The sequence below is a fragment of the Furipterus horrens genome, unplaced genomic scaffold (assembly GCF_987537825.1).
Source record: "Furipterus horrens unplaced genomic scaffold, mFurHor1.1.pri manual_scaffold_1, whole genome shotgun sequence".
In the NCBI taxonomy this organism is placed as follows: Eukaryota; Metazoa; Chordata; class Mammalia; order Chiroptera; family Furipteridae; genus Furipterus; species Furipterus horrens.
This window is the reverse complement of record NW_028327171.1, coordinates 775308-845892: the sequence shown is the minus strand read 5'-3', so window position 1 is coordinate 845892 and position 70585 is coordinate 775308. Positions and strand designations below refer to the sequence as shown.

The 70585-nt window shown below is 56.4% G+C and overlaps 1 protein-coding gene across 1 annotated transcript; it reads left to right on the top strand.

Moving 5' to 3' along the window:
* Positions 1–32474: 32474 nt before the first annotated feature.
* LOC150020480 (uncharacterized) lies at positions 32475–33177 on the top strand. The gene has a single exon (XM_090288635.1). It carries the CDS (start codon positions 32476–32478, stop codon positions 33094–33096), a length of 621 nt encoding a protein of 206 aa, XP_090144761.1. The 5' UTR covers position 32475; the 3' UTR covers positions 33097–33177.
* Positions 33178–70585: the final 37408 nt, after the last annotated feature.

The window sequence follows — 70585 nt, the reverse complement described above, 5'->3', positions numbered from 1 at the left end:
CCGTAACTCGCCTCGGAGAAACCCGTTTATTTTGGATGCCATACTTATTGGAAATACAGTTATGTGGACGAGTTCTAGGAGAGAAATAGGAGCGAAGCCTTAGAAAGAAAGCAGCAGATGAGCGTCTGAGCGTTGGCGCAAGGATGAAAATCAGTCCGGTTTGGAGAAGGTCGCAGGCAAGGTCGTCTTTCCGCAGAGCCCAGGCTTCTGGGAGCTGCGGTGACGAGGCCTGGGTGGCAGGCAGCCCGTGGTCCCAGGCAGCGGTCCCAGGCAGCGGTCCCGAGCAGCGGTCACGGGCCATGGGCCCAAGGCGGCCTCTGGTCTTGTAGACTGCAGACGTCGCCTCAAGAGAACGGACGATGGTCAGTAGGTTGGTCCAAAGCAGGGAGAGCCGTAGCCCGGCTGCATGCAAGGCTCCTGGAAGCTCCTGGAAGGGAAGTAAGTTGGGTGGCAGAAGCCGGGCCCGCAGCCCAGAGACTGCACCTGGGAGCGCCTCCCGTAGCCAAACGGCCTGAGGCTGGGGTTGCCACATCCTAAGGGTCTCCCGTAGCTTGACTGGCAGGGGCTGCAGAGGCTGGAGGTCCCGGGACGGAAGTAGGACGTCTGGCAGCTGCTGGGCCCCCAGCAGGTGTCCTGGCCACCCCCACAGAGAGGGGGGCCCTGCTGGCAGGGGCCCGGAGGGCAGATGGCATTGCTGGGGAGGGAGGAGCCTGGGCAGCTCAGGGCAGCCCCGAGGGAGCGGGAGGGGGGGTGTCCAGAGCTGAGGCCGTGGGACATGCTGGTGGCGGCTGGTGCAGCGGGGTCGCGGAGGGAAGGCTGTGGCTGTGGCTGTGGCCCTCTGTGCCGGGCGCTTTTATGCCCCGGCCGTGGGTGTGGCAGCACGGGCCCACGGCACCAGGACGCGTCAGCAGGCTCCGGGCATGGTGCAGCGCCTCCGCCTTCAAAGCCCTTCTGTGTGAACGCGGCCTTTTGATGAAAGAACATCATGAGTTTTTCAAAGCGATTATTCATGAAGCCCAAGTGCCCTTTCCCATTCATCTGGCGTGGGCAGGTGAATTAGCTGTGCCGTAATCGTGCCTGTAATCCTGGCGTTTCATTCATCCTGTCCGTGAACACATCACCGCGAATGTGGAGTGCGGTGATGATCTTGTTGTGATTACAGCTCTAAACACCCTCTTCAGTCCGGAGGCAGCACTTGGCGTGTTCCGTTCTGGGAACGCACTCAAGAACAGAACGCGGAGGCCTGCCCGCCTGCCTCGCCTCCCAAAGGTGAGGGCCTCGGGGAAAAGGGGCCCAGGAGCAGGCTTCATCGGGAGAAGTGCCAAACGAACTCTTCGCACACTTGGATTTCAGTTTTCTTACATAGAGCACGGGCGCCCCCAGCCCCTTTGGTGACACGGAGTTATTTATGTATCTGTTTATCTTTGGGGCGGTTAAAGTTGACCTTTAATATTATTCTGCATTGGCTTCGGGTGGACAGTATAGTGGCTGGGCAATCACACACTTTACAAGTGACCTCCTGCTATAACCGGCACCCAGCTGGCATGGTTGTCACAGCGCTGTTGACACCAGTCCCTGTGCTGGGCTTTGCATCCCCGGGACTGCTCAGCAGCCACCCCCGGGGTCCTTCTCTGTCCCTGCCCTCTCTCCCCTCTGGCAGCCGTCAGTCCGTCCTCTGTGTGTGTGAGTCTATTTCTATTCTTGTTCATTTATTTCGTTCCTAGGCTCTGCAAGGAAGTGAGATCACAGGGCATTTGTCTGTGTTCGGACTCACTTACTTCAAGGAGCACAGTACCCTCCGGGTCCGTCCGTGCTCTTGCAAATGATCAGATTTCGCTCTTTTTCGTGGCCAGCAATACTCCACGGATACGTGTGCCACGGCTCTCTTACTCAGGCGTTCATTGGTGAACACGTGCGTAGCTTCCATGTCTCGGCGACTGCAAATAAGGCTGCGATTTCCACATAAGGGTGCATATATCTTTTCAAAATAGTGTTTTAGAATTCTTCAGCTATATACACGGAAGTGGAATTGCTCAGTCATAAGATAGTTCTATCTTTAACTTTGACTTGAGAATAAAGTGTCTAATGTTTGCAGGAGGGCTTTGAAAATTACACTGCTCTGAAGTTGACCTGCTTCCCGGGAGAACCCACGAGTACGCTGAGTTATCAAAAGTCTCCACTCCCATACACTTCAGGTAAGTTTTTGGTCATGTTGATGCTACTGAGAATCAATAATAAGTGCTGCACATGAGAGATAGGCCTTTATTGCCTCTGTTTTGTCTCATAGGCTGGGATTTTTACTGCGGAAGGTGAAGAAAAATCAAGAAATTAGGGAGTATCTACCCCACGTCGGCTCCACAGAAAGGTGGAGCATTTGAAGGACGTGTGGCTACAAGGACCTTTATCAGCTGACATGGCGGGGTGGGGGGTGCATCAGAACGAGTGCTAATGTGGGGAACCACGCCCTTGGGGCCCCAGGTGGGGTCCATGAACCCAGATCCGTGTCCTCTGCCCAGAGGACGAGGATTCAGGCGTGTTTTCTAGACTCTCGTGACATCCATGGCTGACGTCAGTGGGGCAGGGCGGGGCAGGAAGCGTGTCCCACAGCCTGCGGGCAGGGCGGCCCCTCAGGGCGTCCGTCTCCACGACTGACCCTCGCTGAAGGCGCCTGAGCCGAGACTCCTTCCAGGAGAAGTGGGGGTTTCGACTCCTTCCAGGAGAAGTGGGGGTTTCTGGGTGGAAGTGGTAAGGGGAGACTTAGCTAAAAGCAGAAAAGGGGCGAGGTCTGAAGATAATGAGATGTCACCTTCCGGGCTCCGGGGAGATCTAATCAGGACGGGGCTGTCGTGGGATTCCAGTCGGGAGCGACTGGGGCTGATTGCAAATGCTCTTCCCAGCCGTCCGCCTCGTGGTTTGAACACTTTTGAACAGACGCATTGCTGTTCAATCATGTTTCATGTGTTAGTCAACTTGCTTTGTCCTCTGTTTATAAAATAACCAATTCTTATTTATTAGGTTTCTTACTTATGAGTAACAAAAAGCACTCTAGTAGGTTCCAGACCTTCTTGTTTTATTTGTCAATAAAATAGTGAACATCAAAACGTCCATATAAACATTGAAGTCGCCTAAACTGAATTTGCCTGCTTGCTGCAAAGCCATCCCCTCTGCTGGAAGCCGCTTCTGCGGAAGAACATCAGGAGCCCGGACGGTCTTTTCTCAGCTCCGTGGACGTTTTCGTACCCAACCCTTTTGTTGGGAAGGGCAAGGGCGACGGGTTTCTGTAACACAGACGCGTCAGAGAGCACGGAGCCACCGCGGGTGACACCCTCTCCGCCTGCCCCGTCCTGCTGCCCAGGCCTGCAAACAGGCCACATGGCAGAGCAAAGGGGGACCATTGCTCATGGATGTTGTGATGCTTGTCGGAAACACCTGAGGACAGTTTAATTCAAAGTGAGGTCTGCTGTTCCACGAAGCGGAGGGAGAATCTCCCTAAGGGACCCCTGTGGTCCAACGCTTCAAGGCCATTACCTATAAACTTTCTTCAGAGCAGGGCTGTTTTCCCACGTCCTGGGGGTCCTTTCAGCGGTAACGCTGCCTCTATCAGAGACGAAAGCACACGGCATTTTCGCCACCTGTTTGGCGCTTATGGTTAATGCTTCTTTCAGCGTCTCAGGTGAACAACCTCTAGCTTCTAAAATAGCGGAAAGCGATTTATAACATGGACCCACCCGCAGGCAGGACCCACGGAAAGGAGGCGCTCCGGCGCGCTGTTGTCGTCTGCAGGCGGCTTTGAGCAGGAGCACAGGCAGGATGGGGGGTCTTGGTTAATATTTCACTGAAGCGATTCACACTGAGACCCGTTTGAAAAACACCGTCCTGTGTCTCGGATGTCGCCTCTGCTCGCCGAGGACGCCATTCGTGACGTAGCCCCGTGGCTTCCTGGCCACAGTCACTGCGGCCGCTGCTGGAAAGCGATGAGTGTGACCGGACCCTTGGCATCGCTGCTGTCCTGACGGCACCGTCCTGAGGCAGATCGCGGAGGGGGCACTGGTTCTCCCTGATGCCGCCGCGCCCCTCACCCAGACGCTGCCTGCCTGGGAAGGGCGTCTCGAGTGCCCTTCCGGCGCCCCGGGCCATGAAGAGGGCCGGCAGCTTTGAAGACGCCACCCCCGCAGCTGGCCCCCGGGGCACGGACGGGACCGCGTCTCCAGCCGTGAACCCGCAGCGCCGCATGCACGGGACCGTGACGGTCTCCCCGGCTCACTCAGAAGCAGAAGGTGAGCTGTGTTTATGCGGCTGCCACACCCGATGGGCGAGGCATGTGAGCGCCCCCGTCCCGGCCGTGACTTTCACGCTCGGTCTTATTCCAAGTCCCGTCCCTCAGCAGGTCCCTCCACGGCTCCTCCTGCCCCTGCCCGCGGGGCCCCTCTGTCTGCAGGGGCTGCCAGGGGACCTGCCAGGGGCCCAGCAGCTGCCCGATGCCCCCCGGTAGTCCGAGGGCCCCCACGCTCTGCAGCCCCAGCCGGGGTGCTGGGTCCGGCGGTTCCCCAACAGTGGGGTGTGGCCCCAGCGCTGCCTCAGCTCTAGGCTGCGGACCCGGCCTTGCCCGTCCGCCTACGTCTCCCCCAGAGGCTGCCGGTCCGCTTCTCACCGACCAGCCTGCGGTCTGCTTGTCCTACAGCTTCAACTAAAACTACGTCAGACCTTCCCGTCCTCTCTGAAGCACCTTTCCATATTTTTATACCATTTTAAATGTTTAATTATAAATACATTCTAGTGAACAATCTCTGATTTTGTTTCTAGCTGTATCTAAAGATCTATCCTTTTATTTTCCAAGCATATCAGTTATAGTTATTTTAACTTCTAAATCTAATACTTCCATTTACTGAATCTCTTGCCAATATGTTTCTACTACGTGAAATCTGTTTTGGATTTAGTCATTTCTCAACTTGTTGAAGTCTGGTCAAGTTTTCTGGGGTACCAGACTATCTGTATCTCTACCACCTATATATTCTGCTATATCTATGGCTACAGATTCATCTATTCTTATGTAGCCATATTATAATTGTGTCTCTTCATAAATCTACATATGCGCTCACATTTACATCATATCTATGTATGTAAAGGTATAACTTAAGGCTCGTGTGTCTTTAATTCAATTTTTCTTTCGTGAATAACCCTCACCACCCACATCACGTATTATGTTTGTTCTCTGCGTTTCTTCCATAACTACCGCCTAGGCTGCTACCTCATACCTGTGGGCACACACCTGGGATCTGCGTCTCATGAGGGACTCACTCTAACCTGATTTTGGGATGTTAATTCATAAAAATCAACATAGCCAAACAAGAGTTTTCAACTCCTTATGGTTTGAGTAAGAAAAATGCCTGAGGTCCTTCAAACTAGTTCACATCCCCAACTTCTAGGATTTCACAACCTAATTCCACGTGAGTCTTGATTTTCTATAACATCTGTTTTATATATCGCAATCAAAACCCCACTAAATGAACACTAAACAGAGCTGCATATCAGAATCAAGTAATTTATGAGATTATAACATTTTGACATTTTATACAGTTTTGGAGAAAACCCAACAGCAGCCATCCCATCTGCAGTGCAGAGCTAATACGACAAGTATAGAATGCTGGGTGCATCTGGTGCCTGAGAGGAGGCAGGGACTTGATAATCACAGAATAGGGGGTGAGTCACCCTGTCGATGATGAGAAGACAGAGAAGGTTGCGCCCACAGGCACTGACAGTAGCGGGCACGATTAGGGTTAAATAAGATGATCAGTAGCAGTTGGATCTGCAGGAGCGTCGGGAACATGGGGACGGGCAGCTCCCGGAGGCCGCGGAGGGCAGGCGACAGGATCCCGATCCAGAGCTCAGAGCAGGGAAGCCACAGACTCCATAACGCTGGGGTCTGAGGCCACCTGACCCACAGCCCAGGGACCCAGGGTGCGGGGTCCCACAGGGGCTGCCCAGCGTGGGGACCCTCGGGCCGCAGCAGCGGGGTGGCCGGCACCTGCTGGGCTTCCAGCAGATGACCTGGTGGCCGCTGCAGAGAGCGGGGCCCGGCGGGCAGGGGGAGCAGCAGTCACTGCTGGGGACCGCGCTGCTGGGGCGGGAGGGGCCGCAGGACGAGCGGGGGCAGCGGGAGCGGAGGTTTCCGGAGCAGCCGCGGAGGGACATGGTCACAGCGCGAGGAGCCCGAGTGTGAGTGTCACTCCGGGACCGCGGCGTTTATGTGCCAGCAGCGGGTGCGGCAGCCTCGCGTGTCACCGTGTCTGCACTCGCACGCCCTCGTGGGCACGCGGGTGACTCAGCAGCCCCCCTGCAGCGCTTTCCCCACGCGCCCCGCCCCGCGCGTCTGGGTTCACGGTTGGGTGGCGGTGAATCGCAGCTGCGCAGGCCAGGACGCCGTGTGACTAAGCCCGAGGCCCGGCCAGGGGAGCCCCTCCCGGCCCCTGCCGCCCCGTGCCCCTGCCCCCGCGCGCCTGGGAGACTTCGTTCCCAGGGAGGAGCCCGACACGCGTCGCCTCCCTCTTGCGTGGGCGGCGAAGGGGCGGAATCTGGTGCTGATGAGACGCCTTCCAAAGACCCGTCCCCAGCAAGGCCGCAGGAAAGTAAGCCAAAAGGATCGCAAAGGGGACTAGCCATGAACATCCTGAGCCCATTTCCTTTTGTAATTTAGTATTTTCAAAAGTGAAATCACATTTGGAGCAAGACAAGACCACCGTGGACACACGGGAAGGAATGCAAAGGGGAAGATCACGTGAAGAAACAAGGGACCCCACTGGTGAGAGGACGGGGCGCAGGGTTTTCTTAGCCCCCCCTGGACAGCCGACAGCTTCCGCAGGATGCGTGTCTATTTGTAACATATCCTGGGCTCTGCTTCCCCAGAACAGCTCTGAACCCCCACCTCAAAACTGCGCCTGCCGTGGAGCAACCCCAGGGTTGCGGGAGATCCTGTCCTCCGCACCTGTGGCACGTGGTTCTGTCCTAACTTTCTGTCTGGAGGTGGATCCAGGTTTGGTCAGTCTTGAAGTTTATAATTTTGGAGTCCCCTTCAAGAAAAAAATACAACATTTGAATATAATAGTAGATGTAAATATGAATGAGAAGTTGGAATAAATGTAACAATAATAAATAAAAACATACAACTGACAATACCCATAAATATCAGAAAACCAGTAAGATGTCACCATAATCACTATATCATCTCTAACTTTCCCTATATTTTTGCTGCTCAGTCTGATCATTTCTACACAACAGTGATTTTGTCAACATGATTTACATGACTTTCTACAGAAAGACTAGAAACATTGTCCCCTTTTCCCTCCAGAACTACATATAAAACTACTTAAATTACTTTGGATGACATGGATAAGTTCCAGCATCATTGCTGGTATCAGAAATGCCACATCTGTGACATCCTCTGTCCTCAGGCCTTCAAGCCTGGCATTGGGGGTTCCCCAGCCAGGGTCCCCAATTCACCTCTCCACCCAGTCTGCTGCCTGCAGGTGGGGACTTGCGCGAGGATCCGCTGTGGGCCCTGGTTTTAGTGGCCTTGCAGCAGGTAGCAGAGCACTGTCTTGGTCTGAATCCTTCTTCTTGAGGTCATGGCGCTCTGAAGCTGGGACTTCCATGAGGTTGATTTCCGTGGCTGGAGGTAGGGCGGCAGGCAGCTCTCGGGCCCCAGCCCCAGTCCCAGGGCCACTACCCGGACAGAACAGCGGGCCCCTGGCTACAGCAGCCCCGCTGGGGCCGTGGGTACCTCCGAGGGCCCCAGAGCCTTGGAAAGGTGTGGCACAGACCCCCGGGCTTAAGCTTTGCAGTTCCCTCTGTCTCTTTCTTTGCCTCAGGTGCCTGTCCAAGATGTCCGAACATGCGCTGGGACAGCGGCTGAGAGCGCAGGACACCTCCCCGGGGCAGCCCTTTCCAGGGCTTTGACCGGACTCTCAGTGACGGCAGGGCTGCAGCTTCTGTTGCTTTTTTTCTCTTTCATTCTCTTTAACTCCAAACATAAATTAGGAAAATGTCTGACGGATTTATCATATTCTGTGACCATCTTGCTTTGTTTCCGGACAATGTAGGGACAAATGAATGTAAGCCGTTGGCCCACCGTGGAGACAGGAGTCAGAAGTGCGGCGCGGCAGCTCGTGGCGCCGGGCGAAGGCTGCGCGCAGTCAGCTCCTGCCGCGCCTGCTTACACTGGAGACGTCCCTCCGCGCGCAGTACCTCCGATCGCCGTTTCACGGACGGGAAGCCCTACGCAGGGCCTTTATAAACCAAAGGAGTGGCTCCACGCACATCCAACAGTCCCTTTGGAACACCTGGTTATGATCTTTTCATTTTCTGAATTTTTCCCATAAGCCCCCAGCACCGGGACAAAAGTCCTAGTCTGTGTAGTTTTGTGAACAACACGCCTTTATCAAGCCTCTGTTTTCCAAAGAAGTTCCTGAAAACAGTGTCTTGTTACGAGTAAGAGTGACCTTCTGCTGACCGACGGCAGGAACAGTGCGAATCAAAGCAAGAGTCAATGAAGGACCACGAACGCAACCACAGAAAAGCACGGACCGTCCACACAGAAAACGGGCCGAGGACCTGAACAGATGCCTCTTCCAGGAACACGTACAAATGGCCGACAGACCTGTGAGAAGATGTCCATCTTCACTCGCTGTTAGGGAAACGCACATTACAACGACAAGATGCCCCTCGCCTCTGTTAGAACGTCTGTTATCGGTGAGACGGGTAATCACAAGCGTCGGGAAGGCTGCGGGGAAGAAGGAACCGCACTCACTGCTGGAGGGAAGGTAAATGGAGTGGCCTCTGGGGAAGGCAGTCTGGCTGCGCCTCACAAAACTAGGACTAGGGCTACCACACAACCCAGCACCCGCACCTCTGGGTGTCCACCCCAAAACTTGGAATATTTATTTGCAAAGCTACATGCACCCCTCTGTTCATGCCAGCCTTGTTCACGGTGGCCGAGGCATGGAGACAAGCCAGCGTCCTTCGGCAGGGGACCGGGTGCAGAGGATGGGCTGCAGGGACACACCACAGAACACTTACTGCTCGGCTGTAAGAAACGGTGAACCGCCACCATGTGCGACAGCATGGATGGACTTGAGGGCATCACGTTAAGCAAAATCAGGCAGGCAGAGCTGAAAACCGTATGATTTTACTCATAGGTGGGAGCGCAAACTGAACGCAACAAAGAAATTCATAGGCAAGGACCATGGTGACCAGAGGGGGAGGGCGGGGAGGATGAAGAGGGTAAAAACGGTCAAGTACACGGTGATGGAAGGAGACCAGACTCTGGGGGTGAGCACACAACCAACCTTCAGGTGACGTATCACAGAAAGGCACTCTCGACCCTCGGTAATCTTACTATTCAATGTCGCCCCAATACATTTCAGTTTTAAAAACGAGTCAAGAAACTGGTCTGCAGCGACCAGCCTCCCGGCCACGCGTCTCCTCTGTGCACACCCCCAGCGTCCTCCCTCCAGGGCGGCCGTGAAGGACGGCAGCTGGACCCCCGGCTCCCTGGTCCTCCATCGGCCCAGCCCTCGGAGGGCCTGCTCCTCACACCAGTGTAGGTCCCTGTGCGCTTTTGATTCAATTCTGAATTAGTTGCCAGTGTTTAAAAACCAAAAGAATTCACACAAAACATGGCCTCTGGCTTCTTTTACAAGTTCGGAAAGTCTGGTGACAAGGTTCTCCCGGCCCACAGCGGCCCGGGGTCGCTCCGCTCCTGTGCTGGACTCCGTGTGATTCCCCACAAGTCCGGCCGCCGCCGGCTCCGAGGCCACCTTTTGGTTGCCATTAGCTATCAAGCCTGTGCTATTGTCTTGTGTTAGTTAATATCTCCCTCATAAAGGGGAGGAGGTGGGAGGGACCGAGAGCTTTTGGTTCTAAGGCAGTTTGGGAAGGATCGTCTTCCACTTTGAATAGAAAAATACAGTGTACCTGTGTTGGTGGATTAGAATAAGAAACATCAATCCTGAAACAAATCACAGGTCAGTTAGACTCCTTATTTGTGTGCGTGATCCTCTGATTTAAAATACTTCATACACCCGAGAATCTGAGTCGGTTTTTACGGGGGGGCAAAGGCTTCCATCACGGATACCCTGCTTCTGAGCAGACAGGAGCACGCGCCCACCAACGAGAAAGGAATCAACGAAAGAAAGCAGATGAGTGAACACCCCCGGCCACTGCCCACGTGTGACTGTGCTGTGTCAGCTGCCATTGTTGGAAGTCACTCTCTTTGGTGAAGGGGTAACATCTCGCGAGGAGCCCCATGCGGTCACACTGCGTTCCTGACGGCTGTGACCGCTTCTGCACAGCGTGTGTCTTTCCACGAGTAGGAAGGACAGCGTTAGAAACAGGGAAAAGGGAGTCTACGTTCTGTCCATAGTGTCCTCATGCTAAGGTAATGGGCAGCCCTTGCTAACCCTACGCCACCCCCCACGCCCTCGCTGTCACAGACACAAAGCTGTCAGCATGCACGGAGCGTGGGTTTCGTGGCCTGGCTTCCGTCCTGCGAGCTGCAGCATCTGACTTAGGTTCTGAACAAAGGCTGCGTGTCACTACCCAGTGACACTGCACTGACGGTCTCGTGATGACCAGGAAAGCCTCCCCGGAAACTCCGAGAAGCGTAGCACTTGTGACAGACTGTGACGGCTAAAACTGGGCGGAGGGGTAAAAGGCAGCTCTCAGCTGGAAATCAGGGGCAGGCGTGCTGACGGCGGGAGCGGCCCGTGGGGCGCGTGTTGGCTGGAGGAAGAGGGGGTCACACAGCAGACCCCGTAACCGAACGGAGCCGCGTAAGAAGGGGTCGGTATGAACTGCTCTTGCTTGTCTTGTCTTTGGTTGGGTAGCTGAGGGAGCGTTACTGCCTCGAGTCACAGACTTGGGAGCCTTCGTGTGCGGAAGCCAAGGCCGGATAAGACCCGGGAGCTGGCCTGTCCCAGCTCTTGTCCGGGTGTGGCCCAGGGGACAGCAGTGCGGGGAGAGGAGACAGCCCGAGCCAGAAGATGTCTGGGTGACGTCTGGGTGCGCGAGCCCTTTCCTCTCCTGCCGCCCCCTGTCCTGGAGTGCCACCATCGTCCCCTCCTTTCCTGCTTCCCAGTGTCCTCGCTGAGTGAAGGCACGGTGGCAGGTGGCAGGTAACCCCACGTGTACGCATCTCGCCCCAAAGGCAGCACGGGGCTGGGCGAGCCTCCGGCCCACGAGCCCCTCCGTGTCCAGAGCAGGGCGGGGAAGGGGACGCGGCAGGGCCGGCGCGGAGAGCGATAGCTGCCCGGGAGCGGCAGTTCCAAGGCGCTTCCGCAGGTTCAGAGCCAAGATGTAGGGGACACTTGAGCATTCTTTGTTTCGGGGGCCTGTGTACCCCTGTAGTCAGGCGGGAGCCCCAGCCAGGCGTAGAGCCCGCGTTTCCGGGTCGGAGTCTCCGGAGGGGACCTTGCTGAGTGTCGCTCATGGGACTGAGTGCGGCACGGGGTGGATGACTGGGGACGCACGCACAGCAGAGGCGACGGCATCCCTGTGACGGGGAGACACCTGGATGGAGCTTCGGCGCCTGGGAAACCTCTGACCTCGGGCTCGTCTTCTGGGTTTCTGGCCGAGTAACCGTGAACTCAGCGCGCTTAGTTTTCCGTCTCACGGTTCCAGTTCTGTGGGGCTCAGATTCGGCTCTGACGGCGTCCTCGGTGCCCCGAGATTAATTCCTTCGCAAGTCTTGTCCCGTTCGTGGCAAACGAGGGCTTCGATGCGCGCTTAGGTTGAAGACCTGCAGAACATAGGTGAGTCCGTCCATTCCTAGGGAAGAGTTATGCACAGAGCTCTTTCTTTCCTGTTTCATTTCTAGATAATAACTTTTTAATGTATTTTAATACCAGGATTTATTTGTAAAGACTTGGAACTCCAAACAAACAAACAAGGTAATTTCAGGGCACTGTGGAATGAAGTATGTTTGATCACTCAGGATGTGAAACTCCAGTGAGTGTACATGACGCCTGTTAAAACATGGACGTCAGCATCTCACCCACCCTGTGAGTGGCTCTGGGAGGGGACATGCCGTCGCGATTGAGGGACGACGTGACGTAAGGCTTAAAGCCTGGTTTCTGGGGTCAGGACTCCCGGGAGGCACACCTGGAGTGGCCTTTTCCGTACTGCGACTTCATGCTGTGAGTTGAGTGTGTCACGCCCCAGTCTCCTCACGGGGGGGGACAAGGGCACCTCTCACCGCGCGATTATGGAAATGAACCCGGTAACATGTGAGGACGACCCAGAGCGCTGCCTGGCGTCGGTAAGGCCCGTATGTCAGTCTTCGCTCCATTAAGCAAAGAAAAGAGCTCCCAAGTGACTGACTCTAAGGCATCATTTTGAGCGTCTCTGCTGTGTCTCAAGTACATTATTGTTGTCTGAGTCATTCTTCGATAAAAGAGCAAAATGATTATAATTAAATGAGAAACTTGGGATTTTAAAAAACGCACTTCTTTACAAATAAGAGCAGCTGCAACTCCATACAGAAAGCCTGTTTTAAACTTTATGGGATTAGATACGCCTTCAGCTTTCAAAACCCATGGAGAGACAGGACAGACGTCAGCGGGGTGGGCGCATGCAGAGCGGAGGGAAGAGCCCCCGTGCGCAAGCCCAGGAGGGCGGCCTGGTGCTGACCCTCCCTCCCGCTGCAGGAGGACCCACCCGCGACACCCGGGTCAGGGCTGGGATGCAGCACGCATCTGTCCTTTAAGCCCCCAGCCTGTGGGGCTTTGTCACAGCAGCTCCCAGCAGACGAAGGCACCCCCCTCTCAGGAAGGGACTCCCTTCACCCAGTCCCGCCAAGTGTCTGCGAGCCCCCAGGGTCCTCGGAGCAGTTGGTGGCCTTCCTCATCAGTTTGTCCACAGGGCAGCGGGCACTGGGGTTGCCAAACCCTGGGCTGCGGATCTGGGCCCTCCCCGCCCTGGGAGGAGGAGGAGGCTTCTTGGACCAGTCTAGGAGCCGTCAGCCTCGCTAGCAGAGGTTCGCAAATCACCGCTTTGCATTTCTAGGATCGCAAACAGCTAATTTTAAAACACACAATTGCTAAGGAAATTCCAGATCTGCTGACTCAAGAGCTGCCTGTCAATTTCTGAGGAATGAGACTTTCAAAAGCAGGATTGGCTTTTTCATCCGCAGTGACCTGCGCTGCAGCTAGACAGCTGACCTGCCAGGTGTGGCTTCTGAGTCCTGCCTCGGCCTCGTCCCCAGCACCCCCACCCCACCCCCGCTTCTTCTCCATTTCTTAGGGCACATTTACGCTCCCCGCCCCTTGGACCCTCTCTTTCCGGCATGTCACAAAGGAATACAAACATGCCAGCTGATTTTGCAATAATTTGCTTAACTTAACATAGTAATGAGGTTCCTGATTCTGCCTATTTATTTCGGGGCGTCTGTGTGCTTGCACTCAGTTTTCTTTTGCATGAAAATGCCTCATTTCTGCTTGCGGAACAGCATTTGACTGGGCGGGCTGGGGCTTCTGCAGGGCGATGCAAACAGCTGCCCCAGATCCTGGCGCCGCTGCTGTGGGGAGACTCAATTATCTCTCTTCTTCCCCTTTCTCTTCTCTTGGTCTCTTTCTAAACTTAGAGCCTCAAACAAGAAATTTTTTGCAAAGCCCCACAACGATTGGCTTCTCCCGTCCCAGGGAGATAAAGCAAAGCCTGTAACTTAAGAAATGTGCTGAGCAAAGGTGTTTCTTTCAAGCTAGCTGTTCCGTTCGAGATCTAAGTGTTATCTCAGAGAAGCAGAGTCCACGTGGAACATAAGATCGGAATACAGTTCTTGTCATCCAGAAATACATTTCAGGCTCCTACCAGAGTCAGGGTCTGAGAGAACTTGGGAACGGACTGGGTACTAACAATGCAGACCGCCCTGACCCCAGAGACCGTTCATTTGCTCAGTCACTTACGTATCTGTACATTGGCTCGTCTGTTCAAGGTTAATAAATATCTTTCCTAAACATAGTGGAGAGCCTAACAAAATGAAGATATCTATATTTACACACACACAGATATATATTTTATAGAAGCAAACACATATATACTCACATATGCATTATACGAGGTCTATCCACCAAAAGTCCAACCTTTGTTGATATAACGAGAAGGTTTGTCTTATCTGGGGAAGCGAGAGCGTGTGCTGTGTGGCAGCCGTGCCCGTGACGGCCCGGACTGGACGTTCTCTCCACGCGCACGTGCCCAGCGAGTGAATAACCAACCTGTATGACGCGCACACAGCGAAACACCATTCAGCAATAAGAACGAACGTACCAGTGAAACACACAAACACTTGGGTGCATCTCGACAGCACCATGCTCTGTGAGGGAAACCAGACACAAAAATCGCTGTAAAACAGAATTCCCTTTATAGTGCATTTCAGGAGCAAGAGGGCCCTAGGGACAGACATTCAGACACGAGGCAGGAGGAATCTGACACAAAGGGGCCCCAGGAAACTGAGTGGTGGTGGAAATGCTTTGTGTGTCAGTCGCGTTGGCGGTCACCTGACTGTCTACGTTTGTCACACTCACTGAAGCACGTACCTCAAAGGCGGGTTTCATTGGATGTACCCTGCACCTCCAGGGAACTGACCAAAATAATAATAATAATAGCCAAACCACTGACTGGGGAAGTATATTTGCAGCAAAAGGCAAAAGCATAAAATAAAGAATACCCAAAGAGCACCCTAAGAGTACCTTTAAAAGAAGAAATGACACAGAATAGAAGGTAAAAGGAATTATACTGAAGCAAACAGAAGGCTTCTAGGTGACATGGCTTGTAACTGGCACCGTCAGGACTTAGACCCAGCCCACGAGTCCAAGGCCCTGAGCCTAGAGACTGAGCAGCCTGGAACTCCACGGGCCCAGTATCCCCCACCAAACGCATGCTCAACAGACGCCCTTGACATGGTACAAAGTTTTAAGGACAAATATGTTCTTTGTCACATGATTTGTGATGCAGAGAAATCAAAAATAGTAAGGGAACTGATACGTGAAATGCAGCCTTTTAATGTGGTGGAATTCTATATAGCAGCAACAAGGAAGAAGCCAGGTCTTCATATCACCGCCAGGTGGTTATGTACAAACTCTGGCAACAGTGGGTTCAAATCCCACCTTTGCCAGTTGCTACGGCGTGACCTTGGCAGGTGCCTCACCCTGTGTCTTAGCTTTGTCATCTATAAAAAAATAATAACAGCGTGCACGGAGTAGCCTGCCTGTAAAGGCTGCGGGAGCCCGGATTTGGAATACAGAGCTTAGAACAGGGCCTCACACCTACGACCTGGTCAGGTGATGACAGAAACACAAATACACTGATGTCAGCATGAACATATTTTAAAATATTTTAAATATAAAATTACAGACATATGTACAATAAAACTGCATTTTTGTAATTGAAAATAATAACAACAGAACAATGAACTGTATAAACTTATAAATATGTTTAAGGAAAATTCCCTGGGACGCTTCTGAAAATGGAACGCATTGCTGGGATGACTTGGGAAAGATGGGAGGGGGCGACTCAGACCACAGAGGCCCGCGGGGGGCGCTTCTATCTGTGATGTTTGGGGGGGAGGGAGGGGAGGGGGAAGGGAGGGGGAGAGGGGAGGGGGAGAGGGGAGGGGGAGGGAGGGGGGAGAGAGAGAGTGAATATGATAAAATACGATAGAATGTAGCAGTTGTGAGTCAGGTGTTCCAGAAAACTACTCCCGAGTTTGCTCTCCTTGATTTATGTTTAATTTTGGCAGCGGGTTCGTTAAATAATAGTCTAAGGAGGTCAGGGGGTCTGTGTGTCAGCAGAGGGCTTCAGAAACCAGGGGCTCTGACCTCTCGCTCACCACGCGTCAAGGCCAGGGCTCTAGAGACAGGTGTGTCGTCCGCCTGCAGAGGCGGTGACGCAGCGCCAGGGCGACCTGCGGGAACGGCAGCCGGCGGGCCTGCCTGGCGCCTGCTGGGGACAGAGGCCAGACGCGCTCAGAAGTGGGTCTTGGAGCCCAGACGCAGCGATGACGTTTAGTGGGTGACTCGCCTTGTGGGCCAGCAGGTGTGGAAAGTACCGTGGGGAGGGGGCGGAGAGCGCCCCCCGCCCCGCCCCCGCCCCCGGGCCTAGAGAAGGCGGTTTCCAGGAGCTCAGAGAGGAGCGCACGGGAGGGCAGAGCGACGGACAAGAGCGCCCGGGCCTCCACCCCTCGTCCTGCCGCCTGAGGCCCGCCCGATGCAAAGGCGTTCAAGCCCCTGCGTAGGCGACGCGCGCGGAGGTCGTCCCCTCGGACGCGGGTCTGTTCGCGGGGTGACTTGGGGACGCGGTCACCACGTGGGTAGCTCGGGTCCCCCGCGGGTGGCCCCAGTCTGCCCTGTTCTGTGTAGCGTCGCCGTGCCTTCGTTACCGAAAGAAGCGAAGGCTTTCCCAGGACGGCGCTGTGCCGCGGACCCGGGCCTGCGGTGACTTTTTCCCTGAAACGCTCAGCCCGCGTCCAGAGCGCGCCCAGCATTTCGTCAATTCTGGATCCGCTTCGGGGCCAGGAAAGCTCCTCTCCGCGTCAGAGGGACCCACTCGTCACCACCCGAGAGCTATTCATTAGCGTTTGTACGCGTGCGCAAGCGGCTCTAATGACGTGTTCGCCTAACTGGGAACGGGTGGGGTGCCCCTCAGAGTGGACTCGTTCCCCAGTTAGTTTCACGTGAACTCCCAGATCTGGGCGCTGGCCTGGAAAACCAAGAACTTCTGCAGCTTAAAAATCTTTTCTTTTTTTAAGGAGAATCAGCTTTTACCAAGATGGGAGGACTCTCACCGGTTCCGATGGAGGCAGAGCCGGCGCGGTGAGGATTCCCACGTGCTGGGCGCCGAGTGCCTGCCTGGAGCCTCTAACGGGGCTCCATTCGTACAGCGCGTGTCCCCCAGGGAGTCAGCGCGCAGCCGGGTGCTGCCCAGGACCCAGGCGCGCTGGGCACAGACCCTTGGGGTTCGGCAGGGGACAGAGGACCCGGAAACGGCAGCCCTGAGAGGTCCAAGCAGGGTGTGTGCCGCCAGCAGGGGCAGCTCCAGGTGGTCAGTGAGGGACAGTCCTGAGTTCCACATCCCCCAGTTAAACCAAACACTGCATCCGATTTAAGCAGACCCAGAAGAAGACCAGTGAGCACAGACAAGCTATGCTCCTCCTCCTCCCGTTCTTTTTGTTGCATTAAACCCAAGTATTTGCTTCTCTTTCTTGGGCTAGAAAGTAAAATATCTTTCACAGGCATAAAGCTCCGTGGTGTGTGGAATTCCGCTAGTGACTACTCTTCAGTGCAAGTATCGCCACGGAAAGGAAATAACGCGGTACGAGGCTCTTCCGCCTGATATGAATAACCGAACAGTCAGTCCGAGGCAAAGCAGAGCGGAATTTGCCTTTATCTTTGCAGAGTATTGGAATCTCGACTCTGCATAAGGAGCCCGCAGCTCAAGTTTTAATTTTGCTTCGATCTCACTGAGCAATTAGGGGGGATTTATTGAACATCTCTGAGACAATTTCTCTAGCGTGGGTTGGCCAGAGGACATGAAAGCCCCACGTAGCTCTAATACTTCAAGTTCATTGCTTCAGAAACGTTAACCACTCCTGAAACACCATGCAGGTCTAAGTCAGTGACTGCCGCTCCGACAGTACGTGCCCTTCCATCAAAAACCCACACAAAACAAAGCTGGGAGCTGACGCAGAGCATGAGCAGAGGATAACGCCTCCGAAGAGAGAGGTTCGTGAGAAAACCCACGCGGAAACGCCACGCTAGCGCACACTTGTGTCTGAAGCCACCCTGCGGGGTCGCAGGGACCCTTTCAGGCTTCCCTCCCCTTCAGGTGCAGCGGGACCAACGCCAAGGGCGGTGTCTGTGACCGCGATGCTGCGCTCCAGCACGAGATGAGAGAGTCGCGCGTGTCGCCGAAGAGGCAGGCCGGGCGCGGTGCCGGGGACCCCCCATCTAATGGCCGCCCGGCGGTGACCGTCAGGAATCCCGTGGGTCAGTTCCAGCAGAGAAGGGGGCAAAGGCAAACGGGGGAGACCTTTGGAGACACAAACCTGATGGTCAGCCCACAGGAAATTCCCGGGGAAGACACGGAGCGGCTCCTGCCCGAGTGAATCAGAGTAATTCCGGTCCAATTAAGCACGCGAAGGTGTGATCGTCCCAGGAAACAGCGACCCGAGTCCTCCTGCCACCAAGCGCTGAGCGGAGCGGGCGCGGCTGCACGGCCACGCCCAGGTCTGAGGGTATATAAGCGGCCCGGGCAGGACGAGGACATCACACTCGGCCTCTTCCCGCTGTCACGCAGCCCAGCTCGGCCTCCGTCACCATGTCCCTCCGCGGCTGCTCCGGAAACCTCTGCTCCCGCCCCGTCGGCGGCGCCCCGCGCTGCCCGGCCGCCTCCTGCGGCTCCTGCCCCGGCAGCCAGGTCCCCAGCAAGGACGCCGGCTCCCCCTGCCCCTGCCTGCGGGGCCCCGCTCTCTGCAGCGGCTGCCAGGTCGTCTGCCGGGAGCCCACCAGCCGCCGGCAGCCCCGCTGCTGCGGCCCGACAGCCCCCACTCTGTGCAACCCCTGTGGGGCCCCGCGCCCTCGGCCCCTGGGCTGCGGGTCCGGCGGCCTCAGACCCCAGGGCTGCGGGGTCTGCCACGTCCCTGTCCCGAGCTCCGGATCCGGATCCTGCGGCCCGCCCTCCGCGGCCTCCAGGAGCTGCCCGTCCCCGTGCGCCCGACCCTCCTGTGGATCATCCGTCTGTTAGACCAACTTGTGCTTCCTGACCTTCTGAGCAAAATGTCCCCGTCTCCACTTCGAGCGGCTCCCTCGGGCTTTCCCCGCGCCGGCCCCGGTCCCTCTGGCCAGCGGCTCCCACCCTTTCTCTGGCACGAAGCCCGGCTGACGGGCGGCGTCTTTCTGACAGCGGACGCAGTGAGCGGCCAGAGTCCTGAGTCCAACGCCTGTCGTTCCGAGGCCCGTGTTTCAGACTTACACGCACTCTCCCACAAACGTGTGGCCGCTCATGCGTGTCTGACCTAATAAACTCACTCCCTCTTGCATCTCAAATCCTCTCGTTGTTTCTTCATTGGCTTGTAAGTTTGGTGTGTGGTCTTGCGTGGGGCTCCAGAGCTTCGGAGTCTATTTCCCCGGGAAATGGCAGGAGGCCTGGCACGCGGGGAGATCTCTCGTCACCCCGCCGCCCGACAGGTGACAGGTTCACGTGTCCTCCACTCGCAGCTGGTGGGACTTTATTCCCGAGAGTTGGGCCACGGTGGCCTGAACACACGCCTCGTGTGAGCGATGAGGTCGCTGTATACCTACAATGGTACTCGGTTTTGATTCCACGTTTTCAAATCACGATGGAGTTAGACTTTGTCCAAAATGTGTCAGCTAGGTGGTGCGGTATTTATAAGATGTTATATAAAATATTTCAATAAACCTAATATAAGGGCATGAAAAAGAGAAGACATGAAATGCCAGGGGTTGGAAGGCGTCATGGTTACCCCTAAATACATGGGCGACGGGGTTTTCAGTGTGAGTGTGTGTGTGTCTGTGTGTGTGTGTGTGTGTGTGTCTGTGTGTGTGTCTGTGTATGTGTCTCTGTGTCTGTGTGTGTGTCTGTGTGTCTCTGTGTGTGTGTGTGAGAGAGAGAGAGTCAGAGACAGTTAAAGTTGGAAACTGAGGGACTTATAGGGAGGAATATGCTGTCTGTTATGAAGAAATATGTATCTATAAATTATAAACTTACAGAATTATTATGACCTGGGTAATTTCTTTTGAACTTCCTGAGTTCCTGAGTAGTAAAAGCTGGATACCACCCTCCTTGTGGTGACTTCCGCATTGAATCGGAGGCATGATCAGATTATTTTTAATGCTGTAAAGCCTATCACCTGCCTGGGTAAATATCTGTGGGGCCCACGGCCCAGCTGTGATAGTAAAAGGAAAATAGATCCTTATTCCTAAGACGCTATCAGAGCCGAGAGAGGACACAGTCTGTGCTTATCTTTTTATGAGTTACTTGTCTCAGAGGCTCAGTGGAGGGTCGGTATTCAGTGGAAACTTCCTCACAGCCTGTCTGCAATGACCCTCCAGGAGCAGGACGGTCACCGTCATCTGCCTCACCCTGTGCTCCGAGGGATTATTGATCTGCCCTCCTTGACGCCTTTCTCAACTGCTTTCTTGCTGAATCTGAGAAAAGTGGCCTCTTTCCTCATGTGCTCCAGGCGGCCATGGGCTCTGCACGCAGGTGGGGTCCCCAGTGCCCTGTGCGCAGGAACCAGCCCAGACAGACGTGGGGACCAAGGGGGAGCACAGAGGGAGGGTCTTGTCCCCTGGCTCTTGTCATCCTCGAGCAGCGTCCCTCATCCTTGATGCACTTTGATTTTATAGGCCAATAAAATCTTCTTTTGCTCTCAACTAATTAAAGTAATTAAAATGAAATAAGGTTTCTGTCACTCCCATCCAAAGAGTAATAATTATTAAAAATGTGTCATTGATTGTGGAGTTACTCATTGACGGTGGTGTAAATTGGCAGTTAAGATTTTTATTAGCCAGACAAGAAGACCCTGTGAGCCTGAATGGCTGCCGTTGGCGAGGCTAACACTTCTCCCAGCGAGGGGGGCTGAGCAAACTGTGGAAGGAAGGACCCGCCTGGGAAAACAGACCCGAGGGGTCACCCAGAGCTGCCCGTCTCGGGGACCCATCCTGCCAGCCCCGGGCCTTCTCCTTTCAGGCAGGACGGGCCCAGCCCCTCCCGGGAGGGACGCGTGCAGGAAGGTGCCTGAGTGGCTTCCCTGCTGGGCACGTCCTGGGAACGGAGGCCTCCCGCCTGGGCCTCTGAGCACGAGCCTGACGCCGCGGCTCGCTGCCGCGCAGGGCGCTGCCCCCCGGTCGGTCGGGCACCGCAGCCCGGGCTCCGGCCACGCGGCTTCTCCCCGAGGCACGTTCTGCCATTGGGACATGACCACGGACGGTCGGGGCGGGGAACCACCTCGGAAGCTTATGTCAGGTATTGGAAGGTACATGTAAGAGGTTATCTCGCGACGAGGTTATTTCACGTGTTTTTGCTCTTACAGCGCGACAGATACGCGCTACGTGAGAAACTAGACTTTTACGGAATTTAAACACGTTCGTGCTTTGCCTTCATGTTTTGAGTCCTTGGCTCACAGCGGCTGCTCAGGGCGGCGTGCGGACGGCCCTGCTCACGGGCTTCCCGAGCCGCCGCAGGGTCAGAGTGGGGACGGCCCGTGCGCGGCGGCGGGGGAGCCCTGTGGCCCGACATGACTCCTCATCAGAGTGACTGTTCCCTGCGGAAACACAAGCCGCATTCAAACAGCTCACCGTCTGTCCACGCAAAGGGCGTAAGGCTCGATTCCGTGCCGCAGAGCGGCGGAGGGACCTCAGAGAGGAGCCACGGTGGGGAATTGAATTGCCTGTGAGACACGTCACTCCACCGTCCTTATCTGCTCATGACACAAACTGCTTGTTTCCCGGAGACGGACCGAGGCCCCGGCCCCGGCACGGGCGCCCAAGCTGCCCGGGGGGGAATCTTTCTAGGTTATACATCCCATGTCCACATATTGAGAAAGTTGGACAAGATAATCCAGTTGAACAAGGTTTTATTTATTAGGTCGGCCAAAAAGTCCGCTTAGTTTTTTCTGTAAAATAAAAGACACATTTTTTATTTTCACCAATAACTTTATTGACTTGGCTGTTTTGAGTATGTTGGCTGTCTTCTGCATGATATAACGTTAATTATTCTCAATTAATGCCTTGATTTGATCACTATCAACTTCACCTGGTCTACCCGACCACGGAGCATCGTCCAGCGAGACATCTCCAGCAGGAAATTTCAAAAACCACTTCTGACCCATTGATCAGTCACAGCACCTTCTCCACACACGGCACACATTTTTGTGTGTTTCAGTTATATTTTTACCTCTTTTGAAATAATAAAGCATCATATGCTGAAAATGTTGCATACCTTCTTCCATCTTCAATAGTAAAATGCTACACAAAAAGTCACCCATTTTGATAACTTCTTAAACGCACGCTGGCAGGACAGCTGTCCCAATGCAACCTAACGGCGTTGTTTCCCATGAAGGGAAAGACAGCCGCGCGCCACCAGAGCCGTGGCAGGGAAAGCAGCAAACGAGCCTCCAGGCCGACACGGCCGCGTCGGCCACGCACCAGACGCCATTGAAATCGGGGCCATTTCCAAAAGAAAGCGTAACAGACCCCAACGGTGCAGGCGACAGAGACGGGGATGCGCAGCCTCGGGCGGGGAGTCCCGGAGGAGCAGGTCCCCAAGGCGACGCCCTTCCCACGCGGGCTCCTTCGGGCTGCCGTCCTCGACTTGAAATGCATTTTCAACTTGACCTCGATACACAGCCGAGTCCCCTTCCCTGCCCTGGGGGAGCTGTGGCCGTCTCGCGTGGGGCCTCGGACGGGCCCGTTCCTTTAGTGAAAGGTTTTCCTTGGGGGGCCCCCCAGGCCCCCCCCCCATCGCACCCACACATGTTGCTGGGCTCGAATGGCCGTTTCTGTGGGAGGCAGCCGAGCGCTGTGGTCGAAGGCCCAGGCCGTTGAGCGGCACCGCCAGGGTCTGCGCCCCGGGGCCCGCCCGCTCCCCTCTCGGACCCTCCGTGGGGGTTCTCAGAGCCGCAGGTCCTCTCTGCGGGGGCTGAGTTTGCTCTCGTTGTGCCCGTGGTGACCGCTGTCCGGGGCTCCTCGGAGCTGCGGAGCCGCCTTCTCGTGGCCACGCCAACGGAGCAGGCGAGCTGCCTCATCCAGAGTTTCTCACATTTTAGGAGGATAGTAGAATAAATAAGCTGCACGTTATGTAACAGCCCAGGGGGCACCTAGAACAGCCCCCCCAAACCAAACACGCCGACTAATGTCTGAAACACACCCTAACGCTGTGCGCACTAAGAAGGAGGAACAATATTCACAGTTTCCATTCCTTTGAGCCACGTGGCTCCATCAGAAGGGACCCAATGAGCTCTCCCTTCACCACCAAATTAGCTCTTGAAAAAGTTTCTAGAGGACAGTTTAAAAATAAATACGTTATAAAGTGAGAGAATTAAGTACAGGAATAATAGCTATCGAAACGGGGGAACTTAATTTACCCTGGGATTTGGTGGTTAGAAAGTAAGGAAAGGCTTAATTATCGTAATTACCCAGACGCGGAAAGAACATTCAGGGCAGAGAAAATAGCTCGTCCTTGGGGCAGGACAAAGCCTGGGGCGGGGGACTGCGGGGCAGAGAACCCTGAGAGGTGACAGGTGGGGGGCGGGGATGGAGATGAGATTAGAGCCGTGGTCACACCTCGTGCCCCCCCACCCCCAGCCCCCTAAGTGCGGAGGGATGGCACGTCATCACAGGTGAGTAGGAACCAATGAGGAAGCATCAATCAGGTTTTTGTTTTAGGAAGATCCTCAGGCAGGGAGAGAGAGGAAAGGGGGGGGGATGGGACAGGCTGTGTTGGAACCCCGGGAGCCCCACCAGGAAAGGAGACCACCGGGGCCAGGAGCGGGGGTCTCTGTCTGTCCCGCTTTGCCCAGGTGATTTGGGGATGTTCTAAATTGTCACAAGGAGCGTGTGTGTGAGCAAAAGTTATGGCGTAGCCGTAAAAGTTTGCCGCCCCCACGAACACACCGAATGGACCCGGCGAGGAAGTGATTCCATATCTGGGCCTAGGGTTTTAACTGGGCGTGTGTACTAGGAATGCGTGTTTGAATGTCATGGGATGTGGGTTGCATTTGAAGCTGTGAAGAAGGGGGACGTCTCCTATGAAGCAAAGACATTTTCTGGGAGGGTGAGAATCTGTCCCTCCCTTACTCCTTGAGGTCTTATGGCCAAATTGACAATAAAATTGCCACAAGACCAGATTAACAGGGTAAAACAATTTAGCACGTGTGTCTAGGGCATGGATGGTGCTGCAGAGATGATGAACCCACCAGCTTTTCAGACAAACCGTAAACCATGAAATAAAAACGCACCAACCAACGACCCCCGAATAAGCCGGGACCACCCAAAACACGCCCATCGCAAGTGGCAGCACGCAGCCTCGGCTGGCCAAGCGGTAACATTTCAGACGGGGACACCGCAGAGAAACGGCAGGGCCGCGGAAAAGACGGTGCGACGGGAGACAGCTGAGGGGCTGGCGGGGCAGCTCTTCGGAAGAGTCGGCCTTTAAAAATAAAAATAAAAAGAGCTACGTGGTCGCGGAAGAAATGCTGCCGTTTAAAATGCTCGGGCTGAAGAAGGCTGACGGTGTTTGCAGAGCTGAGGAAACAGAGCCATTAAAGTGGGTCCCATGACACTGGTGACCAAGAAATAATTGGCCGAGGCCCCAAGGCAGCTTTGCTTGGGGCCGGGACAGATATCTGGGGTCACTTCCAGCACCGAACAAGTGTCATTAACTTGGGAGTCGTAGTGAACGACGGAAGAGATATTCACGTTCACCTGCTACTTTATTGAAGGTAACTTTTCAGAGCTAAACCATTTCTTCCCGTGTCTGTGTTTACTCCAGGTGGTATGAGGATGGAAAGTTAGTGACTCGGCATAGTCCTTCGTTTCACAGGGGGGAGCACCGTGTGCACCGGGCGCAGGTGCAGAAGCCGAGGCCCTGCTGCCAGCCCCGAGGGACCCCGGGTTTCGGGCCGTTTCACACACGCGACTTTCCCGAGAGCTTGGAGATTGGAGAACTGAAATCTTAGTCTGCCCGCCCGTGTCGGGAGACACCCCTTCCAACTTCTCCACAGCGCACGCGCATGTGTGGGGTGTGCGTGTGTGGGGTGTGTGTGTGTGTGTTCCCCCAAGCGGAGAGCTTGTGAGGCTCGGAGCCCCTGTGGCGAAGAGTCAGAGCTCAGGTGAGGGGAACGCCTGTCAGATGCGAGGACGTGACTTTGGCTCTGAGGGACGCGAAGGGTTTGGGGGTGTGAGCAAAACACTGGGTGGAATTCCGTGACCAGAGCAACGGCAGACACACCACCTGGCACCGGGTCAGCAGCCATTAGAGGCGCTCAGAAAGAACGATCATCTTTGAAACCAACAGAAAAGATCTAATTACATAAGTAGCTTCTTGGTTCTAAAAGATGCTTCAAGGCAGAGTTTGGACGTGATAATAAGTGGAAAAAAGTCATCTCTAATTCCAGGACTTTGCTTTATACCATATGCTTTTTATAGCGATAAGGGGATCTTAACTACATAACAGGAAGGTAAGTTTTATGCTGCTTTGTCTTTCTAGAAGGATCAGCAAAAGGAGGGACCCAGCAAGGAGGGAAATGAGCCACTCCAAAGCATCTCGTTCTTGCTCGCAACTGAGTTGGCCAAGGTTAGCGCATAATTACAACTCAAGTCTTTGCAAATGAATTTCATTGGTAGTTGTCACAATTGGTAGTCGTCATAAACGTCTGTTCGTGACCTGGCCTTTCCTGTAAGTCACCGGGCAGCTGCTGGGCCCCGAGGAACTGACCAGAGTCACACCCAGTGACTGTGCTCTTCGCTCAGCGGTTACTGATGCAGGTCCACTCAGAGCAGAGCATCAGCGTGTCCTGCTCACACTCTGAGAGTCTAAGAGAATTGTCACACACACACACACACACACGCAGAGCAATCAATAATGAACGCGGGTCCCAGAGTCTCAGTCTGAGGTCCAAGAGACACACGCTGGGCAGGGGAGTCGTCAGCGTCTTGCCAGGAAGGATCTCCGGAGCCAGGTGGGCAGCAGGACAGACGAGGTCCTCTGTCCAGCAGGGCAGGGCCCCCGGCAGTCAAGGCCAAGGCCAAGGGCGGTCAGCGTGGCGTGGGGCAGCGCTCTGGCGTGTGGAGCGCGGCTGCCTCAGCTGTACCTGGAAAGTGGGGTACTCCGCCCTTCTGGGTCTCTTGATAAATGCCTTGGTGCCCCTGATGGCAAGTGGGGACTTTGTCCAGGCACCTATGGGTGGGACATGGCTGTTCTGCTTGGCACCCTTGATGTCAAGCATAGAATTTCCCCAGGAGCCTATCTATGGGTGGTCCCGCTCTGCAGACGTGTCTGCTCTGACCACGTGGGCAGATGTCTTGGGTGTGTCTCCTTGCCAGGTGTGTCTAGAGTGACTTAGGTAGTCATGACTTTGGTTGACATGAGTGACGTCACTTTGTTTTGTATACTTTATGCCACCTTGACTGGACCAGTGTCATTTTATTGGTCCTCCTGTCCGCAGTAGTCGGCTCACCCAGTTTTTCTTAGCCACAGCCCGAGGGTTTGCCCCAGAATCCTCTGCCTCCCACGGAAACAGAACCCAGCCACTCCCTGCCGGGGGGAGCTCCATTCGGGGTGATGGGCTGCGCAGAGGAGCACAGCAGAGAGTTCGGAGCCCCCATCCCCGTAGTGACCTTGACCATGAAAACGTACAACCAAAGGCTTGAGGGGCGGTTGCTCCCGTGGCTGCGTGGGGGGTGGGGCGGGGGTCCTGGAAGGGGCGAGACCCCCAGGCAGGCGCATCGGATGACACGCGGAGGCCTCACACTGAAATGCCCCGTTGTCCCCGGGTGGGGACTGCTCACTCGATTCTGAGAGCAGAACGGACGAGCTTCTCGAGTTGTGCGCGGCCCCTGCGCTTCCTGCCGGCGTGGCAGACGGACGCCACCGCCCAGGCTTGGAATCACTCCTGTCCCCCAAGGCTGTTGCAAGCATTAAGCGAGGCCGCGGTTTTCCGTGTTTGACACGCAGTAAAATGCTCAACACAAGTATGAGTGTTTGGGAGGGAGGTGCTGGTGGCCGCGGAGCATGTGGCAGGTGACAGTTCTCACGCTCGCGCTCAAGACGCGCAGAGCGCCATTGGCCGCAGGCCGTGCGCGTGGGAGCCCCGTCTCGGAGGGGGAGCCGCCCTCACCCCCACGGGAGAAGGGGGCAGAGGGGCGTCTGCAAACCCGTAATTAGATCGCAGTTGCGAGCAGGGAAGGTGCTGTTACAATTAGCTGTAATTGTAGCCCAGGGTAACGGGCCACTTTCGTGACCAGACCCGCGCGGGACGGGGACGGTGCGCATCCTGCCCGTGCAGGGTTAGGGTCCACATCCCCGCGCGGCTGCCAGAGGCGGCAACTTCCGAGCACCTGCCCGCTGTCACGCAGTGAGCGTGGTCTCCGTCACCAGGTCCCTCCCTCGGCTGCTCTGGAAACCGCCCTCCTGCCCCCTCCGTGGCTCCCCGCGCTGCCCAGGCTCCTCCCGCCTCAGTAACCCGGTCCCCAGCAGCACCCTCTGCTCCCCCTGCCCCTGCCCACGGGGCCCCTCGCTCTGCAGTGGCTGCCAGGTCACCTGCTGGAAGCCCACCAGGTGCCGCCGTCCCGCTGCTGCAGCCCGAGGGCCCCCATGCTGGGCAGCCCCTGCCCAGGGACACGGACTGACCGGGGGATGGGCGGGGAGGGGCAGGGGAGAGCAAGGGGAACACGGGACACCTGCGACAGGAGGACAAAGTCAGGCTGAAAGGCATTTTAAGTCCAGGAAAGCAGCACACAGACAACGTAACAGAACAGCAATACAAAAATCGAGAACAGTTACTGTTTTCATACGTAATCGGAAGCAGGATTGTCCCAGCAGCACTGCTTTGCGGGTCTGTCTGCCCCGGAGCAGCCTCGCTGAGCCCAGGAGAAGCGGGTCTGATGAAACCAGGCGTGTGGGACACCCAGGAAGTTAAATGAATGAGTGACCGGAGAACGACCGTCTTCGGGCCTCTCGTGTGGCTGGTGGGGCTCTACTTAGACAAGCCCATTGTGTCGGGTCGCCCATCCTCCGGTCCTCGTCCCCGCCTCTCATCATCAGAACGACCCGGCACCACCACCCTGGCCGTCATCACACCTGCAGTGCCTTGGGGGAGGCGTGACAGCTGAGAAACAGAGGCACAGTTCTGACCCCGCAGACAGGAAGCACCTCCCCTGCAGCCAGCCCTGGAGGCCAGCTGGAAGAGGTGCCACTGGGGAAGGCGTGGGGGAAGGGCACGACCCCTGCTCCCCCGGGGCGCCCTGGAGAGAGGTGGCGGCTGCGGCTGCAAGCTCAGAAGGCCTGGGGACGGTGGCGCCTGCCTTTTCCCAATCACTCATCACGGAGGGCTGCACGGGCCCTGCGTAACCCTCTAAGTGTGCCTCCTTTTTCTGTGGCTGTTGGAATTTACGTCTGATATAATTGTAAATAACCAAGAAGCAGAACTACTCAGAGATCGCTTCAGGGAAGAAAGGTTACCTGTGAGCCCTTTATTCCCACATCCTAAGAGAATCTAGTTATCGTCAGAAACAGAGGCAGCTGGCAAGAGGCCATTTCCACAGTCCACATGAGGGTCATTGCGGTGTCACGGTTTTGAGTAGCCCAGATCCTAAAATATTTTTCTGCATGCATTACAGTGTCTGAGGAGGGTTGTACGGCACTTGAGTTATTTTCCAAATGTTATATCTAAAGGAAGTCAGCCATTCCCCTCAACACACCCTCCTGACATGGACCCCTGCGTCCTTGGCCAGAGAGACATAGTTTCATTTATTCTCAGAGCTCTTCTCAAACACTGTAGGATTATCCATTTAAATCCGCATATTTCCGTCAGCATGCATGACAGCTCCTGGTCTACGGACGTCGGCCTTTGGTCTGTCCTGTTAACTATTCATAAATAATCTTAATCAAGATGAGCTGCCTTACATGAGAGTGTTTGGTAGACAGATCTGACACGCCACTGAACGTCCTGCTGTGCGCCAAGATGTCCGGTTCTGAGAGGAGCTCACGGACTGTGACACGGGAAAGGCCCTTAGTAACGGAAGCCATCATCTCGTAAGCCGTCCGAGAGGCTGAGGGACGCGTCCAAGTGCATGTGGGGAATTAGTAGAGCCGGCAGGGCCGGGGGCCGGGTTTCCTCGCTCCTGGTCTAGACTTCCCTGCTCCACGCTGTGTCTCCATGAAGGACCTCTTGGCTGAAGATGGGCAATGGGTTTAAGTTAACTTAGTTATTTCGTGTGAGTTTGGTTGATGAGATAAAGCCACGGCAGGGAGAGAAGCGTTAAGTGGTGGGGGAACCGAGCTGAATTATGTTGCTTATGGGTGGCTCTAATTTTTAATTTTTTACTGTAATACAGCTGAGCAAGTGATTGCAAGTCCAGGCTAAACACAGACATAAAAGCAATATAAACTATTAACCTCATAATCACTGAGTGCCAAGCTCTTGCAAGACGGAAACAGGCTGACTAGACCCTCAGTGGACCGAGAAACACGGTCCGACCCTTGGGGCGGGATGTGCGACAGTCACCACCACCAGCCTCGCCTCGCACAGGGAAGGGCACCGGGCTTCTTTGCCCTTACAGCCCATGTCTTCCCCAGGCTGATGTTGCCATAGAAACAGCATCTCGGTCCGCACGGAGATCCTTGCCAGGAGCAGAAATAATTGCTACTTTTATGTCTTTCTCACTCGATAGGTGGCAGGCAATATGATACACACCCTCTCATTTAGTCAGTGTAGCCATCTCGTGAGACTGACAATCTCTTCACTAAAAAAATTAAGAAGCCACGGCCCAGACATTGAAGGGAAATGTTTAAGGTGAGTTTGTGATGGTAGACGTTGGCTTAGAATCCTGGGAGTGTGACTGCAGAATCCTTATACTCACTTGTTCCTTTATTGTCAGACAATTATTCTGGCTAATAAGTTAATTGCAGGTAAAGCCACGGCAAGTGTTGGTCTTCCGCCCCCTGGCTGCCCGTGGGTGTCACTGTGGCCGCCCTCCCTCCAGGACCAGGAGAAGCCATGAACTGGCTCAGCCTCTTGGGGCGAAGCATCCGTCACCATCGGCACCCGCATGGCTATGCCTGCCCGTCCTCGGGCCGGGCCGGGGCGGGCTGCGTAATCACCACCGTCCCGTCCGTCATGCCAAGCCGGCCAGACCCGCGCCTGCTCCCTGTCCTGCTCGGGCGCCGAGACACCCGCGTACCCGACACTCAGCGAAACGGAAGGCGCAGGTTAACGCCGCCACCCAGGAGGAAGGGACGCGGAGCGGCCTCAGCCCCGAAGGCCAGGCCTGCGTCCCGGGGGACACTGCAGCCGTGGACGGCGCAGGTGTGGCCGACTCTGTGTGCGCGGAACCCGAAGGCTAAGGCCATCGCCGGGGCAGTGGGAGGGCCCGCCTCTGAGCCCCATCGCTCAGCAGGACGCGGCTGGCAGCGAGAGAGCCTCTGGGCACGCACTCGGTGCTGACTCAGCCCGCGCCGCGCTAACGAGCAGCCTCCCTAATCACCGTGTCCTCGTCTCGCGGGGGGACTGCGGGGCGCGGCGCGGCTGGTTAGCGCGTCACTCTTCCCTGCCTGTGCGCGCCGGGCCCTGGGGACCTCAGGGCCGTGGGTGTTTCAGGGCCGCGTGTCTCCGTGCGCTCGGCGGGGATGTACATACATTTTTATTTGGCCTTTTCTACCCGTTGAGTTTTTAAAAAGATTTGATTTATTTATTTTTAGAGAGGGGAAGGGAATGAGAGAGAGGGAGAGAAACATCCGTGTGTGGCTGCCTCCTGTGCGCCCCCAACTGGGGACCCGGCCCGCAGCCCAGGCCTGTGTCCTGACCGGGGATCGAACCGGCCACTGGCCGCGCCAGCAGGGCCTAGTCACGGGATTTCAGCAGCACATTCACGGGCTCTGACTGCGCACCGGGCAGGGGCTCTGCTTGGTGCTGGGACAGAAGCGCGAGGAAAGCCCACACGACCCCCGCTGCTCCAGGAGGCGCCGCGCGGTGGCAAAGGCAGAGGGAGGGCGTGGGAGTGAAACCGTGATACACTTGGGTCGGTCCCACGAAGGAGAAGACTTGGGCCCCGAGAGTGGGGTCTCTTCCCCCTGGGGCGGTGAAGGGAAGGCGCTGGGAGCGGCCACCCACCCTGAAGCCGCGACATGCGGGAGGACGCGAGGAGCTGTGTGCGGAGGGGGAGCAACGAGAATGAAACAGGCGGATGGACGGACAGACGGACAGATGGATAGCACGTGTGCAGGCGCCGAGCCAAGGCCAGGCTTCGCCCCCTCAAAGAGCCGCGTCCAGGCCTGCGGGGGGCTGTGCTGGGCAGGGAGAGAGCAGGGCAGCCGGGTCCGGCAGGTGCTGTCGGCTGGGCCGGGCTTGTCTGAGGCCAGGGAGCGTCCCTCTCACGCTTCAGAGCAGGAGCGTCGGGCGCTGCGGTGGAAGCCCCGCGCACAGGTGCATGCGTGCCCGGGAGGTGAGGGGTGGTGGAAGGCATGCAGCCTCTCATCGCACCCGGGGGCCCCCCAAAATTGTGAACAGCCTATACGCGTGACAAAGGCCGTGCACACAGCCTCTCAGATGTGGGCCCCGAAATACACATGTCCCCAGTCGGTCCCATAGCACGGAGGCGTTTCTGTAAGAGTTCTCCCAAGTTCCTGAATGTTCTCGGTTTTCTTCGGCCCTAAGAAGGGGGCCAGAGCGACCTGCCTGGAACACACTTCTGCGGGCCCGCGGTCACGGCTGGGCGAAGCCGCTCGTGGAGTGTGATGCGCACCCCGTGCCGGGAGCGTGGGGCCGTGCTACGTGCAGGCCGCTGCTGTGATGGAAGGCAGTGCCGGCTGCCACCCCGCGGTGAGCACACAAAGCGTAGAACAGACAGACTGAGCGCCTCTGAAGCAGGGGTGTCACCAAGGCAGGTGTCAGCCTTTGAGGGGCACAGAGAGAAGTGACACACGGCGTGGTGTAGAGCTCAGCACAGTGACAAACGTGTCACGACCCTTCCAAGGAAGAGAGAGCAACTTCCCAATGAAAGAGCAGGAAAAGCTTTGTAAAGCGGTAGCGTGACCTGTGGCCTTCGGTAGGACGAGCGGAGCAGACTGTGACCAACGGAGAGAGTGACCGGGGACCGGCCACGCCGGCGAGTGTTCTGGGTGAATAGCACGGAGGGGTTTCGCTGGCAGCCTCTCCTCTTGGTCGGCCCCGCGGGACCGGCGAGGCTGAGACCAGGGGGCGCGCCGGCAGGACCGGCCTCTGCCTAACGCGCCCCGATGCTGCGTCTGCTGCGCAGGGGCGTCCGCTCGGAAAACGCTGTGCTGAGCATTCACCCTCAATCGGCTGTTTCCACCTACGGTTCTCACTGTCCCTCACCACCAGGGACAGTCACGGTGACTCAGGGAAAGACACTGCGCTGTGGTGACGGGTGGGGACTCACGGTTGGCAGACCCAGCCCGGATGAGTCAGCGCCGGGGCTTCCATGAGAAATGCTGTAAAGGTCCCACGTGCGCGGCCACTTTGGTCCTGTGCTGTCATCTCCACAGGGACACACCAAGGGCTGATGAGACGTCACCCTGCAAAGGAGCTGAAGCCGTGAGCCGAGGAGGAGCCCTCACAAGAAGCCCACGCCCCGCCTCGGAGTATAAAACCTCCCCAGCAACGCGCGTGGCCTTCAGAGCCAGCCGGCCGGGTCCCCGTCGCCAGCTTTGGTGTGGGGGGTGGACGCCATGACCCCAGGCCGTCGCTCCCTGCTCAGGGGCGCCTACAGCGTCCCAGCCCTCTCTGCCCTCGAGCACGGCTCTCGCCCCACGAGCACTGACGGCGGGTTGTTCCTGCCCAGCAGCTGCCACGGCAGGACCTGGCTGCTGGGGCGCATGGAGGGAACCTGCAGCGGGGCTCCCCGTGGCCGGGGGCACAGCCTGGAGCACGCGCCATGCACACAGGACAGTGGCGTGCCGGCTGCCGGCCTCCCCGGAGCTGTCCCCGTGGCCCGCTGCAGTGCCAGCCCCCCAGAAAGGACGGGGTGCCCATCAGCGAGCTCTTTGGCTGAGTCCAAGTGTGAGTCTCCGCCTGGCGCACCAGGAAGCAGCCAGCGCGTGGGCCTTGGGGTCCCGAGCGGTGCCCCTGGGGGCTGTGGGGCACAGTGCTGCGCCCTCGGGACGCATGTGTCTCAGAAGTGCCAGACTCTAGAGTGTGAACCCAGCCAGGGCCCCCCCCAGGGCCCCGGATGCAGGTCCTGCAGGCCTCCGGTCCCTGTGACGCCCGGGCCGCGGCTCCCGGCCCCCTCTCCGCACGCCCCGGAGTTCCCCTGCTGCGTGACTGGCGGCTGGCACCTGCCTGGTGTGTGACGAGCAGGCGGCCGTGGGGGGGAGGCAGCAGTCTGAGCAGGACGGACCGGTTCCTGAGACATTCAGGAGTTTGTATCCCTCTAAACACAAACGCTCGTGCCCGCGTTTCTAAGTGAGTGGAAATTTTTCTCTTTGGAGCCGTCCTGGCGCTGAGCTGGCGTCGGAAAGCCTGAGAACTACCTCAGGTCACTAGGACACTGTTGGTTACAGTCAGCACGAGGTCAGTCCGAGCCCGACACCAGCACTTAGAAAGCAACGCTACGCCTGAGCGACACACTAGTTATTACCCACGGGAACGCCCAGCACTGAGTCTGGCCGGATGGAATCATGGAAATGTGAATACAGGGGAACGCATCAGCCGCCCACACGCTGCTGGAGTCTGGGGAGACGTGGAGCCCCTCTCGGGCCCTGAGCTCTGAGGGGTCAGCTCCGCTGGAGGTGGCCCACGGAGCCAATGGCATCAAAACTACACCCCAAATCTGTGCCACTTCTTGTCCACCCACTGCTGACCGGCCGCGTCACACCCTGGGGTCGACGCCCATGCCGGGAACGCGCAGGAGGGTCTGCACTTCCCCTCCACGCACTTCACAGCCCCCCCGGCGGCCCGGGGTCTCCGAATGTGACCCACTTAAGTGCCGCAGTCAGGACACGGGAGCGACGCTGCTTCCCCTTTTCTCTCTTCCTTCCGTGGTTTCGAGCTGGGAAATGGTCTTGGGAGTGAATAAATGTAACGCATGTGAACGTACCAACCTAACAGTCACGTTTTTACCTTCGGTCAATGCTTCGTGGGTTTCATATTCCAGGGCTGTTTTTGACCAGAGGACAATCGTACGTATCCTTGGAGGAGCAAAGTGAGCGCAGGCTCTTACCCCCACTGTTGCTCGTGAGCGTGAACCACGACAGAGCACGTACGGGCAGTGGCAGCAGGCCGGCCGCTCACTGTGAGGATCATAAAGTCACGGACTCCAGTCTGGGCAGGCGCCAGCCCTGGGGGCGCGGCTGGTCACTGGGAGCTGTGGGCGGCCGCTGCGGCTCTCACTGCCCAGGGCCACCCACACCAGGTCGGGGTTAAGAGCGTGGGCTCTGAAGTCAGGTGTCCAGGCTCTGAATCTTGGTGGGGCTGGGCGGGGCCCCTTGAATCCCACCTGTGTGACCACCTGCAGCTTTTTCAGCCACTGCGCCCCACCCCCCAGCTTCCTCGACTTCAAACCTGAGCTCACAGTGGTGGCCGCGGTGACACTTCGCAGGCTGGTGACGGGGACTTGTGCACAGAGAGGCCCAGTGAGATCCAGGTGCATGATGAGCTCTGACTCGGAAGGATGGGCAGAGCCGGGGACTGATGGGTAAACACGGAAACTTGTGACAGGTCAGGAAACCCAGTCCCCTTAAAAGTGGGAGTCGCTGTTCTGGATCCTGAAATTGTCACCCGCGCCTTCCAGTGCGGAAAAGGCTGGGAAACACCTCCAGGCCCCCGCGCGGCAGCCAGCATCTGCCTGTCTGTGACGCCGGTGCTGGTGGTCTGGCAGCTGTGGGGGCGGGGCAGACACAGCCCCCTCCCCCCAGAGGAAGCCTTAACCCTGAACTCTATGGACCATCGCGGCCCAGGTGCCTCTGCGGAGGGGGGCGGGGAGCGGCGGCTGCCCAGGCGGGTCTGGGTGACCCCAGCGATGGTCACGGAGTGCGGGGCAGCTGTGGGCAGAGCGTCCCTGCAGCGTGGGCTGACCCAGCACCGCCCCCGCAGGTGGCACCTCGGGGTCTGGGCTCAGCCCTCCGGGGACGCAGGTGAGCCTCCGTCACGGCGCAGCTCGGCCCTGACGCAGCTCGGACACGGGGGCTCCGGCTGTCCTGCGTCTGCAGCGGCCTGTGGGGACCTGCGTGAGCGGGCCGTGCGTGGGGGTGGGGGTGGGGCCGCGCGGACAGGGGAGCCGCGCCCAGCGCCGTTTCCCTTCTCCAGCGCTCTGCCCGTCCTTCTACATCGTCACCCGCCCTCCGCGGCCGAGTGGCCGGTGTCTGACGGAAAGGATGGGCGGCATCTAACCCCAGCGACGGGGAGCACGTGAAGGCCATGGGGCTGAGCAGGGCCGGGCTCGGATGCTGGGGACCCTCCGCGCGGTGTCTTCCCAGACGCTCGGCCGGCATTTCCCGCAGGGACGTGGGAACGGGCCTTGGGATCCGACTGGACCTTGGTCACAGCCTTGTTCCGCCACTTCCCCGGCTGTGCGCCCCGGGGTAGGACCGTGTCGGGGGCTGCGTTCCTCCCCTGAGCAGTGGAGACGCGCCCTGCTCCCTGGACAGGGACGTCGTGCCCCTGGGAGTTCAGGGGGTGCTTTCGTCGGTCTGCGCAGCACATCCTTGGATACTTCTGCTTCTTGGGCCTCAGCCTCAGTTCATTCTCTGATTTCTCCAAAATGGATTTAAATTTTAGGCAAGAGACCAAGACAAGCCCGCGTTATTGGTGCAGAGGCCACAGGAAGTAAGGAAGGTGGCCCCAGGGTGCAGATGGCTCTCTCCAAAACTGCACAAAGGATGGGGGTGGGGGTGGGGCGGGGCCTGCAGACCCTGCCGCACAGATCAGGGAGCCCTTCCTGCGGGACAGGGGCCTGGTGGGCTCTGGGCACCGACCGGGGTGCCCACGCCCCTCGGGAAGCAGGGGACTGAGCAGCGGGCTGTCCTCCGAGGAGCCGAGATGGAGAATTTCAAGAACGCTTCTTTTCTTTCTTTCCTTTCTCTCTCTCTCTCTCTCTCTCTCTCTCTCTCTCTCTCTCTCTCTCTCTCCCCCCTTTCTTTCCTTCTGCAGTATTGTGCCAACAGCCATAAAATAGCTCTTGTTAATTTGTCCGAACGACTTACTGACCACGCTGTATGTGCTTTATGTTACATCAGAGCCAGGCTTTGGTAGCAATGAAACATACCATACGCCTTTAGACAGAAACAGAGTGAACAGTGAACGCTTAACGAGGATTCTGAATTAGTAAAACCCCCTTTGGCTGCATACTACTGTCATTTCTCTGACTTTCTGTACGACTCTCTCTGGATCGCCAGAAAGAAAGTCCCTAACGGGATTCCGGGAGTTGCTCCTTGGGGCCCGGAGGCAAACGCTGTGCGGCTGCGTGGGACGGAAGGGGACAGAAGCCTCTCCGGCGAGCGCCGGACTCCGGGCGCCCCCGCTGTTCTTCATCACACAACGCGGCAGCGCTCCCGGTGCACGGCCGGCACCCCCGCGCGAGCTCAGGTACAGGGGACGGACAAAGGTAATGAGGAAAGAAGACAGAAAACCCACAAAAAGTCTGAGAACAACACCCCCTCAGCGCTGCGCTGTGGCTTCTGGGATCCACGTGCGGAGGGGAGCGCCAGGCCCCCCCCCCACATACCCCCACACACGCCCCCTTCCACCTGCCCCTGTCGCTGACATGCTCTCGTCTCCCCCGGGAATGGCGCTGTACATGTCAGGACACGGAGGTCATCCGTGTTGGAACTCAAGAACAAAGGCTCTTCCTCTAGACGTCACAGTTTATTTAGCTGACCCGCAGGAGAAAGGGGAAGAAATGCCGGACGCCAGCTGAGCTGACATTCAGACCCGCTCACCTGTTTAACGATTGGATTTACCGTGGCCGCAGCGAAGGTTGGTGGTGACCACAGCTGTACCTGCTGCATTAAAATCAGAGCATCTACTGCTGCTGAGAAAGCCACGGCTCTGAACTCGCCCTCGGGCGCAGACGCAGGTGTCGGCGTAGCTCTGTCCTTTGCGCGTCTCTGTTTGCCCGTCAGGTTGCCTGCCCGCCGGCGCCCGTCACCTGGGGCTTTCGTGGATGGCAGCCGGGTCCCAGAGTCTGGTCTGGTTTCCTGCATGGGGCGACCGCGGCCATCAGAGCATCGATCCAGGGCTGGTTCTGGGCGCTCCTCAGTGTCAGGGGTTGCTCCGGGTCCCCAGCTACAGAGGGACTGCCAGGCGACCAGAAACGAGGCCGCGCTCTGGCCTCTGAGCCTCCCCGGAGGACACACGGCAGCATTTAGCCCTCAGACAGGTCCCGTCAGGTAAGAGGCTCCACCCCTGTCCCCGGAGCCCAGGGGCGTCTCCTGGCCTGACTGCTTGTGGCCCAGACCAATGGGCCGTTCTTCTTAGGCTCCCTCGTTTCTTATCACAGTGACATTTTCATCAAAGGATAATCACTTCTCAGCATGAAAGAGGCCTCCCTGAGCTTCACACACATGGCTGAGCAGACGCTCCTGTGTGGTCGTGGGATTCACAGAAGCGCCGCCGCTGCTGGAACACGGGCCCCCGACTGTGCCCCAGAGAATCCCTTGTGGCGCGTTGATTAAAAAGACTTCAATGTACCAGGCGCAACGGTTTTGAACGACCCTATGTGTGCACGTAACGGCCTCACACAGCACGTAGAAGGCCTTTATGGGGTCACCGGTGTGCTCATCCTAAAGGAATAGGCCAGCTGCGGTGAACACCCGCCCACCCCTGGGTGTCAGCTCTCTCCCAGCGAAGCAGGAATGGGGTTCCTCCCAGCGCGCGGTCTGCTGGGTGGTGACGGGGCCGCCTTGCCTGCCAGCAGCCGGGCTGTCCCCGGACATCTGAGGAGCGGGGTCACGCTGAGCACTGGGTGTGGGACAGTGAGTCAGATGCAGTCTGCCCTGCGTGGCAGGGCCCATCGGTAGCACCTTCTAGAAGCCACGGCACCGCGGGGAGGGAGCAGTAAGTGGGGCTTTGCCGACGACCCGCTCTGGTAACTATTCAGCCACGACTTTGCTGTCATTCCCGCAGGACGCTTCTGCCATCGCATCTCATCACTCTTTCCTGCATGTGGGCCGTTAGCGATCACACAGAGCCAGCTCGGAAGGGCTGCAGGGGTCCACAGGGAGCTGCCCACTGCCCTGATGCCTGTCCCAGCTCCCGGGCAGGCCCGTCTGCCACCACCTGGGTCTGCCTTCTCCACGCGCCATCCCCGCCGCCCAGCCACTGTGCTCAGAGTCTGTCGCGTGGACGGGGACGGCTCTGGCGGCTGCCTGTCCCTGGACGTCTCTCCAGACTCCCCCCGGGGGGCTCAGCAGCTGCCCACCAGGTGGAGTGGGGGCCAGGCTTCCACACAGACGCGCTGCAGAGTCCACAGCTCTGGCCTCCGAGTTCCACATCTCCCCCACCCCCCCCCCCCGAGGCATCTGCAGGGCTCCCTCCTGGCTGCTGACTCCTAACTAACACCCGGGAGTGTCCCCGCCCAGCCAGGCTGGAGGACGCGGCAGCCTCGTGGAAGACCGCGTCACGTGACTGTCCTGCTCGAAAGAGAAGCCGGCACAGCCGCGCCTGCGCTGCCTGCCAGACTGAAGGCTGCTTAGTGACGAGGCCATGTTCACACCTGGGCCTTCTCTCTGTCCCTGTGAAAGCCCTTTGGGACTCTGAGGTATGTCTGCAACGAGGCAGCAGGTTGTCCTCTTCGTCCTCTAATCACCTGGCTGGAGCCCCGCTGGGGACGGCTGCGTGAGTGCGGGCGTCTGTCACACTCATTTACTGCTACTGTGGTTACTGCATCTGCACTGAAACTTCTCTCTGGCCGAGCGATTGTCTCAACGAACGGGGTGAGCCGTGACATCGTGGAGCCTGAATTTCAACTAGAAAACAGAAACCTGTGGAAACAGGCGACGAGAACCCGGAGTGGCCCAAGATGGCACCTGCGTGCAAGCTGACCAGGCAGCTGTCACAGCGTCCCTGTGCTGGCAGGGACACGAGACACCGGGTCAGAGACAGTGGCCATAGCAGAAGCCGAGGCTTAGCATTCTCTCTGTCGCCTGAGCCGCGGTCCCCACAGGCGGCAGGAAGGGGCCAAGGGCACCCCCGCGTGCCCCATGGTCTCCCTAGGAGAGGAAGCTTGACTGAGGTCCGGGGGCCGGGGAGTCGGGGACATGATGACGGACATACCCGCCCTTTGCCCCAGACAGAAACACTGTTTCCTTTTTCCAAGGCTGTTCCCTACACAAACCTGCCCGAGAAGACCATTCAGAACAGAAATCAGGGAAGAGCTCAAACCTGCGATCGACTGAATACAGAGGAATCCAGGCGGAGCTGTCCGCTGAGCCTTGAAGGTGACGGAGGAGAAGAAGGCCAGGCGTGCGGAGGAGGATTGAGATGCTCTGTGTCCTGGGGACACAAAGGGAAAAGGGAGCTGGTGTGGAGACGGGGCAGGATTCTGCGCAGCAGAGATGGAATCCTGAGGGCGTTTCTGAAGGATCCGCAGGGCAAGGTGTCAGCGCGGCCGGGGCGGATGGGGCGGAAACAGACACCGACAATGGGCACCTGCCGCAGGTGACCTTTAAGGTACGAGCTCACAGTGTTGGCGAGGAAAGACGTGAGATTTCAGAAACCAGGTGGAGAAAACGTAGGAACAAACCCTGCACGACGTGAGGTTAGGCAAAGGTTTCTTAGAGACGACACCGTGAACAGATGTGTGCATTGAATGTAATAACCTGGACTTCACTGAAATCAGAAGATGTCTGCTCTTCCAAACCTCACTATTGCTGGAATAAAAAGACAATCCACAGACTGGGAGGAAATGTTTGTGAAACATACATCTAATAAAGAAGTTGTGTTTAAAATAGTTAGAGAACTCTCCAAGCTCAACAATAACAAAGCGAGCGACTCAAGTGAAAGGGAACAAAGCATGTAGTGGTTTCTTCACTGAGAATGGCCTCCAGGTGGGAACTAAGCAATGGACGTGCTCAGGACCGTGAGTCACGGGCAAACCGAACCCACCGTGAAATGCCACCACGCACTTAACATACAATGACCGCGACCTGTGGAAGCCTGACCTGACCAGGTGTTGGAAAAACACAAAGGAGCATGAACTCATGTATCACGATGCGGTCACCGTGGAAAACAGTTTCAAAAATTAAACACTGACCTATCACATGGTCCAATCATTTCACCCAGAGAAGCGAATGCATGTGTCCTTTCCAAAACTTGCACCCGGACGGCCATAGTATTTATGTGTTTGTCATTTCCAGACACTGCACGCGACCCGAGAGCCCACGAGCGTATGAGTGAATAAACAGAGTGTGTTGTCCGCACAGCGGAGCGTCCACGGCCGCACAAAAGTGAGCCACGGGCACCTGCTACAGCCTGGGTGAGTCCCAGAACATGTACAGTGAGTGAAACAGGGAAGGAAGAAAGAGTACACACGTTAATTTCATTTAATTTAATAAAACGCAAGGACAGGCAAAAGGTCGAAAGTGGTAGAAGGATCAGAGGCTGCCTGGGAGGGGGGAGGGTCTGGGGAAATTTGGGGGGAGGGCAGGTAATGTATTTGGTATTATCTCGATCTGCGGCATATGCAAACGTCAGAACACCAAATTTTACTCTTTAAATACGTTCGGTTCAGTGTATGTCAGTCGTCCCCCAATAAAGCTGGTAAAATAGACAAAGAGGGAACTGATGAGACCTTGCGAGGGGGGAGGGGCCCTGCCTGTGACCAAAGGGACGCCTCCGCCCACACGGCCTCAGCACAGGCAGGAAGGACGCGCTGGCTGACACAAGGCCGTTGCTGGCGTCGTCCGGGCAGAGTTCCCGTGCACGGACGGAGTGGGCGCGGGGGGAGCAGGTTTCGTGAGAATCATGCACAAACCACACGCACAAACACACGGAATCTCACAGTAAATTCCCACTGAAGGTGGATTACAGCCCAACAGCCTTATCCATTGTCCCAAACTCTGCATCTCCTTTGCTAACCATTTAATTCCTCCAATGGATTACAACGCAATGATTTTACGGATGACACCCAATGGGAGGCGCTGAGCGTGGGACACCTCAGCACGTCGAAGGCTGTGATGGACGGACTCCGGGTGACGGGCTGCCTTTCCCGGCTGAGCCGAGGCGGGTACTAATCAGGGCTGCTGGGAGGGGCAGGCAGGACGCAGGACGGAGCTCTCAGCCCCCCAGCCCCCCTCCGTCTCGTGTCCTTTTATATTCTGTGACCGTGGACGCCGCCTGGTGAAATGGGCGGACGGCGAGAAAAAGTACATAAAAGAGATCATTGGTTTGACTAAGCAAAGGCCAACTGTTGTTTGGTGAAGAAAACCTAAGTTATATTTTGTGAGGGCTCTGGGCGAGTGAGCCAATATTTGTTAAGAATTGACTCAGTTTCCTCGCACGCATTGACAATAACGATCGATCGCATCTACGCAAACAGAGGAGCTGTGGGGGTGTCGAACCCGCAGACCCGTGCTTGCCCCACCGTCAACAGTAGCTGGTCAGGGCTCCGTGACAGTCCGGAATAGGACACGCACAGGAAGAGCGCTTTGTCTGCGGTGCTGAGGGGGCGCACGCGTGTGCGTGAGGTGTGATAGTCGTGCCAGCTCCAGGCTGGAGAGACCGCGGTGGGCGGGGAGCGCTCCCGACGAGGGGCTGAGTTAGCCAAGGCCGCGGTGAGGGAGAGCGTGGGAGCTGCTCCGAAGCAGAGAGCTGGGGTGAAGGGGGTGGTGCTGCGAAATGGGACGGGAACAGGTGACCCGGATACGGGAGACTCTCGGTTGGGACACGGAGGCGGGCTGATTGCGTGTCTGGACAACTGTCCGCGGGCAAATGGGAGCCACGGACGTGTTGGAGTAAAGGGGCCACGTGAGGAAGTTACTTTTCAGAGTGGAAGTCTAAATACAGCGTTTGCGCTGCAGAGAGGACACCGGCCCCAGGCGGTGAGGTGGCCACGAGAGAGGAGCGCGTCAGCAAAGAGCATCAGCGCCCGCCTGGGAGGGGCATGTGAGCGGCGAGGCAGAGGATGGAAGGTCGCGGTTCCGGCGGATCGAGGGCGGGAAGTGTGACCCCAGCTACTCCTTCCCTCTGGACGCGGCCGCGGCTCGGTCACAGCGCTGCCTCCCCGAAGTCAGCGCCAGGGGCCCCGCGTGGAGCAGGCCCCGAACTGCCGTCCGGACCCTGGCTTAGGTCCCGCTTGTGGGGCCAGCTCAGCAGCTCCGCCTCCTAAGGATCCTCACCGAGTTGCCATTTTCTCTGCCTTTCTGCCTTTTCCCATGACCCAGAGCCTTTTCCTCCCACGGCCCCTGACCTTTCCTCTGCCCTTCAAGGTTGATGCCGGTGCCGATGTTCAGGTGAAGCTCACACGTGCCGCTCACCGTCTTCCGTTCGCTGTTTACAGCCCACGGGCACTGACGTGGGCCGTGTTCCCGTCCCAGCTTGTCCCCGAAACCGACGTGTCTGCGAGCGGAGGCCAGGAGCTGCCCAATGTGACTGCCAGCGCCCGCCACGCTGCTCTGTGCCCACGGGGTGCCCACGAGAGCGCTCCTGCTCCACGACACGGTCACCGCTGGTGGCAGCGGGGCGACATTTGTTATGTGAGGACAGCTAACCTTCAGGGCGTCTCATCTTCTGAAGTCCCAGGGATGCTTTGCAGCGCTTCCCACCCACGGCAGGGACACGTGAGTCTCGTGCGTGGGCTGAAGGAGGGAGAGCCGAGGTGGTGCCGCAGACGGGCTAAGGATGCCACGCAGGAGCGCACGCGATGCGGGCACCGGGCCTTGTGGTTTACAGTTACCTTAACTTCCGTCTCAGCACGCTGTCAAATCGACGCGGAGAAGCCCTGCTGTTCCCGTTCCCACTGCTCCGTGAAGTGGCCCAGCAGCGGCGGGGGACCCGAGAGACTTTGCAGAGAGCCCGGGGTCACGCAGTCAGTGCGCGGCAGCGTCGCTCTGTGCAGGGCGGGGCAACGGCACGTTTCCCGCTATTCGTGTGGAAAGCCATACGGTAATCGATACGTAATAACACACGGGGAGGCGCGGGGCTCCGTGCACTCACCGCTGTCAGCCTGCTTCCCAGCCCCATGTTTACGCGACGCCACGCTGGTGGTGGGAGGGTCAGTGCCCCCAAACAAGTGTCCGCATGCTCCTCTTCGTCTCAGGGACTGACACTTTCTCTGTCTCCAGTTTCCTCCCATAAACACTGGCAGCAGTGACAGGTGCCGCTCGCCGCTGGGAGGTGGTGACAGGACCAGGGTGCCGCTGCCACGAGCTGCCACGAGCTGCCGGCGCAGGAGGCAGACAAGGGCTCTGTCTGGCCCCACAGCAGCTCCCCCCACAGAGGCTCACGTGGCCACGTCCCACGTGAACACCCACACGCCCGTTGCTGCACCCACGACTCAGGAGCCGACGGGCATGAAGGTGTCACCTACAGACCAGACGAGTGTCCGGCACACACGGCTGTGCCCACAATGTCACTCAGCTCCAGCAGTGCGTACACAGCTCTGGGGTGACAGTGGGCGGGCATGGGACCCCTCAAACACGCGGGGTGCCATCATCCATGGGTCATGTTCTCTGGCCTAAGGCACTGGGACAATTTCGGTGTGTGGGCGCAGGACCTATGCGATTGTCTTTTTAGGTCCGTAGCCCCAGCAGAAAACTAGTTCTATGCAGGCCCATAGAGAAACCATCTGCTTTAGGGGTTCTGCCCCCCTGGACAGATGGAGACCCAGTAAGGGCGGGCATGTCCACTGAACAATAAAATAGAAGAAAGTGTGAATTTTGAGCTAAAGAAAATTATAAATTAGATCCAACAGATATTTAAAATCCCCACAAAATAGCCACTGGAGCCACTGGGTATGAACATACAGTGGGGTGGTTCCGGCTAAACACAGTCGTGCATTTTTTAAACCAAATTTTGCCAGAAAACAGACACCCAAATAGCCTTCAGTGCCCGTGCTCAGAACACTCTGTTTTCTGTGAAGCTGTTACACACAAAGCCACACAGAACCTCCTCCTTGGAAACTGGTGTCAGAACCAACATAAAAGCAAAACCCCATCTGTGCGCACGTCCTAACAGTCATGTCTGTTCCCTTCTACCAGGAACAGCGGTTTTCAGTTAGAACTGGGTACCGTTGCCCACATAATCCTATGGCAACTAGGAAAAGTGTCAGGTTCGACTCCCTTCAAGTGGTTCTGTTCACTTGCTTTCACTTATTGCAGGAGCCATGACTTCAACTTCCCTGTCTGCATTAAGAATACTTGAACCGGACTTCCGGCCAAGACGGAGGCCCAGACAGACACGCTGCATCTCCCTCCACAACTAAGAAGGAATACAACTACCTCAAAGCTAGAGACAACCAGAAGTTCCAGAAAATCGAGCTGCATGGAAGTCCAACAAACAAAGATATAAAGAAGAAATACTCATCCAGACAGGTAGGAGGGGCAGAGCCGGGTGGAGAGGACGCGGTGTGGTGGCAGCTGCAGTAGCGGCAGGCTGGCGGAAAGTGCAGTCACACGTTTTAAGAAGTCAGGAGGGACCCCTGGGGAGCGCTCCCAGCTCCTCACCGGACCTTGCAGCTCATAGTCCCAGCACCGGGGTAAATCAAGCCTCATTGCTTCTGACTGTGCAGACCAGAGGGGGTTGGGGCAGAGGCAGAAACTGCTGGTCTCTCAGCAGAGTCAGCTTAGAGGCCCCCACGGTCCTAGAAGGTCTGCAGACCCACCCACTCTGGGAACGATGGCCACTGCAGCAGCTAGAGGGGCGCCAGTCCCATACAGAAGTGGGAGAGGTGCCTGGAAAAGGGGCGAGTGCTGGGCAGGCAGCACTGTTCCCTCTCGGACCCCTCCCCCACATACAGCACCACAACATGGTGAAACAGGTGGCCCTTTATGATGAATCCCTAAGGCTCCGCCCCTTACAATATAATAGGTTTGACAGCTCTACCTGAGACACAGAGGCAAACACACACAGGAGCCTGTCAGAATGAGGAGACAGAGAAATATGGCCCAAAAAAGGAATAGATCAGGGTTCCAGTGGGAGAACTAAGCAACAAGGAGACAGCCAACCTCCCAGATGAGACAGCCAACCTAACAGATGCAGAGTTCAAAACACTGGTGATAACGATGCTCACAGGCTTGTCAGATATTCTTGAGTCTGGCAAATGCATAAGAGAAGAAGTAAAGGCTATGCTAAGTGAAACAAAGGAAAGTCCACACAAAACCAATGGTGAAGGGAAGGAAACCGGGGTTCAAATCAATGATTTGGAACATAAGGAATAAAAAAACAGTCAACCAGTACAGAATGAGGAAATAAGAATTTTAAAAAATGAGGAAAACTTCCCAAATTTTGCGAAGGAGATGGACATACAGGTCCGGGAAGCACAAAGGGTCCTGGGCAAGCTGTACTCAGAGGGGACCACACCAGGACACATCATGACTGAGATGCCAAAGGTGAAAGATAGAGACAGAGTCCTGGGGGCAGCAAGAGAGAGGCGGAGAGTTGCCTACAGGGGGGTGCCTATAGGACTACCAGCTGATTTCTCAGAGGACACTTTGCAGGCAGGAAGGGACTGACAAGGAGTATTCAAGGTGATGAAAGGCAACCTGAAACCAGGACTACTCTATCCAGCAAGGCTATCATTTGGAATGGAAGGGATCCTTTATGCGATCTGTGTGTTAGCCCTTCGCTGGGGTGTGAGCTTCAATATCTTCTTCCAGATGACATCTGGCTTGTCACTTCCTGAACGGTGTCTCCAGGTGAATGGTTCCTTCTGCTAAGGTAGCCCAACAGTCGGTCACACGCTCTCTGATTTACCAACCTTTTATTGATGGCTCGTACCTTCTCGTCTTTTTCAAGAAATTTTTGTTTACCCTGAATTAGTTAAGATACTATATGGTAACTCTAGAAACTTTTTATTTGTTTTACCTTTAACATTTAAATATACCACCAATGTAAAATCAGTATGTGTCTCTGTGTGTGTTGTGTGTATGTTGTATGTCTGTGTGTGCACACATTTGCGTGCATCTGTGTGTTGTGTGTCTTATGCATTGTGTGTGTTTGTGTGCATCTCTCTGTGTTGTGTGTCTCTGTGTGTTGTGTGTAGTAGGGCCAACATCCCAGTTGAACCAGCCTCCCCTCCTAAGAGGCCCCCTTTTCCCACTGCGCCCCGGCGCACGGCCCCCGTTCTCCTTCATAAATCAAGTCTTTCTGTACGGGTGTGTGCGTATCTAGATTTTCACTCTGTTCTAGTCAGTGGTTGTCTATTTTTACACCAGCATCATGCTCAATTTCTCACTGTTTCCATTGCATTCCGAAACATTCCCCCCGACTTGGAGCTCTCTAAAGGCTGCCTCTGCATCCGTGGACAACGGGACGCTCTGTAAGTGTCTGCCGATTTGCACTTAAGTGAACCGTGTTTGGGATGCTGAGGGAGCTCGGGACAGAGGTGTTCGGGTTCCGGGGAAGGCCGAGGAGCAATCCACCGGGCGGGTGTTTTCCCCGTGGGAGCTTGGCTCTGCGCCATCTCACTCCAGGCTGGCCAGAAACACGCAATCACTCACCTCCCAGAGTCCAGAGTCCTCAGAACTGTATCTAACATCCCATGACTAGATAGGACCTTCTCATGTGTGTATATTAGCGCTCATGTGATAATTATGTGTTGCCGGTGATGTGCCATGTTTCCCACGTAATTAATTTAATTACCTTAATATCCAGTAAGGCAGCTATAATTGTTCTCCATGCAGCCAAGATCATGCAAATCGTAAACGACTGGTCTGGTGTTTATTGACAAGTTTCCTCAGAGCTTGGGTTTCTCTAATAAACTATAGATGGTTATCGTACAAAAATTTGTTTATTTGAGCAAATTAATTCCAGGTCAGTAGATGAGCTGATACCGTCTTCCATTTTCGTAGGTCGATATCCTATAGCTAAACTAAGTAGCGGATAAGTATTTAAGCTTCTTTTTCACAAAAATAAACAATCCCGATTACTGTCCCGGCACCAGCGAGCTGATCGGGAGTGACCCTCTGCAGAGGCAGCTTCAGAGGCGATGTCTCAGGAGCTGACTTCCCTGCGTCCGACCGTGAGCTCAGATGACACACTGTCCTCGCCAAGTGGAGTCTAATCAAGGAGCCCGTTAGGTCTCCGTCATAACTGATCGCGGAGCACGACCCCGGAGGTTCCACACCAAACAGAACCGCCTCGCTCCTTATCTTGCCTGAAACAGACTAAGGAAGCTTTCGGCTCTACCGGGGCCCTGAGGTGAACGGTTTCAGAGGCAGATTGAGGCAAAGCCCCCTCGGCCGCCTCCGCTTCTGCGCTCTCCGTCGTCCCACGTGCAGCCGCAGACCCCCCGCGGCTCTCAGGGCGCCCCGGCCAGTCCGCCCCAGCCCCGCGCGGGCCGGGAACCAGCGATTGCACTGACGGGCCTTTACTCCCACGGAAACAGAGGGCGCTTTCCACTTCCCTTGTGAGACTCCTTGTGGCGGATCCACGTCCACGAGCGTCACATCAGCCTGAGCTGCACCCGCGGAGGTGACCATGGCCTGCAGGGCAGATCCATCCTACGTGACAAATTTATCCGTAGATCCCAGCGCCTTCGTGACGGCGGGCTGAAAAGAGCCACCGTATTTCAAAGCGCACTGGACACTTCGTCTGCATGTCCGTGTTTATTATTGAGAGGAGGCGGCGCCGTGACCCCAGGGCCCCGCTTCCCTCCCAGTGGGCGGGTGAGAACAGAGGAGAAGGCAGAGGAAGACGGGAGAGCAGGGCCTGGAAGGGAAAGGAAGAGACTCCCAGGCAGCAGAAGGGGAAGCCCTGCTGGAGAAACTACAGCTTAACTCCTTTGTGTAAAATCGCGTCTCCAAAGGCACTCGCTCACTCAGCATCGTTTGTCCAGCAAACGCTTTGGAGCTGTTATGATACGCTGGGCGTCTTCTAGGTGCTGGCCACGATGCGCGTGGCCCCTGTGCCCAACGGGCGGTGCCGTTCCCCGCGGCTGCCTTGGTGGCCAGAAACAGGACCCTAAGGATGCTCTGCCACGATGTGGCCTCTACGGCCTGCTGACACAATGTCAAAGCCATCTGCTGGGGGGGCTGGGGGGCATTGTCTGGAAACGACAGGATCTATAGAAAGCTGTTACATGGGAGACTCACCGGTAATGAACAAAGGAGTTTCCACCTTAAGACCTGAGGGGCGCAGTCTGCTTGTTTGCATCGTGTGTGGGTGGAGCTGCTCAGGGGCTTTGGGAACCGGTGGATGTCTAAGGCGTTTTCTTGTCCAGTTTGCAGAGGTGTCTGCAGAGTGAGTCCGGGTTGTGGGTCCAAACGACTCTCTGCTGTGAGCTGCTGACAGGCCTGGGAACCCGCTTCCCCCACTAAAAACGCACCATATTCCCGAAGCGAAGTTTGGTTTGGCAACAAAGAATCCACCTAAACTACTCTTCCTAGATGCTTGTTTTCTTCTGGGCTCTTAGAAGACAATCTCGTTTTATGAAATATGTCTAACAAATGATGTCAAGATCGACAACCAAGATCCAATAACCAGAAAGCTAAACAACCGATAAAAATATACAAAATCGGAAACCTCACCAGTCACCTAAAGTGCATATCAAGCAGTACTCAGTCATCATCTTCCGTATCAAGTTAGCAAACAATTTTCAGCCGTGGCAACTGTAGCAACGGCGTTGAGAGTTCGGTGATCAGGTGCCTGTTTGTGGTGCTGGAAGCGCAGGTTTGGAAACACGTAGCCACGCCTTCGAAACACATTGTGACTGAATAAAAGAGACATTTTTATGAAGTAACAAACTAAGCAGGAGCAAAGCAGAAAGATTTCAAGGGACGAGAGCAGCTTCCAAAGGAATCCTGCTGACTTCGCTGGTTGCCACGGCGACCGATGGCAACACTGCAGAGACGTGGGGCTTTTGGAAACCACTTTCGGCGGCAGGAAGAAGTCTGATACGTTGGAAGGTCGCCGGTCAGCATCTTCAGGGGAAGTTTGCTGCGCCTGTGGATGATCTTCTCTTGCATAAAGGCGTCATTTTGTCTCGGAGAGGCTGCTTCACACAGTCGCGCCACACCGCGTACGTTTCCTCCTCCTGCTGACGGCCGCAACTGCGAAGTCTCAGGAACGGGGAGTCGTTCTTGCCTTTGGGCCACGAGCCTAGTGTCTGGGGGTTGTGGCCCCCCCGGACGGATGAAACCGCTGCCCGTCTCCCCCTCCCTGCTGCTCCCTGTCCTGGCCCCAGACCGTTGCCCCTGGTTAGGACCCCGGCCCTTGGCTGGAGGGAATAACTGGAATGGGGTCAGTATGTGGGACGGACTGTTTTAGAAATACCAGTAACACTCGGTGAGCAGACCGAGGGTGTTTGCATGGGCACCATGGCAACGGTTCACGGACCGCTGTCGGTGGCGGGAGCGTCGCAGCGGGAGGGAGGGCGGGAGGGGGTCTGAGGGACACAGGAGCTTCACCAGGAAGACAGTCAGTCACCTCTGAGAGAGCCTTGTCCCCTCTGAAGCGCGCCCTGCTGGGAGTCCCCTGACGCTGTCTTCTGTCTGCCGTCCTGGGCTCCAGGAGGGAGGTGTCCGGGGCGCCCTCTGCCGCTCTGGGGCTGCCCGCCGGTCCCAGACCCCTGCCCAGGCATCGCGGGGGCCCTGGCTGCCCGCGAGGGCTCTGAGCTCTGGTCAGGGGCTTTGTACAATGTCCCCCACTTCGATTTGCTTGACATTTTTCTCAGGTTCGACAGGGTGATGGGTTTTAAGGAGAAATACCACAGAGGCCGAGTTCCACCCCGAGGACGCCTATGACTGATGACCTGGGACACGGCCGCGGGCGCGTTTGTCAGCATTTCCCACCGTCGGCACTGGCTCCCCAGCCAGCCTGTGCTCCCTGAAAGGAAGTCACGGTGGGGGAACCCCTGCAGGGGACGTCACGCCCCTTCTTAGAGAGAGGCATCTACGCACACCGTCGGGATCCCTTTCCCCTTGGGGACTGGCCTCTTCTCCCCGACTCAGTGTCTGGGCCACCCCTGAGTCACAGCAGGCGGGCCCGTGACCCTACTTTTATTCTCTGGGATATAGACGAATCCCATTGTGCTGCTCTCATTGTTCCGGTCTGGGGGCGAGGAGCCCGCCCCGCCGGTCCCATGTCCCTGTGACGCTCCTCCCCACTGTGGCTCAGACTTCCGCGTCTGAGCGCGCCCGGCCTCCCAGCAGGACGGAGCCTCTGGTCTCAGCGTGTGTATTTCTGTGGGGACGTGTGTGTACCCCGGGGTGTGTCAGCTTCTGCCCTGCAGACTCGTCGGCCGTTTGGTCTGAGGACGACGATGCCTCGGTGAGGCGCGTCTAGGAATTTTAACGAGGAAGCTGGCACTTGCCCCGTCATTGTTCGGCGTGTGTGGTGCTGGGCATGGACCACGCCGACGTACTGCTAGGAATCTCCGTGCCAAAGCAGATGAGGCGGAGGGGCCGCCCGCGCCCCGGGCGCGGCTGGAGGCCGCTCTGTCCGGCAGGGGCTCCGTGACCCCGGCGGAACGAACCCTTACCCAGGACACTTCGTTACGTCTGGGGGAAGGAAGGTGGCTGCTCTCTAGGGGAGAGCACCCCGTGACGCGCACGGGGAACCAGGCAGCAGCAGCGCCGTCTGGGCCGTGGCAGTGGGGAGTTCCGTGTGTGGGCTGAGAGGTGACATTCCTTTAAGACGATGTCTCCAGGACACCTGGGGGCGCATTGGCACTTACTTTACTGGGAGGGAAGCAAAACAAAAAACTGCTTGTGGGGAAAACACGCAAGTTCCATAAATAAATGTGAAAGAAGTGGGACTCATTTGGCCTCCAGTGGAACCTGACGTTTCTTTTTCGTGAAGAATATTCTGAGAAACTGTTCTTAATGCTCAGAACAATCACATGTGGGAAAAAAAACAAACACAGGATCGGCGACGGTTCAGCGTCACGGTGACCCCGGCATGAAGGAGAGACGGCACTAAACGGGCTGCAAACGTGAGGCCTGTGTTCAAATACACGCCAAAGGCGGCGGATGGATGTTCTCCGTGCATTAGGGGCTCATCCACATGAAAAGGAGGCTCAGACGAGAGGAGGGACGTCCGCGGCCAGCCGAGACGGGGTCATGGGAGCAGGGGCGGCCTCCCACCCACGGCCACCGTGCCGCGACAACGGGCCAACTACTTGAAACGTGGGTATCCAGGGCATCGGACGACGGGTGAAGAGGACTCTGCTCCCCGAGAGCGAGAGGAGGGAGGGAGACAGAAAGGGAGCCACAGAGCTGCGGGGAGGCCTCAGGGTCCGTGGACCAGGGCGGCACGGGAGGGAGGGGCACGGGCTGGGGAAGGGCCGCCAGGAAGCGTGCACTCACCGAGGGCCGGGCCCGTTACGTCCACGCCAGACACCGAAGGGTTTCCCGGGTGCTGGAGGGAAGGTCGCCCTGGCCTTAAGGCTCCTTCAGCACCACGTACGGCGCTTAAAGCAGAACCTGAAACAATCAGACCGTTTTCAAGGAACCGAACTGTGGCCCAGAACAAAGCTCGTGAATGTTTATAGGAAACAAAAACCCTGGACACACAGGAAGTCCAATCCCAGGGTCCGGCATCCCACAAAGATTGCCGAGCCTCTGACGGAGCCGGGGAACAAGCGCTGTGACGCTACGATAGAGGAGAAAAGCCAACCCGCCGAAGCAAACCCAGAAGCGACCCGGGCGAGAGAACCGTGGGACGAGGGCGCTGGGGCAGGCGGGATGCCCGGAGCGCCCTGTTAAGCAGCCGGAGGAAGCACGGTTCTCGTCAGATATCGGGGAAAACGGGAGGTGTGAGTAAAACGCAGATGAAACGTGCGGAGATGAAACTGTGGCCTTCACGGGAGACGAGCCGCTGGAGAAGGAACCGTGGAAACATTTCCGGGCAGCGAGGGGCTGTCCGGGAGAAAACCCAGAATAAAATGAACGAACGAGGTGACGTATGGGGGCCTCTCCCGGCTTCACACACGCCCCGCGTGAAGTTCAGACAGAGCGACGGTAGAAGGCGGGACCCTGTCTTCTTCGCACTTGACTGATGAACACGAGTCCTTGCCCGTCCCGTGGCCTGTGAAAACCCCGTACCATCTGCGATTTCTGCTGCTTCCCGGGGCCATCGTCCTGCCTGTTCCTGCTCTCAGCGGCCATCCCCGCCCAGGGGCCGACACAGCGCGTCTGTTCTAGGGGCTGCTGACTCCCCGAAACTGGTGTTTGTAAGGGCCAACGTCATCTTTGGGGGAGGGTCTACAACAAGGCCCAGAGGCGGCTCCTTCCACGGGGCTCAGTACGGATCCCTCAGACAGCTTTCTTCCCGTGGCAGGAAAATGTGGCTGAATTCCTGTTCAGTGTAATGGCCTAATTGTCGGAGCAACTGTCTCGGGTGAGGACATCTGTCAATTCTGGAACGCTGGTGCGTGGTTGACGGCTTTGTGAGTTCGTCCACCCTTTCAGCTGGATGCCACCAGCAAGAATGTGTGACACTTTTACCAGTGACAGCAAGTATGTCCCTGGTTGCCCTGCGGACAGACCACAGACTCTTCCTCGGGTCTTTGGAAATCCAACTCAACTTTTAAATATAAAAATATGAGTTGTCCGGGTGGAGCTCTTTCAAAGGGACTTTGAGATGCTTACAGAAAAGTGACTGCCAGGACACATGTGCAGAGAACAGCGTCACACGCGGGTTTTCCAGCTGAGTAGTGACACACAAGAAACAACAGGGGAACCCCAGGGTCGCCGGTTCGATGCCCAGTCGGGACACAGGCCTGGGCTGCGGCCAGGTCCCCCGTTGGGGGCACGTGAGAGGCAACCACACACTGATGTTTGTCTTATTCTCTTTCTCCCTCCCTTCCCCTCTCTCTAAAAATAAATAAATAAAATTGTGAAGAAAACAACAACAACAGGAGAGTTTCCATCTGACAAGCCACACGCACAGGAGCTATTTTCGTCCATTGGCGCTTCCTGCAGACACTGTGGCGTGACGTCTCTCCTTAGGGAGGAGGACCAGGCGAGACCCCCGCTCGGGTGGATTCCTTCCCATGGGGCATCGGTGAGGTGTGGGGGCAGGCAGCGGGGCCCCCCCCCCAGAGGCGAGTCCGTCCCCCTTTCCCCAGCCTGATGAACAGAGGCGGCTCCAGGTGGCCGATTCATGGACTTTTTTAGGGCCGGGGGCCGGGGTCACTCTCACAGGAAGCATGGCCATGGGCGGACTACATGCTGTCATGTGTGTCGGCCTCAAGTATGGGGCAGAGGAGGGCCCTCAGAGACCCCCAGCAGGGACAGGGCAGCCTGGTCCGGTCCGCTGTCTGCTGCCTGCCTGGATCCCCCCTTCACAGTCTATGTGCTTCCCAGCACCCGCCGTCCTGCAGCCCGGGTGGTCCCGCTCTCTCGGCGTCACCTCCAGGTCCGCGTCGCTGTGCCACCGCGCTGTGCGCTGCCGGAGCCAACTGCGGGGCGCTCTCTGCTCGCCCAGCCGGACAGCACAGGGCGCTTCCCGGAGACCCGCGGTCAGCCCTGCAGCCGGGCGCCCGTGACCCAGGGAAGTCCTGCTACCTCCTCACGACCAGGGCTCCGGGCCCCGCACGGAAGCGGTTGTCACCCCATCGGCCCCCGTCTCTCCGGGCACCGGCCAGCAGACCCCGGGGCCGAACAGACCTCAGCGCTGCCACCAGCAGCTGCCGCCCGGAAGCCTCTCTTTGTGCCCGGGAGCCCCAGAACCTCGTCCGTGGGCCCCGACCACTGAGTTTGGCGCCTGGCACCGCTGTCCACTGTGACCTTTCCCCTGTGACTGTCAGCCTCTGGGTCGTGTGTGCAGCAGCCTCAGCCCCGGGCTCTGCCTCCAGCAGCTTCCACGCTGTCCCCGGTCCGTACCCTGGTTTCCAACCTGCTCTCCCTTCGGGGCGGAGCTCCTTGTGTTAGAAGGTCGTGCTGAATTGTCATCCCGGAATATTTATATAAACAAGAGTCTTGCAAAGAAATGTCACCTTTAGTGGCTAAATTGTTCTCAGTCGGGTGGGTCACTGTGCTTCCCGTTCAGCGGCTGCTGAGCCTGCAGCTCACGTGCTCAGATCCCACGTGCTCCTGGCTCTTGCTCATTCACCAGACCGTTCTACCCCCGGCGTCTTGGCTTCTGTGCCACTAGCGTGTTCTCTTAAGTACGGAGAGAGGTTTCCATGGTTACCTCCAAATAAACTTGCTTCAGATTCTTCAGAAAACAGTATCTTTTCTGTTTTTAATTTCCCATGAAGTAAAAGCCTTTTAGTTTTGCTAAACCAAATATATTTATTATTTTTAAAATTTTTTAAAATTGATTTTAGAGAGAAAAAGAGAGGAAAAAAGAGGGGGGGAGGGAGAGAGAGAGAGAGAGAGAGATTTTTTTCACTTGTGTATGGATTCATTGTTGATTCTTGTATGTGTCCTGACCAGGGACCGAACCCACAGCCTCGGTGTATCAGAATGATATTCTGACCACCTGAGCTGCCGGCCAGGGCTAAACCAGATACCCTTAAAGAAAAAAGACAGACAAATAGCGTCTGAAAAAGCAAGCAAAACAGAATTGCAGGTCCTCCGTGATCATGCGTGCGGCCTGAGGACAAACGCGCACCTGAGCTCCGCCACACTAAAAAGGGACCGTGGAGTCTCTGTGAGAGCAGACGGTGGCTCATCACAGCCACAGACAACCTGGAAGTGCAGGACGCCCAAACGGCCACGGCGTCTCCATCTCTCACACCGCACATGCACTGTCCCAGCTGCAAAGTCACCTCTGTTCTGGGGTCCGGGAGCGGAGCGTCCCCGTGGTCCGCAATGGTCCCCCTAGAAGCGCCGGGAAGACAGCAACTCTGCTATCACCGGGCGGAGCGAGTCCACCCGACCTGGGGGATGAACCACAGACGGTTACACATTCCAGTTCTCAACAACGAAAAGCACACCTTAACTTTTCCTCTTGAATTAACTCAAGAAGCCCTTCCCTCACCCCTCACGGACCCTTCGTGGGGAACATCACCGTCACGTGAAACCTATGTCTCTTGTGCATATCGTGTGTCCCTACTGCAGCTTCTTCACGTGCTCAGTAGGGACTCGCTCCTACCACAAGCAACGTCTCCTGTCCCCGCACGGATCGCCTTCAAAGTGCCACCCTGTCACCAGCTACTCGGCAGCCCCTGCAAACGCGCCCATGGAAACCATTGCTCTCCCTCAGTCTACAGAGAAGGAGGCTCCAATGGGGCCCCTGAGGTCGGACTCCAGACTCCCCTTCTTCCCCGCATCATCTGTGGTCTCCTTCATCCAGGCGATGGCTCATCTGGGGCCGCTTGGGAGCCGTCAGTTACTCGGTGGCCGTGGCCTTCGTCTCCAGGACGGTCAAGTCTGAACTGCAAACGAAACTACGCCGTTCTCCTCTGCCTCAGCCGCGGCCACCCTTCCCTCTCCGCTGATTTCAGTAGAACACGCACTATGTCCTCCCCGTGAGTCCTGATTCCCATGTAGGAGGTCGGAATACCTTCCTCTGGTCCGATTCCGCCAACGTTAATTCTATACGTACGTACATTCCCAACTCCTCTGACTTACATGGGTCGTAGCAAGTTGTCTAGCCTAGAACTTTAAAACTTACACCTCTCCGGCACATCAGGTTCTTCCTTTTTTAGTTCTGATGTACTCACACCGAAAGCAACAGGTTTTAGATGAGATCCAATAACAATAATATTAATAATAATACTAACAAGATTATAGGGTGACAATAATAATAAAAGGTCACACCAAGTGCATACCGACTGTGTGTCCCTTATTTCATAACCTGTCCGGGACTAGCTCCTCTAATCCTCCCAGCCACCTACGCAGAAAATACTGTGAAGAGTTGGCCGGCAGCTGCCTTATGTATCTTATTTCCTATTTTGCCCGCCTCAGGACTGAACATTTCTGCACAAAATCCCAGGATACTCTGTAGTCAGACAATGTGGAGAAAATCTGGGTCCTGGATCCTGACCTTTCCGCTCGAGAGACGCTTCACCAGACAACAAACTGCGTTTAATAAAGAGCTGATTACACAAGAGACGGGTCCCCTCACAGCGTAAATACCGAGAGGAGCAGTGAGAAAACACGTGACAAAGAAATGTTTGGAGAACAGCTGTAGATTTAAATCAGTGTGCACTAAAAAAATGTAGCTGAGAAGCAGAAAACAGGGAGGAAAATGTAATTGTCTTTCCTGAGGACGGTGGCTTTTAAAAACTATCCCTGCGGCTTATCCTTTCCTCTGTCTGAACCCACTGCTGCTCATAAATGCACTGCTTTTTCCAGTTCAGTGGGGCTGACCATCAGAATCAGTCCCTGTTTTCAGGAACAAAATGTCACTTGTTTCATTTAAATTAAAATCTTAAAAAATTTTTTCAGCCTCCACCATAAGTAGTAAAAAGCATCACCGAGTATGCACAGGGCCTACCCAGGTTATTCAGAGGACGTTTCAAAGCCGGTCACTCCCTTGGTGGGGTCAGACCCACAGTGACTGCGTTCTCCACAGCAGGAATGCGATGCAGCCGCTGGGAGGAAAACCAAGGGAAGCAGGAAGAGTGAAACTGCGTTTGAAAGAAACAGAGAAAAATGCTAGACATCTGCCAGCAGAGGCCGCCGGGCGGAGAAGGCGGAGTCTTGGTCCGTCTGGCATCTGGAGGAACTGGCCTGCTTGGTGTTACTTCCTGCAGAAGCTCAAAGTGACCTCATAGAAGTCGGGGTTGCTTAGCAACGGCTGACCCCCGAGGACACTTCCTGTCGGGCCTGTGCAGGAACCCGGGTCTCCCCGAGGGAGCTCCCCAAACACTTCGGACCAGAGCTGGTCACCAGGACACGGCCTGGCACAGGGCCTGGTGTGACATACTCGGGGGCACAGCTCTCTCTCCTGATGGCTCCGTACCTCGCCCTGTCCCTCAGCTGCCACGTTCAGACAGCCGGTCTTCCGCGCGCAGGCTCCTGTCCCACGGGCTTCTGCGGGGGTCAGGAGCCCGGAAAAGTCCGGGCTCCCTGTTTGAGGGACTCCTCGTTAAGCCTTTAATCACTATGCCGCTGCGGCAGAGCACCCACTCCCAACCGCTCATTGAAAGGTGGCAGTTTGCCTATTGACATAGAAACCGCCGTCCGCCCAAGGCCTGGCCTCCCCGGCGAGTCACGGCGGACGGCCAAAGTGGCAGTTACGGGGCCTGGCGTCAGCGCACACGTGTTTTACAGGAGCGGGGAGGCTTCGGCCGTGGCAGCGGACAACACACTAATGAGGTGTTGCTGTGGGAGGCCGCGGTCCCCAGGGAAGATATAAGGAGCCGGGGCGCCGCGCCCCGCACCGCCCTGCACCTGCCCGGCGGACACCCACGGGGCTCCATGCACCTCCTGCGCTGCCCGGGGGACTGCGGGGGCCCTCCCTGCGGGGCTGGCTGTTACCTCCCAGTCACGCCTGTCGCCTTTTGCTCCCGGGATGTGAGCCCCACCTTCGGGCTCTGCGGACCCGGCAACTGCCAAGGAACCGTCTGGCTCCTGGATTACTGCCCAGGGACCGCGGGTGACACGCTGCGCTGCGAGCCCCAGACCTGTCCCGCGAGTGGGGCCCCGTGGAGCTGCTGTGCACCGTTCGACCCTGCAGCCACGGTGACAGCGCGCGGCACCTGCCGCACCACCAGCGTGGGACGCGGACCCCGCCACCGCCCACGTGCTCCGAGCGGGGGCCCCCAGTGCCGCGTCTGCGCGCCCCACCCACGCGCCCCTGCTGCCGGCCGGACCCTCACCGACGGCCCCCGACGCCTCCGGGGACTCAGTGGCGCAGCCAAGAGCGCGCGGTCGCTCCGCCCCTGCCGGCCCGGGCGCTTGGGGCACAGAAGCTCCCAAAGCTTCGGCTTCACGCCCGGTGGCTTCTCCCCATCCTGCTGCGCCGCCCGGGGCTGCCCGTCCCACAGCTGTTTGCTGAGACACTGCCCACCCCCGAGGGGCCGGCCCCCGAGCTGCGCACCGCGCGGCTGTTTCTCTGCACACTTCCAGCGTCTGAGCGCGGTGCCCAGCTGCTTCCCGCCCCTGAGGTATCTGTGCCCTGGCTGCGGGCCTCTGAGTCGCTACTGACCATCCCCCTGCATGTCCAGCGGCTCGGGGTCCCCTGAGCCGGCCCTTCCGAGCGGCAGCCCCTGCGGCCCTGGCCCCGGACCCCAGGCCGTGCGCCTCGCGGGCTGCGTTTCCCGGCGCGTCGCTGCCCCTGGTGGGAGGCTGACCGCGGAGGCGGTGGCCCGGTTTCTGGGACCGACAGCAAAGGTCACGCCGAGGGACCCCTCGGGAGGTGCGCCGATGCTGCCGGGCTCTCCGATGTCGCTGTCCCTGTCCCTTGTCACCTTCCCTCGTGAAGTGGGGCCCCTTGGTTTGATCCCGGCGCGCTCTTCTCCGCCGTTTTGCTTCCCGACAAGCGCTGTCCACCGCGGACCAAGCACCTTCTAATGAGCGGAGAGAGGCCCTTCGCTTAAACCCGCGGGATTGAGCCACTTCTTCCCCGCGGACCCGCTGGGACGCGCGGGCGGCGCTGGGCACGGAGCAGCCACAGCCAGGCCGGGGCAGGGCTTCTCCCCGCGAGCCTGCTTGGCGTGGGCGGACTCCGGCTTGGCTCTCAGCGCCGCGAGCCGCGCAGGTAACCGGGGACGCGGGGCACCTGTCCACGGTGACACCACGCCCCACGGACACCTCGTGGTGAGTGACAAGCGACTCAAGAGCCCGCCAAAACCATCCGCTGCTGGGTTAGTGCCTTCCCGTCCCGGCCAATAAAGCAGTTTTGAGTGGGAAACAATGATTGTCACCGTTCTATCTCCTATTCCCTGTCGTTTTACCGCATTCTGGCCATTGTCCCGGCCCGGCTTCCTGCTACTGAGTTTATATGCGACGTTAAAAATATAAAGAAGGTAAAATATGAACTGGCAAGGCTTTGGTTTGGTTTGTTTTATTTTTAACACATGAAGTAGTATCTGTCTTAGAGTGGCTGTGATTGATACTTATATAGGAGAATTTAGGGAAGTGATTATAAACCAGCTGAACAAAGAATATACAAAGCATTAAATGTGTGTATATTTCTTGGCACAATATGTGTATTTATTGGTTTGTGGATAAAGTTTGTGCCTTGAAATAGATTTAATATTGAACCCTCTGAGAACTGATTTCATCTCTGAAAGTTTTTCAAAAAATGAAGATGAACTCATTCATCTCAGTGGTAAAAGTAACCTCTAACCTAAGAACTTTTATAAATAATCAGCCTCACACTGAAGGGCAAATAAAAGGGTCCCTGGAGACGGGTGTGGCTGGGGCGTGGCAGCGTGGGGAGGGGTGAGCAATGCGGGCGTGCCCGTGGGTCCCCGCTCTGGTATTTACCCAGTGGGTCCCCTGTGCGTAGCAAAGGCCGCGGGAGGAGATACCAGTGTACTGCTCCCACCGGAATGTGCTGGAAGACAACAAGCAGGTCACTGCTTTGTGAGTTCATTCAATTGTCAAGAGAATATTAGTTGCTGAAAATTTCTTCTTTATACTGAGAAGAGTCTATAGTGCTTGGCAGTCAGTCATTGACCACTCAGGATCAGTGTGATGCCTTCAACACAGGGCAGGCATTCAAGAGTCTGAAATTACTGGGCATCCCAAACGAGTATTCAATCGTTCAACCTCAACATACGCTCGCACGTTCTTGCTCTTTATAAACTTTAACAGAAAACCTTTTCTGTGAGGCGCTGAATGAGACTCTTTGGGGACGTCAAGATTTATGAATTCTGTGCTCAGGAAACAGGCAGAGGAGTGAAATCCTGCGGCAAATGCAACCGTGTCTCCGACATTTTAAGTACATCGGGAAAGGAGGCGGAGGGAAGGCTGCGCTGGCACCGTGAGAGAGGCCTTGTGGGAGAAGCGTCACTGGGGGAGGCCTGACCGGTGGGGTGGCTGGTGGGCGGGGTGCCGCGGGGCGTTGGGGGCAGGGGACAGGGGGCCATAAATCGGGAAAAGGCGTAGCTTACATTTGTCCCGAGGAAAACAGGCGTAAGGTGACCAGTAAACAATTAAAAGAAAATGTGCGGCATAAGATTAAACAGCTGGACGGGGAAGGTTTCCTTAAGGTGGACAAACAGCTGAGCAGTGGCTATAAAGCATCTGTAAATGAGGCTCCACCTACACGGGAAGTTCCGGATGACAGGGGTACCGCCAAGCCTGAAAGAACGCGAGCACGTGTGTGTGCGGGGTGAGGAGCACAGCAGAACCCCTGGGCTCTCCACTCGAGTCTTCTGCAAACCCAAAGCCTAATAAACAGCCCGCCAGCTAGACAATCAAACAGGTAAACAAAAAATGACGAAAAAGTAGGGCCGAGAGAAAACATGCGTCGTAAAATTACTGCCCAGAATATTTAAAACTCCTACGAACTGAAGGGAAGGAACACGTGACTGAAGAGAACATAAAGAATATGAACAACGACGAACAGAGCAAACACAGGCGGCCGACAGACACACCGAACAGCGTTCCCTGAGCCGTAACTAGTGATTATACATCGGAGGCGGTAGTTTCACCACCCATTTCGCAAGCGTTTTGAAGTTACTTAGGCTACACACGGTAGGTAGCTGAGGAACCTGACTGTCACCCTCTACATGAGTATCTCACAGGCACACAAGCAGGACCACGGCAGGACCACGTAATTTCACGTCCTAAAGTCTCCTGCCCTGTAGCGACGGTCAGGCTTCACAATATGTACTTCAGCACTGCCTGTGAATGGAAAAATTGGAAACAATGAAAAAGTCCATCAACAGGTGACTTTGAAAATTAATATCATACTAATAAATATTTTACAAGAATTTAAAAAAGAATAAGTCCACATGGTTGTATGAGAAGAGACATCACAAAATAAAAAATTTAATTATAAAAATGTGATACAAAAAGTGTGGCATGTTTTATATATAATTAGGGAGAGAGAGAGAGAGAGAAAGAAAAGGATAAAAAAAACACAGTCCAACTTGTGTTAGCTTTGAAGGAGTCTTGGGAATGGCAGTTGGTAATTCTCAGTTCTTTCTAGATTTAACTGTCCTGCTTTGATTCCCTAATTCACTAAAAAATTAAAAGCAAAGCGAAGTAGCAGAACCGAGAAACAAGGCTGGTCCCACGCTGCGACTCTGTCGAGTACGTAATCAGCACGTCTTCCATCAACGACAATGGCGACTGGCAGAGTGAGTTGGCATCGGTCCCCCGGCGCACACTGCTGTCCGCGGAGAATGTGGACTCATCTATGCCGGTCCTATGGGATTCCAACAGGCGCAGACATGCCAATAAACAGCACACCTGTCCCCGGCCCCCACGGCCGCGGGTGGTCGCCCCCAGCTGCGGCTCCTGAAATTTGCGCATACGGACGCACAGATGAGTCGCTCCCTTTCCGATATGTCTCACTGCCGAGCTCACCACACGTCCGGCCTCCCAACTGAAAGGAGACCTCCCACTTTTCATTAGAAGTCTACTTAGAGATTTAAAGTATAACTTTCTACAGCTAGGGGAATTTTACAAACCCAGACGTAAATACTCGTGGCCCCTCACGTACGTTCATCACACACGGAGCGCTCCTGGCTCACTGTTTCTTCCGTCGTCACGGTCCTCGGACCACTGGTGGCTGTCACTGAACAGAGGACTCTGCGGAGGCTCCGCACGGCCGCTGTTTCCTCCCGGTGCTTCTGTCCTCCTGGCAGGCAGGCAGTTGGAGACTGGGGATCACGGCCGCTCTTGGTGCTTCCGCCCCTTGAAGGGGGGTTACAGCCTCTGTAAGGCCTGATACCCTGGGGTCCTACCTTCCCCCCCGAATTCGCCTCTCGGGGGCACTGATGGAAACCTGGCTTGTGCGCCAGCCGCTGTCCGCACTGAATCCGAAGCCCGGCTCTCAGCGTGGAGCGCTGCCGGCCCTCCGCTCGGCTCCAGCCTCTCCGAGGGGCTCCACGGATCCCCTGGGTCTCAGGCCCCTGCCACTTCAAGGGCACAGGTGCTTTGGGGGGAGGCGGCCCCCGGCCCTGCGCTGCCTCCCCTCCGGCGCCTGACTCTGGGGCAGCCTGTGTGCAGTCCGCTCCCCCCCCCCCCCCCCCCCCCCCCCCGTGAGCCCGCTGGGACCTCGCCTCGGGGCGCTGCCTGTTAGCCCAGCGGCCGCTCGTCTTCTCAGCCTTCCTGCCCCCCCCCACCCCCCGCCCCCTTGGCTCGAGGGGAAGTGAGTGGACCCCGACCTTCGCTCTCACACGCACCTCTTCCCTCTGGAACGTTGGCTGCGCAAGTCCTGGTGACCGTGGTAGCTTTCAGGGGCTTTAAGCCCATTTCTTTTTTCTTAATTCAGCTGATCGAGTTATTCTTAGTGGGAGGGCCGCTCCTCTGCTAGTGGGCTCGCCACAGCCTGGGTCCGAACTAACAGTTTAGATTCGAAGGAAGAAAACTACTTATGTGTCGCTTACCAGTGACTTGCGTGCCTCCAAACCTTAACTTCCACACTTACAAGCCCTCAGCCGGCTTTTGGGAATCAAATATCCCTTTCAAGCCTAAATTTTAATGGTCTGGGCGTCCTGCTGAACACCAGGAATTTTAGTCTGGACCAAATATCACCCCCCACTGCCTGGCTTCAGAGTGGAGGTAGCTTCCTTTAGACAGAAGAAGGCTCAGTGCACACGCAGACATGCACACAGACATGCACACAGATGCACACACAGACACACACTCACAGACTCCCAAGTACAGACATAGTCGTCGTCGGCAGCCGTCCGTCTCGAGAGACGATGGTGTAGCTTCTTAGGAGTCTATCTGCACCGCCGAGAATGGCTGTGCAGTCCGACTCGGGAGTGACACGGTATCTGTCTCCTCCCGTGTTGAATCAACATCTTGCGATGACACTGGAGTGTCCTCTCCAGTGGAGCTGAAGCTACAGAGCCTGGGCAGGGTGATATGGAGGGTCTGCTGTTGCCCATGCAGCAGACCCCCCCCTCTCTTCGCAGCTGAAGGGTCCAAGGGAAAGACGGAGTCAATACAGCTTGGCTTCAGGTGCGCCGCAGGAGTTGCCGGTGTTGACTACAACGTCAAACCGCCTTAGGGACTCCGGCTCCGGATTTTCTGTCGGGGTTTACTCCCTTAGCCTTTCCCCTGAAGAGGTATGCCGCAAGGCAGCGGAGGTTTTTTGGAGTCAGAGTTTTCCTTCTCTGATGTGCCCTGACTGGAAGATCGAACCAGCGACACTTAGCTCGCAGGCCGACGCTCAATCCACTGAGCTAAACCAGCCAGGGCAAAGTACAGACATAGGCAATATCTAAACATCGCCTCTAAACAACTAAGAACGCTGTGCTGTATCTGTCTGTCTGTGTGTGTGTGTCTATGTGTAGACATGAAACAGGAATTGCAAAGCCAGCAGACAGGCCCCGCCGTCCCTACCAGGACACGCGCTCAGCTGCCTCCCTCTGCACCCCCCTGCGGCTGGTTGGGGGACCGGCAGTCCCTCCTCCCCCCATTGGTCCCCCCCGCCCCCAAACCACAGACACAAACACGGGTGCTGTCAGAGGGACACGGGGCTGGGAAACACGACCTCCTCCCTGAAGAAGACAGCTTTGCACGTCAGCGTGCTGAGAAATTTCTCTCCTCTCTTTCGGGAACCTCAGGTTTACAATACACTCCTTAATTTAACTGAGGGACCCATTAAAGTTTTATTGCTTGCCCTTCCCTCCCAAAGAGTCTCCTCTCAAAGGTGAACTCGAGGTTCCACTTTCAGAAAAACACTTTTATTACGTAAAGCACAGGTCTTGTCCTCGTAAAGTTCAAAGGACATCTCCTCACTGCTGGACACTAAAACGTCAGTGTGAGGGGGCTCCAGTCTAACACGGGGTACCCCGTTATGTCAGAGGTTTACTAAGAGACGGAAGGAAATAAATCATCTCGTCCAAGACACCAGTGGCCGCTCCTCCTTCCCTCGAGTTTACAGGACGCGCCCACCACCCCACCGAGACCGAGCCTGGCCCTAAGGGGCTCTCCTCAAATGGAAGTGAGTCGGGCGAGACCCCCCCGGGCTTACGCTGAAGATCTGTTCTCGTCCCACTACGCTCAGTTACTAGCCTTGGCCTCTCAGCTGGCAAATGAATTTTACAGAAAAACACGCCCCTTAAAAGGACCAAAGGCTGAGTCATTCCTCAGTGACCTTCACTGCTCATGGTTCCATGACACAGGTGATTGATTCGGGGCCCGAAAATCACACTCCAGGTCGGGAACATGCATCTGACGTTCATTCTGTTCCAGGACATGAAAGGCCCCTCAGCAGACAGCGGCCCATATCGGTGACAGCTCCAAGGACAAACTGCTGTGTGTTATTTTGATGGGAGTTGACAAGGATAAATAATAACAAGGACATAATTAAGTGCTTGAGTTAAAAAAAGAAAAAAGAGAGACATAGGCAGTGTCTGAACAACCCCTCTAAACAACTAAGAACGATTGTGTGTGTGTGCGCGCGTGCATGTGTGTGTATCTGTGTGTGTGTGTGTGTATCTGTGTGTGGATGTGTGCGTGTGTGTGTGTGTGCGCGCGTGTGTATATCTGTGTGTATGCGTGTGTGTATCTGTGTGTGGATGTGTGCATGTGTGTGTGCGCGTGTGCATCTGTGTGTGTGCGCGTGTGTGTGCGTGTATCTCTGTGTGTGTGCGCGCGTGTGTGTATGTGTGTGTGCGTGTATCTGTGTGTGTGTGTGTGTGCATGTGTGCGTGTGTGTGGACATGAAACAGGAATTGCAAAGCCAGCAGACAGGCCTTGCCGTCCCCGTGCCCTGCCGTCCAGGACTCTGCTGAGCCGCCTCCCTCTGCGCCCCCCTGCAGCTGGTTGGGGGACCGGCAGCCCCGCCTTCGGTGCTGACAAGTAGAATAACAGGGAGCCTCCGTTCATGAACTGATGGAGACACAGCCCAAGTTCCTTCGACGGGGGACTTCTAGCTGTAAGCAAAGCTCGATCTTTATTTATAAGAAACGTGAAGCTGGTCAGAGGTATACGACACCGAGTAAATAGGCATGGGCCATAAACTGGAATCGCCTGCACCACTGCTTCCACTTCTTACACATCTTAAGTCTGACTGATCGCTTAAAAGGCGCTTTACCGTCATGGGCTCTGGAAAGCTGACGGAAACGTAACCTGACTCACTTAATTGTTACCAACCACGAATTAAAAATGGAGTAATGCCCATGCCTCCTAGTGCGAGCTTCGCGTGCTTAAATGTAACAAATGAAGAGGGTCCAGAAGACCTAACCTTGCAGATGCCCAGCCCCCGAGACCCGTTCGGTCTTCAGGCCGGTCCCTGTCCCGTGTGGGAGAAGAGCACGTCCTGTGGACACGGTCCTTCTGCCCCAGGAGGGGAAAGCAGGTGCGACTCCGCGCCCTAAGCACACGCCTGCCACCGCACACGCCCGACGACACAGCGCAGACGAGGCCCAGGCTCAGGACAGTAGCCACCCCAGCAACGAGCGGGGTAACTGCGGTCGGTTTCCTTGGTCCATTTCTGATAATCTGCTCATTCCAATGACCATTACAGTAAACACAGAGAACAAGCTTTCTATATGACAACAGTCAGGACAAGAAATATTGACCCGCATGCCTGGTGGGTGGTGACGCTGAGGCTCTTGAGAGCAGGACTGCGGTTTAAGAAAATAAAAGGGTTAACCTCCACATACATAAAGAACTCATAAGACTTAACACCAAACAGCAAACAGCCCAGTTAAAGTGGGCAGAGGACCCACGCAGACACACAAACGGCCAAGCGACCTAGGAGATGTTCAGCCTCGCCGGCTACTAGGGAATGCACCGCAGCTCCGTGAGATGCCACCTCACACCTGTTCAAATGCCTGTTACCAACAAGACAGGTCGTAACAAGTATTCGAGAGCCTGGGAACATAAACTGGTGCGGCCACTGTGGAAAGCCGTCTGACAGGTTCCTCAAAAAAGTAAGAGTAGAGCCTTCATATGACCCAGCGACCCCTCTTCTGGGCATGTACCCGACACCTCGGAACTGTGTGCTCACGAGGGTCGATGCGCGCCTGTGTTCACTGCAGCACCATTCCCGGCGGCCACGACACGGAGGCGACCCGAGCGCCCTGCCAGAGAGGACTGGGTACCGAAGACGTGGCGCATGTACACGAGGGGTTCCCTGACCCGCAGAGCCCCCGGCACAGAAGAAAATGGCCCGGAAACTGTCTGCCAGGGAGAGAAGGGGGAGCACCTCACAGAGGAGGACGCTCCCACCCTTCCCTAGCGTCCAGTTTTGCTTAGTAGCGTGTGTGCCGGGATCTTGAATGACGGGGAGCAGCCGCAAGGCCACGCTGGATGCGGGTAAATGATCTACAAAGCTTTGAACACACCGTGTGAAGGTCAGCCTGGCGCCAGGTGGCTTTGTCTTTCTTATCACCGCCCCGCCTTTGCTCAGAAGTGTGTGACTTCCGAGGCTGTCTTCGGCCTGCATTCTTTGCCTCTGTTCTCAGGGTATTGGGCGGGGGTCACAGCCTTCTGACCCAGGGCCACCGTCCCCTACAATAGACAGCATAATACTGCTCAGCCATAAAGAAGACGAGAAGCCGCCATTTGCGGTCACACGGGTGGACCTTGAGGATATCAGGCTAAGGGAAGTACGTCAGACGGAGAAGGCTGGGAACCATATGATGTCCCTCACGTGTGGGACATAGAACTGACATGTGTGGACACAGCAGTGTGGGGGCTGCCAGAGGGAAGGGGGTGTGGGGGGGGTGGGGGGGTGAAGGGGCCTAATGTGCAGCGACCGCAGGTGATTTGACCTTGGGTGGTGAACCCACGCCTGAAACCTCCTGATCTTACTAACCAAGGTCGCCCAACAAACTTAATTTGAAAAAAGCAGGGAGGGAAAGGTTCACGTCTTCACTGAACATAACTCAGCCTGCGTTTCAGGGTTAAACTCCAGAACTCCCGGGCACTCCCGATGTGGTCTCCGTCTGGTGTCCGGTCACTCCGGGTCCACGGCCTGGAAGCGACCCCAGCAGGGAGCACGGCACAGCCCCCCCGAGGGAGGGCGACGCCTCCCGCCCCCACACGGCTGGCGCCAGTGAAGACCATGCGGTGGGAAGCCACAAGGTAACTGTCACCCGGAAAATGATTTTGAAAGGATTTAAGGCCAAATCTGGGGTCAGGAAAATCATTTGTCGATGAATTCTGTGGGTACGGGGACAAAAAGTGCCATCATGAATGACACATTTTTCATCCCAAATCTAACAGTTATTCGCAAGTATTTCAGGGTCACCCCAAGAAGTACAATATTTTAAACGGGACAGCAAATAGCAAATTTTTGAACAAGAATAAGCTCAATAAATATTTTTTATCTTTCATTTTAGCTGAAAGATGGAAGGACCATGACAGCTCACCCCGGTTTTATTGGCGGCGACAGTCTCCTCGCGGGAGACAGCGTTAGCCAAGGGGAAATGGGGGTGTTGCCCTGCACGGCTGTGGGCTGCCGGCTCAGCTCCGAGGCTCTGGCAAGGTCAGCGCCCGGCACCGGTGAATGTGTGAAGCCCGGCAGATTTGCAATATTTGCCAATCAGTACCTTTTTTAATGGTCCTTACTCATCTGGAATCACTGAAATGAAAACACCCATTTGTCTTCTCCGCAGGAAGCACTTAAGAGCAGGAGCAAAGAAAGGAACTCTCCGTGGGGCTCTCCCCGCCTGTTGACATTGTGTCTGTAACGGACGTAATGATCCCACTTAGCTGGACCTAATACATATATTCATTTCTTAACCATTTTTGATTTTAGTGTTTTTTTAGGTTTCCTTTCCTTTGAAGTCATTTTTATATTTTTATGGTTTGAAAAGTTAATTCCATTTCTGAACAAAAGCTAAGGCAAGACGTTAAATACACCACAATGATTTGTTTTCTAACGCGTAATGGAAGCTGGTATCAAAATACCTCCTCATTTTTGGCTTAGAAGTAAGTGGCCTTGCTAAGGAGAAGCTCTGTAATAACGAAGGAAGCATCATCCCTCATTGCAAACAAAAGGCAGGTGCTATAGGAGACAGAGAGAATGTGAATATTTAAGCATCATTAGACTGTTTTTGAAGCTATTTTCTAAGCAAACGCTTAGGATGTTACCTTAAAAAGTGTTCCTTCAGAATTAAGATGTCTCCTTTCTGCCTTTTTATGGTTATTATTCCTACTGGCACTTTGGATGCAGCAAGACAGATGAGGCTGTATCCCTCGGCACGGACTGTGCGTAATTTAAATAAACACGTAGAGCTATGCGGACTGTCTCAGCGTTTTAGAATTAACTAGTCATTTCGGAGGCAGGCGGTTGCAGTGTTTACCTTGGTAACGGAGGGCACTTTAATAAATTGCGCTTCCCTGGGAGCACAGAAAACCCACGTGAGCGCTTTTCCGGAGCCTGCGATCACCTCTCAGGGTTCCTCAGGGCAGCGTCCTCTCCCTCGGGAGCCAGAATCCAAGCACCCAGAGTTGGCGGCGGTGTATCTACACAAAGTCTCGCCCAGCGGCGTGCTGCCGGCCCCGAGAGGCACCTCTGTGGCGTGCAGACGGTTTTCAACGACAGGCAACTGCAGCCTCAGGCTGGACAGGAATGCCTGCCCCTCCCTCGCCCCCGTGAGAAACCTCGACTGAGCAGCCCCGCCTGCAGTGGGAGGTGAGCAGGGACCCGTCTGTGCGGCAGGACACACTTATTTACCGAGTGTCTGTTCCTCTCATCACCCTGCGATGACCTTCCAAGTCCCCCAGGCCAATCCCCAGCTGTAGCGCTGAACCCCCTGCTCACGTGGGCCTCTGGCTCCCATGTATGGGGGCTCCCATACAGACATATGTACAAACTGGGCGGTTTCCTCCTGCCACTCTGGCCTGTGCCCGACTAGGCAGGAGCCCAAAGGGAAGAGGAAAGCTTGTTTCCTCCCCACAGTTTCATGCCTTCATGCGTGAGCTTTGCTAACCACACATGTGCTCTTGCAGGAAGTCCAGTTCTTAACTGACCCCCTCCTGTCTGTCTGCCCACTCCCTTCCTTAATCATTGAGGCCGTGGAGCCCCCCATTCCGGTCAGCGTCACACGGTCTCAGAACCAAAGCCTCGGGGTGCTGACCACAGACGTGGGGTTGCCCTCAGGCTGCAGAGAACGTCTTGGCCTCAGCTGGGCTTCAGCCAGGGGCCCGTGAGACCGGAGAGCAGCCCCGTGGCCGACGGCAGGCCTGGCACAGCGCTCAGCCCTCCCGGCTCACGACCCCGACCCCTCAGCCGCCATGACCAAGGGTCTCCCCTATGGAAGCCGTCGAGGAGCCAGGTCTTCGGGGACACGCTCCCCCGGGGCCCCGGGCTTCGCGCCCTTTCCTCAACGAGCAAACCTTTGTTTTCCCGGCTGTGAGCTCCTCCTTGCACTGCCTGGGCTTCGATGGGCGCAGGCGGCGGCCCCGCTGGGCCAGCCGCAGGTGCGTTTCCTGTGCCCGTCCTGGCCGTGGTGCGTAATGTGCTAATGAACTACGGGACGTTCCGGCTGAATGGAGTGATGCTGAGTGACTGATACATCCAGGCACGCCCTGATACGGCGCTTGTTACAGACTTAAGGTTCGTGACACCCAGCGTCTAGTAGGTCTGTCGCGCCATTCCCTAACAGGCTCAGAGGGTGGCTAGCATTTTTTTGCAAGAAAGCATTCTTTAATTCAGGTACGGACATTGCTCTTTTAGACAAAACGCTATGCCACACTTAATAGATACAGTGTCATGGAAATGTAACTGTTATATGCACTGGGAAACCAGACACGCGCGCGACTTGCTTCACTGCCGGGCTCGCTCTGCGGCAGGGCTGCCGCCGGCCCACGCGCCTCTGAGCTCTGCGATCGGAGGTCCGTCCCTCAACTGGTGTTCTAATTACCATCAATCTGAAGTTCATTTCCCTTCAAGAGACACAAAAAATGGACTCTCTGAGTTAGGAGTCAAAAGACTCCATTTGAAGTGACCTCTTTCTGGCTGAGTTAACTTCACCCCAAAACAAGTCATCTTCATTCGCATGAACACACAGCAGCCTCCGCTCGTTACATCCACTCTGTCTCCCACTGTTCGTCACTGAGCAGAGTCCTTCTCGGGCCCCCAGGGGCGCACGCGGCCTGGGTCTCCATCAGTCCTGGCGAAGACTGTCACTCGCTAACCCTGGACTTCCGTAGACGTCAAGCACCCGCGTGCAGCTACCTGGAGTGAAAACCAGTCTTAAATTTCGGGACAATTTTGTGCTTCCCCTACATACCTCAAACATCCCACGGCGCTTTGTCTTCTGGTTGATTAAAATTGGCTCTCTGTTCGCAGTTCAGACCCATGCCCAGCGGTGTGTGCAGGGGAGGCTGCGGATCACTCTGAGGCGGGCCTTTGGGTCCACAGAGTAACTGCGCGGCTTCCTGAGAGCGGGGACTCCATTCGGCTTTGGGGGGGCTCAGCAGTGGGTGAGGAAGACGCCTCCGCTGCCGCCCTCCTGTCCAGTCCGGCTCTGAAAACCCAGGCTTCACGAATAACTCAATGAGGAGCATTCTTTTTTGCTGTTGTTTTGGCAGATTGCAATGCTGTGTCTTCAGATTCTTGAAATATTAACTGAAAGGTCAAGCGTTTTGGAGTCACTGGGAGCGCTGGGTCTCAGAGAACAGAGCAACACGAAAAGATTTCCGAACCGGAAGGGCAGCTCAGTCCATTTCCCCGGCACTTTCCAGGCTCCGGCCCACT

What these genes read in the sequence shown, in the direction of transcription:
- LOC150020480 (XM_090288635.1), top strand. Translation starts at nt 32,476, where the DNA reads ATGACCCCAGGCCGTCGCTCCCTGCTCAGGGGCGCCTACAGCGTCCCA.